Raw genomic sequence first — 60,239 nt, 5'->3', positions numbered from 1 at the left:
GGAGAACACAAAGTTCTATATCATGCTTTCACTGCTACAATTGAAGGCAAGTAATGGGTGGTCTAATATAAACTTCATAGAGTTATTACCGTTTTTGAAGAAATTGCTTCCAAAGAGAAATCTGCTGCCAGAAAACACATACCAGGCCAAGCAGGTTGTATGCCCATTAGGGTTAGAAGTGCAGGAAATACATGCATGTCCAAACGATTGCATGTTGTATTGCGGAGAGCATGTAGACTTGAAAGTGTGTCTCATTTGTGGTGCAGCACGGTACAAGCATGACGATGATGATAGAGATGGTGAAGGAAAGAAGAAAATGCCTCCCGTCAAGGTGATGTAGTATTTTACTATAGTCCCTCATTCGGAGCGTTTATTCGTGAACAAAAGGCATGACGAACTGATGCGGTGGCACGTCGAGGAGCATAAGAATGATGGAATGCTGAGACACCCTGCTGATTCTACGTAGTGGAGAAACATTGATAGAAAATAGAATGAGTCATTAGCAGAAGATGTGAGGAATATAAGATTTGGGTTGAGTACGGATGGGATGAATCCATTTAGCAACATGAGCATTAGTCATAGCACTTGGCTTGTGACTCTATGTATCTACGACATTTTCCTTAGATGTGTATGAAATGAAAGTACATTATGATGTCGGTGCTCATACCAGGGCTAAGGCAACCTGGCAACAATATTAATGTCTACCTGAAACCATTAATGGAAGATCTTGTAATACAGTGTAACGATGGTATATAGGTATAGGATGCATACAAAAGAGAGAACTTCACCCTACGCGCAATGCTGTTCGTAACAACCTATGATTGGCCAGCCCTTGGAAACCTATTGGGTTAGACTTCCAAAGGCTATTGTACATGTGTTTATTGCTTGGATGAAACAGAGAGATTATGGTTAAAAACAGCCGAAAAATAGTGTACGGAGGTCATCATAAATTTCTTCGCAAGTATCACCCGTACCGCAGTAACAGGAGAGGTTTTAATGGGAAAGTTGAGACTCGATCATTTCCTAAGCATCGCACAGGGAGACTAGTATATGAGATGGTAAAGGGGCTTAGGGTTATCCTTGGAAAGGGACACGGGAGTACACCGGTTTCGAAATCTAACCTTAGAGCTCCTATGTTAAAAAAAGAAATATATTTTTATGACTTAGCTTATTGGCTGGAATTGGTGGTTCGACATGCAATCAATGTCATGCACATTAAAAACTCGTGTGATAGCTTGATTGGTATGTTACTAGACATATCTGGCAAAATAAAGAATACACTCCAGACACGAAAGGATCTGAAACATTTGAAACTCAGATAGGATCTACATTTCGAAGATATGCAAGAAGGTGATAAATATCTTGGTCCCGCTAGCTATAGTCTGAGCAAGGTGGAGAAATTGCAATCTGAAAGTGCTTGCATGGAATAAAAGTTTCATTCGGTTACTCCGCCAACATAAAGAGAATAGTGAACATGAAAGATTTGAAACTAACTGGCATGAAGTATCATGATTGTCATTTGATGATGACACAGATGCTTGCAATTGCAATTAGAGGCATTCTGCCGCTGAAGGTTCGAAGCCCAATCATATAGCTGTGTTCATTCTTCTACACGATATCACAAAAGGCTATCGATCTGACCAAGCTAGATAAGTTGCAGGAAGACGTGGTCTAGACTCTATCATAGTTTGAGGCATGTTTTCCTCCATCGTTTTTTATACCATGGTGCACTCATTATTCACATTGTGAAGGAGATACGGATTCTTGGTCATGTTTCTGTGTCAGATGTACCCTTTCAAGAGGTTCATGGGAGTTTTGAAGAAATATATTCGTAACCGAAATCGGTCAAAAGGCTGAATGGCCGAAGGCTAGGGAAGCGAGGAGATTATTGATTTATACGTCGACTACATGAATTTCAAATCGATTGGTGTGACTGTATCTCGTCATTAAAGGAGGTTACAGGGGAAACGGATGATAGATGTAAAATCATTCCGCACTAATGACCCTATTTCATTCACGTAAGAATATTTCATAGTTTTGCAATAATCAGTTGTAGTAGATCCGTATGTTGAAGAACACCATATACGCACCAAAAACCCAGGGAAGTACGATGTTTGGATCGTGCGAGAGCACCGAGATCATTTTGACACCTGGTTACATAGACAGGTGATGGGTAAGCAGATAGAGTGTACAATTGAATGTATTGGCTCGAGGACCGTCAACTATAATGCTCACATTCCAAGGATATGACATAAATGGCTATACATTTTATAAAAGAGCTCAGGATAATAAGAGCACCAACCAAAATAGCGGTGTCCATCTAGATGTCTATGACTGCAATGGAAATAGGGAGACATACTATGGATTCATAGAGGAGATTTGGAGCTCGACAATGGAGTGTTAATGGTTCCTCTTTTATGGTGCCAATGGGTCAAAATCGCAGGGGGCATGAAGATCCGACAAGTATGGTATGACTACAATGGGCCAAAAACTCATTGGATATAGCGAAGAACTATTCTTACTTATGAATTATGTTATGCAAGTCTTCTATGTAAAGGATCCGGACCCGGCTAACAAGGAGGAATGTCACGTGATTCTTCAAGGAAAAAGAAGGATTGTCAAAGTAGAGAATGTCGCTGACGAGGAAGACTACAATCAATTCGACATGTCAACTCCTTTCTGAGAGGACGTCAACTTAGGTCCCATGGAAGATACCAACGATCCTCCCTATGTATGTCGTGATCATAATGAATGGTGAATAATTAAGACAAACTAGCTACATTGTATTAATAGTTATGTATTACTATGTATTAATTAAGGTGTATTTACTACTTATTTACATTAGCTATAGTTATGAGTATGTTTCTTTTCAATTTTTAATGATTTAAAATATTTATCTATGAAATTAAGATATATAGGAAGTTCCAATTATATTATTTTAATTAATTAGCAAGCTCCAACAATATTTATTTTTCATATTGATTGAATTAAAAAAGTTAACCATGAAATTTAGGTATATAGCAAACTTAATTTTGATATATAGCAAGTTCAAATTAAAATAAATATGTATTAAGCTTCGAGGTCAAAAGAATGTTAATAATTGTATATACTACGATCACAATCGAATACACTTGAGTAGCATGGCGGTTAATTTGTTTGTTTGATGCTTGTGCTTAGAACCAAAAAAAATTTGCCTCGCAGCGTGCTCGAGGGGGGGGGGGTGTTTCACTGCCGGCTGAATTCATGGTCTGACAGTGAATCCCCCCTTCATGGACGACACATATTTGAGCCGGCAGTGAAGGTGGTCTGCCAGCTCAAATGTGTGCTGACAGTGAGGGTGGCAGTTTCATTGCCGGCTAACGTTATGGATCGGCAGTGAATCCCCCTCCTTCATTATCAACATACAGGGTGTGCTAGCAGTGAAGGGGGCCCTATATGACCGATGCACCGCGTTCTCTCTCCGGACTTAGAAAAAATTTCCCCTTCCGTCGAATTGCCTCCCACACCATCCTTAAGCACAGCCACCTCTGCCTTGTCCTCACCCACGCCGCTGGAGGACCATGAGCCCAAACCCACGACCTCGAGCCTGTTGTCCCAGCCCTCCCAGACGTCATCGCCGTCCTCGTCCCCGACGCCATTCCCATCCTCCTCCCCGACGTCGGCCCCATCCTCATCTGCAACACAGTCACCATCCTACTCCCTAACATCTTTCCTATCCACCTCCCCGGCACTGGCCCCGTCCTCCTCCCCGATGCTGCCCCCGTGCTCCACCCAGACGTTGTCTCCATCCCTGTCCCTCTCCCCAAGGCCTTTGTCGAGGAGCAACACCCAATCACCACCGTCTCCTCCCCCTCCATCGTCATCACTCATGCCAACGACCCTGCTATCACATCCCCCTCCATCTCCTCCCCCTTGGTCTAGGTATGCCGCCATGTCCTCCGAATTTGAGCTCGGGAATATATGCTATGAAAATTGATAAGAATATAAGCTATGGGAGTACACATATGTTATGATAATTGATTTTATTTTATTTTATTTTCAAGTAAATTGAGAGTGCTTGATGATGAACTGATAGTTTGAGATGCTCGATGATGAACTAATAGTTTGAGATACGTTAAGATTGGGCATATTTTGTGATTGGTGTGTTGGTTCTCCAGTGGGCTACTAGTCTTTTTGATCCCTGGTATATGTCAGTTTGAGATTGGGCATACTTTTTTATTGTCAATGCTTGTTTTTGCATCCTTATATTCAGAACTTATGCACTCTAATTTGGTATGGTAGCATTGTCCATGATGATGCTTTCAGAACTCTGTCAGGTTCCAATTACTAGTTGAGAGGTTACAATTTTACCCAATCGATGATGTATCCAATAAAATAATTAGGGGGCAAGACTTCTTTTGTCGTGAGGCCAATTGTTATACGATTTTTGAGAGCACTATTACACATGTTTTGTTCTTGTTATCTTTTGCCCAGTCGATATTGTATCCAATAGAACAATTAGGGGACATGACTTCTTTTGTCCTGAAGCCAATTGATACAATTTCTGAGAGTACCATTACACATGTTTTGTTCCTGGTGTCTACTTCTTGAAATACACATGATGCCACGATCTATTTTGATGCTTTGCCATTGTTTTTTTCCAAGGTCATGTGTAATGAATTCTTATTTTGAGATGTTCGATGATGAACTGTTAGTTTGAGATGCTCGATGGTGAACTGTTAGTTTGAGATTCTTGATGATGAACTGTTAGTTTGAAACCGGACTCTAAGCTAGTAATGCAACAAAGATTGAATTATATGCTGTATTTGTCCGGCCTATATGTTGTCCAAGATTTTAATATCTGCCACCTTGGAGATGGTGTACATGTTATGAGCTAGTAACTAAGATTGCAAAGTAGTGCTTATATGTCTCCTCTATTGTTCTTCTCCCTCTCCCTCATGTTTGCCCTCTTCCTTGTTGTGCTATGCTGAGCTCTCTACCCACTCGGTTGCTTCTCTGACCACTCCCTATTTTTTATCTTCACTATTGTTCTGCTCCCTCTTCCTCTCGTCTGCCCTCCTCCCTGTTGTGCTCTTTCCCCACTTGACTGCTTCTCCCTCTCCTGTTGTTATGATCTGTGCTTCTCCCCTATGCCACCTCTCTGCTCCCCCTCTCTCATGTGTTACCTTAGCTAGGCTCTACCAGTATCTATGCGTTTTTTTCATAAGGCTCTACCAGTCTTTGAGGAAGTGGTATATTACAATCTTAGTTGAGAAATAATTCCATTGAAAGTGTGATCTTGGACAATATATAGGCATGTTAGGTGATAGAGCGCACTCTAACTGTTGAATTATGTGCCTTTGTCTGGTTAATGACAATTTGAGCATATCTTGTTATGGTGCAGGGCCTAGTTTAGCCCGGAAGCCAACTAGATTTTCGGTTCTGAGACTGTTTTCATACTTTTTTCCTTTTGCAAATGATGAAATTGGAGACCATACATATGAGTGCAAAGCTCGACTGGGATGGTTATTACACATGCATCTTGCACGTCTTTTCACTATCGCAGCCGAGCTTGCACTCATATATAATTATCTCCATAATCCGATGCTAATGTTGTTTTCATACATGTTTTACTTTTTGCAAGAAATTTGAATAGTTTTGTATTATTCAATTATGTCCTATGAGTGCTGAATTATTTTTTATGTACTATGAGTTGTAATTATGTAATCACAATGTTGTCCTCTTTTATCTATGGTGGCAAAGGGGTTGTATTATTTAATTATGTGCCTTTGTCTGGTTGATGATAATTTGAATAGTTTTGTATTATTCAATTATGTATTATGAGTCGTGTACAGACACAAATGAACCACGATAATGTACTTTTTTTTGTTAAATGTGGTCATATTGTATCTCTCTGCATTCTATCTATCGACTCCCTCCCAGTTAGTTACAATATTTTGATAGCCTCTTTCCCTCCCTCGTCAGCTTTCTCTTTATCTCCTTCCTTCCTCATCTCTCTATCCATATAATACTTAACCGCTTGCTGCCATTGTATGCAGAACTTTCAGGAAGGGATGGCATCACCAACCACTTGCTGCGATCTTATGGAAAACACTCAGGAAGGTGGCTCCTCCGATCCGGACAGGTGCAGGAAAGAGATGTGCCACCATCAAATATTGAAGAAGGTAGCCCGAGTACCTACCTCAACCTGGACCAGCACAGACGCCGATGAAGGCGATGTGGTTTTTTATAAGTAGATAAATGCATCTATTGTACATATGATCGTATAGGTTCTCAATATCTTTTTCGCTTATTTGTAGATGCCTAAGCAATCCTAGGAGCAGCATTATGTCTGAGGTCCCTCGAAGATGCCAACAGGACGATTTGTGATCATAGAGATCTCATCAGCAGGGGAGTCAACTGCACCAGAGAGAGCTCTGGGCCATACAAGTCAGTCTGTGGGATTACTGTTAAGGATCATGTGCCCATCAACTACAGATTGTGGACTGGTGAACGAGGTGATCCGCACATAGATCAAGAATGATATCTTGTGGCACAAGATATTAGAGAAGTGTGACTTCCCTGAAGAGACAGATATGGATGTAGTTAAGCGTAAGATGTTAATGATCATAGACCGAACAGAACATATATGCTGAAAGGTACAATGCCAAATTTTCGTAAATGGCCACAACTAGAAGATTATTGGCAAGCCTTTGAGGAGTACAAGTTGTTGGAAGAAGCACAGAGATTGAGTGAGGTGAAAAAAGCAAACTCGAAGAAGGACCTCTACCCCCACAAAGTCGGCACTCGTGGGTACATGAGGAAAGAACGACAGTGGCAACAATAGCTAGATGGACTACGAGAGAGAGGTGTCACGCCCGAGAAGGAGGGCTGGAGCAAACGTTCAACATGCTTCCTTCTTAGAAGGGGTGTTTCTTACTCGTTTGATTGAAGCTTATGATTTACGACCTCCAAAGACTAGAAAGTGACGTAAACTCTTGTAAAAAAAGCTAATGGAAACCCACGAGCAGTCTGCACAAGGCTCTTTCAAGCTAGACAGAGATAGGAACAAGCTCACCTTGGCACTGGGAAACAAGGAGTATGGTGGTTGCACACGAGACGTTAGGGTGATGGGTTGGAAATATGGATTCCTAGGCGATGTCGATAATTACAAGAGTCAAAAGCGATCTCAAGTAGAGCGAGATACAAAACAAGAGGCAAAACAAGCTAGGATAATATAAATGTTTGAACAAGCGCTACAAAAGGAGAGAGAATATACAGACAAAAAGATAGCATGAGCAATACAGCTTGCCCTTGAGCGTGAATCAAGAACCATTGTGAGTGAAAAGGAACGACCGACAACGTCTCCTAATGTTGCGCGCTCTAGCCCTAGTGGTCGTCAGAGTAGCTGTGCATCCACAGGAGTTCTAGAAGCTGATCCCATAACTTATTCCGTGGACCTCATCATAGCACGGACACTGTGTGAACTACACATTGGTGCTAGGAACATTATCATCAAGGTGGCTTCCTGCGTGGCTTATCCCCACGGCTCCCATGAATATTTGCATGGACGTCCAATACTGGAGGGCTATACCGTGGTTGAAGTAGATAAGGAAGTTCACTAGTACCATCATGTTGAGGTGGACTACCCTGCAAAGGAGGGGCAAATGCAATAGCAAAGAAGGAGCACACGTTCATCGTGTGGGATAAGGTCTACATAGTGTTTCCACCAGGGACAGGTCTCGAGAACATATACTCTCCATGACACCACGAGCTATCGTTGCCTCGTAGATCTCCTTCTCGTCAGCCATCTCCTAGAAGAAGTCTACCTCCTCAGCCATCACCTCGAAGAAGTCCACCGCTCAAGAAGCCAGCACCATCAAGAAGCCTACCATCAGCACGGAAAACATGATCAGGTTCCACAACATCTAAGCATACGACATCATCTAAGAAGTTGGTGTCATCTAAAGTGACAGAACCCAAGGATGTCTATTCACTCACTGCTGAGGAAAATAAAAGGATTGTGGATGCCAGTGTCACGGCTCATTTCCATCCTCCACCACGTTCACCGAAGTCTGTTATGCCTGAAGATACCGTGAAATTTTTCATGAATATAGCCAAAACTAAACAGATGGGGGCAGCTTTAAGTAAGCCACCGACTGACTACAAACGTACAAGTAAGAAGCAGGTTATGAGCAAATCAGAACCAATTGTTTAGAATGCTCTAAGCATTAGAGACTTCCTGGCTTCTTCTAGATTAACAGAAGAAAAACTAGCATGGCTTATTATGTGAGCAGATATATCAAAGTTGGATGTTATATTGTCATTTGAGTTGGGCAAACCATTGGTCAAACCACATATAGAAAGAAACTTTACAGCTCAAATACGTCGATTACATCATTGGTACCTAGAGCGATCCAGGCAGGGTATACAGGCGTTCCCCGTAAGGTACAGAGATGAATATTTCCTTAATAGGGACGACTACTTCTGTATGAAGTTCAAGTGCTTGTATGAAATGTACAAGGAATATACCCTCAACGTGGCCATAATCAGAGTGTGGACTCTGTATCTGACTTATCCATATAATTCTCGTTATATGATCTTGTACATTGAAATCGCATGGCTAACTTCTCTCTTTCGTAGAATAGATATTGAAGCGTGCAGACAAAGATTAGATAAGAAAGTAGGATTAATCGATCCTGAGCTTGTCAACTAAGAAATTATAAGGTCGAATACAAATTTCACGGACGACTTCTTATTGAACTGTCTACTTCACCACTAACACAAGACCTGCGTACTCTTACCCTACAGCTTTGAGTACGTGTTTACGTGTCAAGGTGTTCTCATTTTATGGGCAACTTAATTCTAGTACTAATTTTCTATAGTGATATATTCCTGTAGTTTTCATTGAATTCCTTGTCATCCACCCAAGCTTGAGCAAGATCATTGTCTTGAACTCACAAAAGAGATATAAGATGACTTATTAAAACTTCATCGGCATACTAAATAGGTAAAACTCGATCATTTAATTTTCATGTCAATTGCATCTAAATGTAATTGGTATTCATATTCACATACAGGGCGTATACAAGATACTAAAAAAAGTGTTATGTACCGTCCATACAGGAAGCAGTATGATGTAAAAATTAACTTTTCGGTACGTAGGGAATATTCATGACTTGCATTTCCTACTGAATAAAAAGGTTCAATTCATTCCACTAACGAATCCTTTCCTCTTGAAGTGCATGAGGTAGCCACCCAATAACAATCTTTGTAGGTTCTATGTTCTTACTTTCATTCACAGATTCAGCCCTGACAGAGAGGCTGTCATGTTCAATGATCTTGAGGTATGAAATTAAATATTGATGCCTTCTTTTCAATTTCTATAAGTATTCAAGGACTAATTCTTTCGATTCTTCAAACGCAGTGCTCCAAACAACGCACATGTGCGTTACAACCTGCAGAAATACATGACATTCAAGAACAGGTCGATGGGTTCTTCATGGAACATTTTATCAACCCAGCTAGCGAGTTTCATGAACTGATCGTGTTGTCGACACGTTTGAGATCTTAAAATAATTCCATAACTTCTAGTAGAGAGTATGTGACAAGGTGGAACGCTACCAGGGGGTTAGACAACTTATATATCACCAAATAAAACTATTTTAATAAAAGATATTAATTGCTATATATTAATAAAGGAGATGAATTACTATATATTATTGAATGTGTATTTATTATTGATTTACATTAAATATGTGTCTCATTGTATGCATGTCAGTGCACTTGGTCCGGAAGCAACGTCCTGTAAGCATGCCTAGGAGGAGGATGAGAGACTGACCCGTTAGTTGTGTGCTGCGGAGGAGCAAGAAACAGCATCCCGTAAGCGTGCCCATGAGGTTGAGGATGAGAGAGTGGCCTGTTAGTGCGTTGTGGAGGAGGCCTAAGGCTCAAATCCTAGTTACGTTTAGGCGTCAGACTTCGCTGTCTTTGACATGTTGACGAGACTGTAGCTTAGGCGATGTTGCGTTTGATCAAGTATGGGCGGGTCCTCCGCTCCACCATCATAGGTCCCTTGGCATCCCCGGACATACACATGTCATCAGCCGTTCGTGCAGAGACGCGGTCCTCATAGTGGGAGAGGTAGAGGGATACTAGACTGTCTCAACTCAACCAACTTTTTAGGGGTGACTTGTGAGAACTATTATGTATATATGTGTGTTTATCAATGCCTATGACTTGCAATATGTGTTCACTCAAATATGACATGAATTACTATGCGTTAATGAATGCGCCTTTATTATTGATTTGCATTAAATATATGTCTCATTTTATGTATGTATTGATGGGGAGAGAGATGGAGAGATCGGGAAGATAGAGAGAGGACATAGAGAGGGAGCAAAGGTAGGGAGGAGAGGCAAAACACTACGGGTTGAACATTTCAGCCGGCAGTGATGCTTTGAGAATCACTGCCAGTTAAAATCACCAGGCAGCAATGATGTGTTGTTCTGTAGTAGTACATCTTAGTACGTAAATATTTGCTAGCTAGCTATAAGAAGTAAGACAATGATTGCAGTGAGATTTGTAAACTATTTTATTGCTTACTACTCCATACGTTAAGTGGCCTTGCTATCACTTGTTATTTACTTGTTTTGACCTCTCTCTCATATGTGTTTGCACATGCTCGTGTTTCAACACTACTACATAAATAGGGTTCACTGTCGACTCCAAAACCATCTATATTGTCAGTTTTGGAGCTGGCAATGGGTAGGCCAATCTTTGTTGGTTCTCAAGCTGACAGTGTTTCCCCTTTCAGAAAAAATAATAAACTAAGTCGGTTCGAGCGTCGCTCCTGTCGTCGCTCGACGTGGTGCTCCCGCCACCGTTGCTCCCGGGCACCACCGCCACCGAGAGGAAGCTGTTGTCGTGCTCGTGCTCTAGCCCCCGCAGTCACCGCCCCCAGCCACCTCGCCCTATGACCGCCATCGCACCGAGCAGCTGCCCTCACCGCCCCCATCGAGGAGCCCCCATGGAGGACCTTGTCGAGCTTAAGCTGCCCTCACCACCACCGGCCACCTCGCACTGTGGTCGCCACCGCACTAAGGAGCCGCCCCCATCGACGAGCCACCCTCGCCACCGCCACGGGAAAGCACCACATCTTACATAGAAAAACGCAGCATCATTTGTGCTGCCACAACATACAGATCCACAACACACAACACGAAGGCCGCCGCACCACATCACACATATCCTCGTCGCCGACCACTGCACTCTGTCAAGCTCACCCACGGCCCAAGCTCCTTCCCCTTCCCGAGCTCTCTCCTTCTCCATCGCGCATGGCCAAGCGCTGCTGTCAACCCCGTCTCCACCTCATCTCCTCCCTCTTCACCTGGGGATGAGGGAGAGAAAGAAGGAGGAAGAAGGTGACGACCAGGCACTGGAGCGCCTCCATGCCATGAATCTCAATTGAGATCAAGTTTCAAAGAGAGACAGAAAGAGAGGAAGGGATACGATGGTGACATTGAGTGGGCCAAAGAGGATCGAGCCGAACACGTATTATCACTGCCCTGAGCGTGAGCGGACACGAGACCACGTGAGCCAAAACCAGATTCAATGAAAATTTCAGGTCAGTACTCCTTATCATTGCCTGTTCAAATCAAAAACTGACAGCGATACTATCATTGTCGGTTTTTAATATGAGCCGGTAGTGATAAATTATTTTCATTGCCGACTGGTTTCTAGAACCGTCTGTGATGCCCAATTTTTTTAATGAATCGACAGTGATAGTATTATCACAGCCGGTTTTTAGCGATCCAGTAGTGATGGGTTAGCATATAAGACATATTTTGTAGCAGCGATAATACTTGTATCATAATTTTTAAAAACAATAAGAGTCTAAGTACTTGCCGCAATCGTTTGGCCTGTTTTAAATTCCTTTTACACGGGCTATTACTAATGGTGATATTGCTAATCAAGTAGGTTCACTTTGACAGGACAATCTGTTAGCATATATGCTAGGATCATTTTCTTTTGCAGAGAACCAATGTTAACTTTTATTATTTATCTAGCCTAATACCTTCACGAATAAAGGGAGACAACAGCATCTTAGGTGCACAGATTTTTTTTTTCTCATGAAGAAGCGAGAATAGATCTCTTTTTGTTCATATCATGGCCGAATCATGTTCCAAGTCACAAGATCTACAACAACAACAAAAATGCCAACCAAGCAACGTAGCAACACACAAATCAGTATCCGGTGTGTCCAAGAAACATGACGTATGTTCTACGTACCTCCCACCTACCTGCAGGCCTCATGGGGCCGGCGGACGGTCCTACGGCTCATGAGCTAGCTCGCTACACGAAGCTACGCGCGCGCACATGCAAAGCCTGGAGTCTCCATTTTTTTAGGTCTTTCAAGCAACGGAACCATGCTGTCCCTTCACTGCTGTAGTGCTGTGCTGTTTACCACTGCTTCTTTACACTTTATTTTTTATACTACATTTTATTACAAAATCATATTTCTACTATCGATCAACCTAATTTTCAAATTTCTCTAACGTTTTAGACAAACATAGCTATATAGAAATATTGATCATACAAAGATATGAACCACGCTCTTCACCTGCTTGCCGCTGCAACTGCAAGCTACCTGGCCCAATCCAAGCTCTTGCGAGTTGCATCCTACCTTGTTGATCATGGGCTTCTTAGGTGTCTTTTGTCGTCACCATAAGTTACGGCTCCATCATCTGTGGTTTGTGATTGTGTCTTGCATCGTCGTGTACCTGACACCACTATCTCATGTTGCGCAACAATAAATTTATTGTCATGTTTTTTAACTTTCTTGACAAATTAAGTCAAACGTAGCCGACCCTGTGGTCACAACCACGAGGCAGTGACGGAGCTTGATCACGAAACAAGCAGGGCCAGCATTTGAAAAAAAACGAATTTCATGAGAAGATGTAGCTGTTTAATCATGTTCAAACACTGCATAGACCAAATGTCCAATACTTTATCTAATGACTTGCAAAACTAGGGGGCATGGCCAATGTTGGCATTCACTAAGCTCCATCCATTCCACGATGTACGTGACCAAAACCTGACTCCATTGTCCTCAGTGTCCGTTGTCACCATCGTAGGCCGCTACACGACAATCTACAGCCTGCGGGTTGTGGCACCATGATCTTTGTGCTATGAGGCAAATCTATTGTGTGATTTTTAAATTCACCAACGAATTCAGTCAAATACAGCTTCTTGCTCATCTACTGTCACAACCGCGAGATGTGTGACTAGCTTTCGTGTCCTGCCCTGTCAATCCACGATTTTGTTGATGTCTCTTAGTTGTTGTTGGAGATCGTGACTTCACCAAGTATGCGAGTTGCGCCTTGCCTCGTTGACCCATAGATTTGTAGATGTCACTTTGTCGTTATTGGTCATGGCTTCTACCATATACAGTCTACATGTTGTGTATTGCTTTGTTGTTTGCTTGATGCGACAACCTTGAACTACAATTTTTTATAGAGATCGTGTTACTAGCTTTTTTTTTTAATTTCTTTCCAAGACTCTGTAGGATTTGAACCTAGACATTGGGTTTTGGAGACCCACGTGACTATATTATAGAAATCATGTTACTAACCTTCTTTTCCTATTTTTAATCCCAATTTTAATTATTATGAATTATATTTATATGCACTTTTTATTTAGGCATTTTACTTTCCAATACATATGGAAACCAAACTACTATCTTTTTCTTTATTTTTAGTTTGAATTTTAGTTATTGATTAATTATATTTTATATAGACTCTTTATTTAGGTATTTTGATTCCCAATTTGTATGAAAATCAAACTAATAATTTTCCATGATTTTTTATTTTGAATTTATCTATTTAGTAATTTTATTTAATTTGTACTCTTTTGTTTAACTTAGACCATTAGATGATCATAATTAATGGTGCAGATTATTTTTTCCTAATTAATATGGTAATTTCAGATATTAGGAGTGAACATAATGGCTCTTTCTAACTCTACTTTACTAGAACAATACCTATATTCTTGCTCATCCTACTACTCCTGTTTTTTGTTTTTAAGCCGCTTCTACTGCTGCTCCTTTCTCTCCTAATGGTCGCTTCCATTCCTTTCACGAGGTTGAATGGACTAATGGGCTCGACAGGCCAATAATACCAGTAAGAGAGTACTAGCACTACCACTAAGACCATCCCAACTATTTCCTATCACGGTTCTCATTATCTTCTCGATGGGAAAAAAAATGTTGCGACAAGAATGAGTCGCTAGCTCCAAATGCTTCCCCTCGCGTGCCGACACCGAACGGGATAGGAGAGAGGTTCCCACCGAGGGTACTAGTACTACTGCTACGACCATCCCAATCGTTTCCCGTCGCGGTTCCCATTCCCATTCCCCCCAGTGGCCGACGCCGAACGGGATAGGAGAGAGGTTCTCACGCCCGTGGGAACCTCTCTCCTGTCACTTAGCGGATACGCATCATGGGGCATGAGGTGGTAGTTGCAGGTGCACGCTCGGGCGGAAGAGGCGGAAGCGAGGGGTAGCGACGGCAACATGTGTGAGGGTAGAGGAAGGTTGGCGGTGATGGCGAGGGGATCTCAGAGGCTAGAACTAGGCGCACGTGTGGAGGGAAGCGGCAATATTGCCAGAGGTGGTGCAGCGGCAACTGGAGGTACAAAACATTCTCCCCTAAATCATTTCAGATATGTGGATGTCGTGGTAGAATAGGCAATCCGGTGTATGGGCGTGGCAGCGGGGGGGAGGGGAGGGTTTCAGTGGGAGGTTTGGAGGTGGAGGCGCTAGAGCGCGAGCACGTTACCAAGCCTAGTTGGCTACACAGGCACTCATTCTCTGCAACAACATGCCCAAGCCGATGAAGGTCTGCTTCCAGTTCCATTGAGTGCGGAGGAAATGGAACCTTTTAATAGCCAAAATGTTAAAACAATTAATTTTGATATTGAATTTCATAGAGTAAAGAGAGGGATGAACAGAAATTTGGTATACCATTAGTTGTTGCCATGATATGGCGCAACACCTGAAGGAAGTTTATAGCTCAGAGTCAATTGACAATCGATACCATTTCCTGGAGAATATCGTTAGCAGGTTTCAACAAGCCTTGCTACATATACAGAGATACTTTTAGTAAGTTAAAAATGTTGCATTGGGTGCTTATATAGTTAATTATGTAAGAGTTTTTGGCATGTCTTGCTTTTCAGTGTTTGAATCTCTTGAATCATTATCTGCGTCTGTTAGATCCATACATAGGTGTCATTTCCCTTCATTCAGGTTGCAACCTATACGCAGGGGAAAAAGCATAAATGATCACTCTAAGTCAACATATTGAGCACTCTAAATTTTGCTGCTTTGGATTTTGTTTGATTATGTTCGATTATGTTTGATGCAGCCATTTTATCTTAGCATCTCGTTGCCCAAACTATATGTTAGTTGTCGTATGGCAGCTATCATCTTTTGGAGGAAACCATAGGTCATGGTTATCCACAGCAGCAATTCTCAAGAACAATGTTCGACTCATCCGAAACCTTAAAGAGTGAACAGTCGTTAGTATGCATCACAACTTATAAATGTGTTTGTAGGGAAGATGGTCTTACCTACGATGGAACAATGTATCACCATACACTGGGTTGTCGACGAAATAGTCCCAGAATAGCCTTGCGGTACCTTCCTGGTGCCCATGGTCTATGACCGCATGTCCTAGTATGGAGCCACGCTGACGAGTGCGACCTTGGGCAGCAAGTTCTTCCTCCTCGATGACGATCATCAACATCAATTCGTCCTCATCGTCGCTCGAGTCCGATGAGAACATGAACTGATCTCTGAACGTAGACGACTCATTGTGTAATTGTAATGTGAAATGTGGAGGCAATTGTGCCTCTCTACTTCGGTAGTAGCCCTCTTTTATAGCTACTGGGCATGTGCTATAAAAGACTCGTGACCATGAAGCCAACAGACATGTGGTTCCTGGCTTCCACGAGAAGAATCTTGCACACGAAGCTAGCAGTGAAATGGGTTCGGATATAAGACAGTTTACGTACAAAACTCATATACATATTACTGGATGCTGGCATGAAATAGGTGGCGTGCGTGCAACTCTACTCTTCGGATTTGGGAAAACAACAAAACAGAGAAGAAAGTGGGACAGAGATTGCTAACGGAAAAAAGTTGAGTTGTAGGCACAGCGATCGTTCTACTCTGTAAAAAAATTATATGTATATTGTATAAGTATTACGTATTGCAATTGTATTGTATCCGTTGTGGTAATTATGAGAAAATGATTGAATATTAAAAGTCTGTTAAGAAAAAAAATGAGAAAAAAAAATGCTGTTGGAGTACTGAAATCTAAGGAAAACAAATTAAAAAAAATCCCTTCTAGAAGGGATAAGAAACGGTTACGGATGGTCTAACCATCCATAGATAAAAAAAAAAAAGTACTACCGCTATCATTGCCACTAGGCAGTAAGCACTAGCAGGCAAGGTTTCCAGGGTAGGGCCGCTTGTTTACACCAAGAAATGGCCTAAAGCGCCCTGGTTCACATCGTACGACTGGCGGCCGTATCGTGTGCCCTTTATGATGAGCAGGAAGTGGGCTTCAATAGCTGCGCACCTGCACGGCACAGCGCTCGCCTGCCGGTGTGATGCGCCCCCCGGTACGGTTATTCTTGTTTTGCGTGTAATTACATGCGCCCGCGCGGTCAAATTGATTCTGCCGGTGGACCAGGCGGGCAGCTGACGGCTGTGAAAGCCCAGAGCCCAAGTGAAAAAGGCGGTCGATGCCACGGCCACTGGGCAAACCAGGTGTGCGTGCGCCTGAGCGGAAGGCAGCGACAGCGCCTGCAAGGCCGCAGCGCGGTGCCGCGCGCACGAGGGAGGGACGGGACGGCGCCGCAGCTGGGGAGTGCGGCCGCTGTGATGAAGGGGGAAATCGCTGCCGCGTATGGGGAGAATCCTGTCCGCCAGGCTCGTATCGGGGAGATGCGCCGTTTGTTGGTTGTCGCCTCCGGCCGGGTGAATCTGGACTGAATTTACCATGCAACAGCAGCACACTCATACTAGTTGACGTTTTGTAGAAGAACAAGAATACACTACTACTTTTCCTACCTAACCTAAGTATAGTAGCACTGGAACGTCGAATGGCCGGTAGCATAAAGTTGTTGTCACGCCCGCGTCAAGCTCGTTCTCACCTGAAAGACTCCCTTGTCTCCCACGTAGACGGTGCACGCAGTACGCCCTGATGCTCACATGCAATGATGCAAACCACTCAAACACTTGTACCAAACGGGGTGCCGGTCGTCGTCGTACGGCCGCAATTAATGAGCAACCTGCCGGCCATGGGATCGAGGTCGTTTCTGGGGTGCAAAAGTCACGCAGCAGCCATGTAATGATGCAATGCAAACGGCTGATGGAGCTACGGAAGACATCGTCTCTTTTTCTCCCTGCAGGTTTGATCTTTCTCCGATGTTGATTTGCATAGTGCCACGAGCGAGATCACATTGTCGTTCATTCAGTTAATGTCTTTGTAGAACTATGAGGATTTTTAAAATAATATTATTTTATTAAAATATTGCAAAAAATAATTTAAAATAGTAAAATTGTAGATATGTGCCAATAGACATTCCAATTACCAACTAGTCCCTTATCGGTAATCGGATGATCGATCGGCATTTGGTGTGCTGACAAGTGACTTGTCGACATACCAATTGCCGACACGTCCTGCGTCATGTAGACGATATTCAAATAAAAATCATAATTTTTCATATGATCTCGGATGGAGATTATCTTTATATGAAAATTATTCCTATCAACTATATCTACAACTTTACAGTTTAACACCTTTTTCATTTGAATCCGTTAAATGCCCAAAAAGTGTTTGGAAATTTTAGATCTGAAACTTCTAGCCACTTTTTAGGCATATAAACTGATTCAAATAAAAAATATTCTCAACTATAAGTTATAGATATTATCGATATGTATAATTTTTATATAAAAATCATCTTCATATGAGATCATATAAAAATATTATGATTTTTTCTTTAAATATCGTGTATAGAGTACATGACCTGTCGTTAATTGATATGCCGACAGGTCCGGGGGTTTACTTGTTAGCACACAAAATGTTGATAGGCTATATGGTTATCGACAAGGAACTAATCGGTAATTAGAGTATTGATTGTCACTTGTATTTGTAATTTTCTCATTTGAATTATATTTTTGTAATTTTATAATAAATTAATATTATTTTAAAAAATCGAACTATGAGTCTCCAATCAATAGGGTAGACACGTCAAAAGCGAGTGTATTAATTGTCACTTTGTCTGTATATTGAAGGCTAAAACGGCATTAAAAAGGAATAGCGGAGTATGTGACATGATAAGCTAGCACACACTTTGAAGGAGACAAGCTATAGCTAGCTAGCTCGTTGCATGCACGTTCGTGTAGCGTTACAGGCCGATGACGTACCGTAGGAAAAAGCATGACTTGCCACCATTAAAGCTCGGTTTTGATGGGAGCGACTACACGTGGAGACAAGGTGAATAAAGCACCAAGCATAATGACGTGGATCAAACGTGTTCAGAGAGATTAGATTCCTTATGATTGTGTGGGCGATCGGTGGGATGGGGCTCAAAGGATGGCCCGAATAAGAACATGCAAAAGGACAAAAGCGGGTTGAAACTTCCGGGGGCGACAAAAGAAGGGACGTTGATGGTTCGGCGTTTAGTCGAGTGGTAGGAAATCCACGTAAGTACTCACTTCAACATTTTCTCCTCCTTTGAACTATATTATCTCTGTTTTATTTTAATATTATTTCAGCTTTCAGCACATAGAACAAGATTATAATAATTTTTTCATATATAACATGTTTACTCCTCTTAATTTCTCTAGCATTCAATCAATAACATATAAGCCATCAATCAACCACACTTATTGAATTAGAACTCTACTTTTTAATAAATTTTAATATGAATACTTAGTAAAACACCACTTTAAAAATCTAAAATAATATCTATTTAAGAATAAATCAAATTTCTAAAACAACATCTATTTAAAAACGGATGTAATACTTCGCTTGCTCCATGCATCACTTACACGTGGCAATAAAAATTAGCTATATTGGCGGGAAATTGTAGCCAAGTTAGGTCCATGGGCCTGTTTGGTATCTGAAGTGAGCTAAACCAAAATTTGGCCATGGTCAAAATCAGGATACGACTAAATTTTAGTCTCAAATATGGCATTTGGATTGTAGCCATATAACAAATTTTGGTATGTCAGTTTATGAGCATGACATGTGAGAGATATAGCAATTTATAACTTGTTAATCTATAATTTTTAAAATCCATGCCACCTGGACGGCTGCCACATGTCCATCGGCCGGCCAAAATTTTCACGGGCGTGCAAAACGTTCTCTGCGTTCACGCCCACGACTACCGTTTACTGTGTGCGGGCTGGCCAAAAAAAAATTTGGCCTGACCAAAATTTGGCTTCCAACCAAATAACAGCCAAAATCGGTGAGCAAAATAAAAAATTGGCCTGCATTCAAACATGCCTCATATCTCTCACCGTCGATCTCCTCGGTCATGATGGAGATAGACAAAATCCGTAGGCAGAAAGGTGGGCGATATGCTAGAGCTACGTTGATAGTACACTACGCACTGGTGACCGATTCGATCGTTTTATTGATTAGGAACGGTAGTAAGGTATGTGTAGCCATCATCCTAGCTACTCGGCAAAAAAGCAGAAAAGGAAATACTACATACACAAAAGAAAATGTAGAGCCTACAGTCCAAAGAAAACTGTCCTCATTCCGAGCCCAAAGCAAGCCGTAGCGGGAACCCGAGTGGCCGGAATAAAGAACATTGCAATTCAGCTGCCTCCCTACAGAAGCTAGTGGTATACATCGTACTAGGCTCCACCGTGACCAAAAGTCTAAAGAAAGAAAAAGAAAAAGAAAAAACTCGCACATTCGTACCTTACCGAATCTCTATTATAGAAAATATGAGTTAATTTTTACATCATATTTTTTTCATACTTTCCTCTCATCTAATAAAAATTTATAAAATTTAAATAATTTATTTACTTTTGTCATCAATTATCGTCTTATAGTTTTCTCATCTTATTACTGGCTATTGATTTGGAACCAGTTTTACTAATAAAAATAAATAAATAATTATGAGAGAAATTAGCGAATAATTTTCTTATCTGTATGACCAAGAAAGACGACTAGAGGAGGGTAAATATGAGCCTCACCAAATTTTTATATAGTCTATCTCAATCTTTTCACCCAGCGCACCACAAATCAACACGCGAAAGCAACAAAACCAAGAGAAACAAAACACAATAAAAATCTCTGAAGAAAGCATGACTTTCATAAATGAATATGAACTCTATGTTTAATCGAAATCAATTCTAAGAGTTATAGCTACAAAAAATTTGCAGCTTGATTCACTTAGATTGAAATAAATAGGTATTAGGTGAATAGAATATCCAAGTTGATGATCTAGAGTAAAGTGATGGTTTAAGACTAACTTATAGATGATTCGTATCCCTCTAGCAACAAGAAGAACAACTCCAACGCAATGGAAAAATTCAGCTCTTCACAAAAACAAAAATCTTAACCGAAAACCAAAAGACTTGCGAACTTGCAAGGGAAGCCAATAGAGAAAAACAAAAAGAAGGTAAACTTAAGCACAAGGGGAAACATAAACTTCATTTCTTGTAAAGAAACATCCTATTTTTAGCATATTACAAAGTATTTTTACTTATAAAAAACTCTCACCTAATATATAGGCTATGCAATTATCTCTCCCTTCTAAAACTCTAGCACACGGTTTCAAATGGCTGGCTCAAAAGGGCTCAACCAGCTCTCCTCTCTATTAATAGCCTAAGTTCTTTAACTCCTAAGTTTTCTAGATTGTTCATAAAATACCTTTCTTTTTTAATACACTCATACCTACCACTAGAATATTTTTATCTATTATTTTTCCTCATCCATAGAACGGTCGTGGCACCTTCATGACTTAGTTTCGTCTCGACGTAAGCTTCGTGATGATACCACATACACTTTACACTTTCTCACAATTTTAAGACTAAACCATAAAACCGCCTACCACGTTTCTCAAAACGTAGCTCACCGTCACTCGTTTACACATTAAGCAAGTCACTCGATGTCGACGCATATACTTCGTCTTGCGATCTCGATCGTCGGTAAGTCTCTCCCGCTACCGATCCCTCGGGTCGCTTTGTCACTTGCACTGGTATCCCTTTCACTTGATTTTGTTAACACGCCGTCTTCATCCACCATCTTATATCTTACTTTCCCTCCACGTGTACAGCTAGGATCACCCTTAACTTCGCTAGACCTTTTTGATCGTCCGGCGCCAAGCACCCGCTTAGCCCTGATCATCCTGTCGTTACTGCCAAGTTGCATTCACCATCTGCACATCATAAAATAAGCACACATGTTTCTCCAAGTCCAGCTCCAATTAGTCAAACTCACAAATCTTTGTTGAAAAGCTCATCACACAGAAAATATGAACACCGGATGATCCGATGAGTGCTATTGTTCATAACTCAGAGATAAAATCACTAACTCCATTTTTGTCTCCAACTTTGATTAGTCACAATTAAAATAATGCATAAACAAGCTCATACAAATCAAACTCAACTCAATTTAGATATTATCAATGACCCAACACATATAAACCAAGATACATGTAACATCCTGAGTTTAAACATGTTAATTAATTGCAAAATTCACTCCAAATTAAAACTTTTGTGATTAATTAGGCTAACTAAGATAAGGAAATAAGTATATGAATGTATATATATCAATATGTATACAATCATATATATTAAGTATACTAAATTAAATAGGGTTCCAAAGTGCACTAGAATCAATTTCAAAATAGTCCCTGCATTAAATTGGTTCTTATACTTTGGTTTGAGATTTTATGGTTCTTGTGTGGAGATTTAAAATGGAATGTCTCTCAATTTCAAATCTACTCTTAGATTCTATTCAACTCAAACTCAATTTGAATTCAAATCCTTTGATTCAAATCATCTTCAAAAAGCTCGAGATCCAAGCCCAAATAATAATTCAAATATATTTATTTGAAACGATCCTAATACAAAGTTTAATTTAAAATTCAAATCTCTCATTTAAATTAAATCTTAAAACCAATTCTCTTTTATTTTTCTTTTTCTTTCGTGGGTCGGATTCTCCTCTCTCTTCTTCGCCCGCGCGGCCCAGCCGTCCATTTTCTCCCTCACGCGGCCCAGCTCGCCCTGCGCCAGCCTACCCCCACACGCGCTCCCGCGCCGCGCGTCTCTCTACTGTCCACGTGTCACGCATCCGGTCGCTTCCCCGCTGCGCTCCTCTCCTTCCTCCTCCAGCGTCCCGCAGCCCGAGGGCCTGGCGCCGCGCAACTTTTGCGCCCCACCTGCGCGTGGATGGTGCAGAGCGCCCACGCCGTAGAAAAAAATGGTGGGCGCCACTCCACCACCTCACTATCACGCTGCCCGCCAACATCCACCCGACGTCACGCGCGCACCGCCCCGCTGTGCTCCCTCTCCCGCTATAAACAGCGCAGCCTCGGTCTCTCTTCTCCCCCTTTCCCCTCATTCCACCGCCGCCATCGCCATTACACGCCACCACATCTCGCCACCGTCGATCCTCCGACCACGTGCTGCCGAGGAGCTTCAGGACCTTGTTTTCGTCCTTGGGCCGCCGTCATTCATCAAAAGCCCGACGGGAGCCCGCTCGCGCTAATAGCCGAATAGCGCCGCCACTGCCTCTTCGACAGATCACCAGCCGCCGCCCCGCCCGTCGTTGTTCTTGTGCTCGGTTAGCCTCCCAGTCCCCTCGCACGTCCGCCTAGCTAGCGTATAGCCTCCCGTGCTCTTTCTCTTAGCACGTAGCCGCACGGGTAGCCATGCTTTTGCTTCCGCCTTCGTGCTTAGCTCGTCGCCGGCGTGTTCATGATCTGTGTGCATGCTCTGGCCATCGTGCCGTGATGCATTAGGACCTCGGGCCCCTTTTCTTTGCTGGTTGGCACCTCCCAGTGTAGAGGAGGTGCTGCCCATTTTTTCGCGCTGCCGCACTCTCCTCTGGCTGTCGTCTGGTGGTGCTTCCATTGCCGGCCGCCGTCAACAAGCTCCCCTGAATCCGTCGTGCCATGTAGTATCCCGGCATCCGCTTGTCATCGTGAATCTTAGGCCGGAACGCATCGCCGGCGAGCACTCTGGAGCAACTCCGCCTTTATTTCTCATCGCCAGCTGTCCCCCCACCCCTTTGGGCGCCATGCGCATTCGCGCGCGGGCGTAACCGGGCCGCTGCACATGCGCTTGTGGCCTAGCCAAGCCGGCGTGGCTCGGCATGGCCAATTGGGCCATGACTCGGCCTAGTGACCGACTGGCCTACCAGGCCGGCCCGGCTGCCAAATGGCAGGAGTTCGTGGGCCAGCCCAACTCCCGTAGCCCGCTAAACCACCCAGCCCAAACATGAGCGGGCCGATATTGTGCAGTCCAAGCCCGGTCCGACCCATCCAAACCCAACGTGGCCCATCCAGGCCCAGACCTGGCCCAATCTAGGCCCATCTTGGCCCAATGGGTCACTGTTCATGTGGGCCTAGGGGTATTGTTCATGTGGGTCCCACTCTTGAATAGTGCCTTTTTGTATTTTTCAATTTAATTTAGATTAAATCTTTCAAGAGCCATAACTTCTCCAATTTGGTTTCGATTTTGGTGATTCTTTCGCTAAAATTCATCTAAAATTGAGATCTAATCATCCGTCACATTGTGATAGCCATTAGGACTCATTTGGTTTTCCATTTGGTGCTAATTAATTCTTCTCTAGTATAGCCATTATTAATCGTAGTCACAATTGCAGAACAACCAGAGTTCTGCGAGTGTTGCACAGGAAGCATCAGGGGCGAGGAGGATCCTGACTACAACCAAGACTCTAAAGAGAACTTCGGAGAAGGCAAATCCTATATCCTTGATCATATTAAACCTGTGTTTTCAACTAACCTACATGATCAACTAAAATTGGATCTATTATCATATGTGCTATGTATTGCATTTTATTTCAAACTACTTGTAGTAGTTAATCTTATCAACACTGACATGCCTTACATGTCATCATCCAGAATACATATCACCCTAAGAATACCTGTTGTTAAATATATTAACGATGGGAGACGTCTTGATATCTAGCATGCTTAGGATGGAATACGTCTCCTTGGAGACGTCGCTTTTAAAATATCTCTCCTCAGAGACAAGATTTACTGTTATCAATAATAACTCATATACCATGAATTCTTGATGGTTGTGAATTTCGTGATGATTATGAAATCCTTGATGTTGTGTGGGATATGGTGGGAGATGTGTAAAAATAGGTGAAAACTGTTTGGCGGGGGCAGGTGGAGTAGTACTCCGGATGAGGATGCTCCTGGGGGGGCTTGAGTCACCTCTATGGTGTTCATTGCTAGAAGATATCTGCCCTGGCCATTTAAAGACTGAGTCAATTGCCTCATCATGCTTAGCCACCCTCGTGCAACTATGCGTTCTGAATGGGCAGAACTTGACTTTTTTTCACTGGACTGGGCTGGGCATCATACTAGGAGGCTGGGGAGCAGTGAGAGGCCAAGTGTCTATCCGCCCCTCTGTTTGAATATTTTGAGAGACGGCATAGCCAATCTGGTATTCAGTTCAAGGACTCTGGGACTTGGGGTGTCCCGTAGAAAAACCCGGTAGGAAAGGTGATTGAAATGTCTCGGTATGATTCGCACCTCTGCCTGCAACGGATGGAGGTTGAGCATATTGCATGGGTACAAAGTACAACCTCTGCAGAAAGTAAATCTATTCGAATAGTCGTGTCCACGGTCATGGACATGCAAAGCATGACCCCATATGACTAGACTCAGGTTGTGTGTGTCTTGATGAGTAAGTGTGTAGACTAGATGCCAGTGTGATGAGGTTACCGGCTCAATCTGCTAGGATCTAGGTGGTACTAGAGGTACACCAGATATGACAAAAGGGACTGTGGACTGAGGTGTAGCCCCTCTCAGGACCAAAAACCCTCCAGATATAGCTTTTTACCTAGTTTTGAACTACTTAAAATGTTTTGAAGTCAATCATAATTGATACAATTGAATACATACATAAACTGTTTTACGCTTAAATCTAAACTGTAAAGCCTTATCATTGAATAAACCTTTTTATACATCTATCAACACTTGAAGTAGTATAGGGCTTGCTGAGTACCTTTCGTACTCACTCTTGCTGTCACTCAGATAAGGAAGCCGCTGTCGACCTCGCCGAAGGTTAAGCCGAGGATGAAGAATAGTCTTATAAGTCGTGTTGGCACCCTAAGCTGCCTGTGGCTTAGGCTTTTGCTTTTCGCTATGTTTTGTTGATCTCTCGGTCAGTTTTGTAATATACAATATGGTTTATAAATCTTTTGTATTCGAACCATAAAACTTATGTACGAAGTTTGACGATGATACTATTACTGTTATATTATACGTATCAGCTACTTGATCCAGGGATTGATACAGGAGGTACAGTAGATCCCGGCGTTTAGGGTCTTACAATACATATCCATTTAGTTTCTCATTATCTTTTTTAATCCTCTCTAAAATTAAACTACAATATCACTCTTAACGTATTTGTTCGGCAGCGCTTTTACGACTCATCCAAACCTTCATATCTTAAATTCATATTTTTTATTATCATTTTTAATATTTATATTTTCGTTATAAACACAGGCATGCACGGTCTAGCGCCGCGCAGCCGGCGCGCTGCCCCATCCCTCGTGATTTTGCACGGCGAGTGCTTATCAGCGTCCCGCGCCAGAAGCCCCAAGCAAGGGTTGGTTCCCTTGCCGCCTTGCGGTTTCGGCTTTGCACGGTCCCTGGCTGTCTGACTGTCCTCCCTTGGCTGCGAGCGCACGAGTAGCTCCAGATCCCGATCAAAAACGAAGGGAATCCTTGATGTGTAACTGTGTCGCACCGGAGGAAGCGATGTAACGGGTATCCAATCCTATCGCCTCGTGATCGATGGAGGTGTTCCCCCGGCACGCCCCATCTCCAGCAAAGGCAGCCACGAGTGTGCGCACAGTAGTAGTACTACAGCTTTGCTTCCCGCTTTAATCTGAGAGGGTCCGCAGTACGATTATGCCGGGGTCAACTTCGATGATGTGCAAACAGTGGGTGAAAGTAACCACGCACGCATAAATTGCTCGGCACTGGTACCGGGCATCGGGGAACAATCCCCACAATGCGTACCTGGAGGAAAGCCTCTGGACTCTGGTCCCGCCACTGCAGCAGACTAATTTTATTGAACATTCATTGTCGTGGTACGTGCCAAAGCTTTTTTACAGCTCTTGTTTTCTCTTTTAAATGTTGTTTTAATCTTCAATATATAGAATAAATTTATAATTTTTTTATATATGACATATTTACTCCTCTAACATTCAATCAATGATATATAAACCACTAATCTACCACACTCGTTGAATTAAAACTCTATTTTCTTTTCTAATAGCCTTTAATATAAACGCTCTAGTAAAACACCACCTTAAAAATCTAAAACGACGTCAATTTAAAAATAAAATCAATTTTTTAAAACGATATCTATTTGAGAACGGAGGTATTACCTAAGTAGGGCTGACTCAATTTCACATGCGCTGTTGTGAAGAAAAGTTACATGAGTCCAGATCCAGCATACATATACTGCTACGTACTTAGATATGCAGAGGCAGGAGAGAGGAGAGGGAAATGGTTTCAGCAGCCTAACCAGGGAAAACGATTGCGGCTGAGCTAGCTAGAAGGAAATTTTACTACGTGCTGGGCATCCGGCTGGCAGGCTGGCTCTCGCAGTCTCGGAGACGAAGTTGCGTGCACCCATTCATTCATTCAGCTAGCCCGGCGCCCACATGATTTCACGATGGGGCGCTCTCAGCCCATCCGTCTCCATCCACTACATGAAAGGAAGGGAGAAAGGGAGAGTCGTGGCCGGTCGGGTAAGTGGAACGAGTTTCTCACGATTTGCGCAGTGCACCTACCGGGACGTGAAGCCCGTGAATGCGCAGCGCACCTCACGATTTGCGCAGTCGATCGATCGAATCCTGTAACAGCCAAGGGCGTCAGCGTCACGCAGCGGCATGCATAATTGCGATCGAGATTCAGGTTCAGGGCGCCTTCAGCCTTCTAATTCGGCAGCTTATTAGACTAGCCCTAACAGCTTCTCTTCAGGAGTGATATTCTCGTTGTGAAGGTATTTTTATTCTCTTCAGCGTTCTAACGGTTTTCCTTCACGGTTCCTTTCACGATGGGATTTTCAGAGTCATTCCCTTTAGGATGGGATTATCTCCTTTCCTTTCGCGATTCTCCTCAAAAGGAAGCTGTTGGAGATTAGAGAAAATAAAGAGAATGAGAACGGGGAAGGGAATTAGGAACAGAATGAAATGAAAGAAATATGATTGGAGATAGTGTTAGATGGCTCTCAGCTGTCGGGCGATCTGGACTGCGCGTGTGCCGGCCTGGCCGCGCTGCACTGTAGCGCTAACGCAGCCAGCCGTGACGGGCGCGTAGCTAGCGCAGCGCTTCCCGGCCTACCGTCTCAAATTCTCGATGGTCCAAGCGATTGGCAGGAGCAGCGCGCGCCGCGGTGGGGCTCACCGGCCGGGCCAGGGATGAGCCGGCGACTGTCCGCACTCGCGTCGCTCTGATACGCGTTGGATCAATGGGAGAGGGAGAGTGGGGGACGGCCTTTTAATGCCTGTGGAGCACGGCGGGACGTGCGGTAGCTGGACGCCTGGAGTGCTGATCCGGACTCCGGAGCAGGGATGCTGCAGTGTGCCTGGCAATCAACACTGTACCGAGAGGAAGAGGACCACATGCCGAGTTAACTACAGTGCGTGCTCCGTGGGGATTTGAGGTTTATTCCCTAGCTTGGAAAGTGGTTTCTTGGATGATTCGAGAGGGGCTTAACGCAGCTTAGCTTCCGCACAAGTTACTGCGAAACTTGAAACACGAGGTGGCGAATAACTCTGCCCTCTGTCGCCGCATGACCGCCGGCAAGGTTGTTACCGGCACTGCGGGGATGTATATTGGACTATGGAGAGGTACAAGCAAAACAAGTTCTGAATTCCGAGTTTCTGATCGATACAGTCCACTTCTCGGTTACTAGAAAAACAGATGGCGCGCAGCATAAACACGAGCCTGAACAAATGGCCAGACAGCGTACACTCGTGGCAGCAATGCATTGCCACAAGGTCAAAACATGGATGATATACAAGACGTTCATTCAAAGTGCATTGCATTGCCTTTCCTTTCATAATATGACCCCTCTGGGCTCTGTCCGTGGAGACCAACTACCCCCGCACCATGGGGAAGCAACAGACGAAGCTTACAATAAAGAGCCATCACAGTGAGACGCAGAGCATATCCAGGCTTCAATCTGCAATCAATACAGGCCTCGCTGATCGACATGACTCACCAGTGTAGCAGTATGACAAAAAAAAAGGGCCTGAGAGATAGGTTGATGCTACTGCAATATTTACCAACCTGTCTCCACAAAGGAACAAATACGACCATCAATGTGCTACTACTGTCAGCAAATGGAGCTGATAAATAGTTCAGAAATTACAGACGGGCCCGGCCAAAAATCACACTTACAAACCACAAAGACATTGCAGCGTATGCCTTGTCGACTATACCCCCAAATCCATGGCAAGCATTTCAACCGACAAAAGTTTTGACCAAGCTAGCTACTACTCGTGAGAATTTAGCCTTGTAATTTGAGTACTCTTCCAGTTTCTTTTGGCATATAGTGCAATTAAAGTCAAATGCAGTAGTTCATAATCTGCTATGAACACATCTGCTATGAACACACTACATACTGCATTTGACTTTAATTGCACTATCTGCAAAAAAATATATGAAAGAGTACTCGAATTACAAGTCTAAAAGATCAGCTAAAGCCTGCACATATGTCAGTTGCAAAACAAGAGCCACCAACAATGTGTATTTACAATGTATGTATGTTCCGTACTGATCAAACTCTTCCTCTTGGATCTGTCAAATAATACAATGGAATGTATGTTTCAACATGAGAGTGCCTGCACTTCACATAGCCCAACAAACTAGGATCTGTCAAATAATACAATGGAATGTTCGTGGGTGAAACCGTCTCTAAAATGGCTGCCCATGCCTGATCCAACAAGGGTATCGGGTCCATTTTTGGGATAGGACAGGCTTTCCTGTCATTTCTACATTGAGAAAGAAAGTAGGATGGGCTTAGGTCAAGACGGTCCAGCTCAGGCTAACGACCCGCTACCCAAGCCCGGCCTGAGACAGCAATAGGGCCAGTCAGGCCTGACTAACTTTTGTCCAGGTGTAGTTGTGAATTTGCTATCTTTCAGTTTTATAGGACCGGTTTCATAATACAGAGAAATTCCATCACAAAGTTCATGTGAACGAAAAAAAAACTCTCCTGATGGGTAGTGCGCCGAAAAGTTTTCGATTTTGGTTCAGTTCATCTAGTGCTGTTACCCCGTGCCAAATAGTCAAATGAAATCAATATATGGAGTACGAAATAGCACACTCCCCATTGACCACATCTGCCACTGGATCCAAAAATAAAGGGAGTTGCTATTTTTAGCTGAAATTGAAACATTTTTCAGTCGACCAAAAAAGACGCTTGGGTCTGCATCAAACGGTTGTGATGCTTTCTTCAACCTCCTCACTGTCTGTACATCTTGTTTGCACGTGCGCATCTTATATGCTCGCCCCGCCGGCCTTCACGCTAACCCGGTGGTGCGAGGCAGTCCATTTGGCCTTCGACACCATCCACTGGCTGTCATCCTCCATGCGAGACCGATGGCGTTCCTAATGCCTTGTCGCCCCGCCCCTGCATCCATCGTCGTTGCCAAGCTGGCATCCTCCCAAGGCCATCCCTCTAAGCTGACCTGTACAGAAAGGCAATGCCAGAAGCTAATCCCCTCAGCTAAACCTCAGCGGTGACAGTTCAATTCGGCGTCGATTGAAACCGGTTGTGATTTCAATCGACTGAAACGTAGGATATGTGCAAAAGAAAACATGTGCTTGGGTCAACCGCAGTCGATGGCACCTGCTCTGGGAGTCTCCACTAACTCCGCCACCATCCCAATCTACAACTATCCTCTTCTACTGTGCTGCAGTGGCACATCCAGGCCGACCACCCGACCCCTCACTCCCGCTTACACCCACTACACGCGAGTCGTCAAAGCACCAGACGACGCGACCACGCTATGCATTTTGTCGAACATCATGACCCCATTCGCAGCCATCACTACCATAGAAATAGTGAAAGCAAATGGAGTGTTGAAGGTTCATCTAGCCCCCAAGTGTGTTTTTAGTAATTAATAACAACACCTGTAGACTAATAATCGTGTTGAGAATTGCTAGTAGGTTATTTTATAGGTGATACATTGAGGATTGCGTATGGATTTATTGAGGAATTATATTTGATCAAGAGAAATACATCAAGATGAATGAGCTCTAGATGACGTATGGGTAAGTGATGATAATACATATAGACTAACAATTATGTTGAGAATTGTTAGTAGGTTATTATATAGGAGATGCATAAGTGATGTATTCGCTGAGGAATGCTATGAGATCAAATATAAGCATCGAGGTCATTGAGTTCTAAGTTATTCTCATATGATGACGAAGAAGCCAGAGAGGAAGAGACATCGGAGTTCGAGGATGGTCTTAAGAATATTGACAATAAATGTGAAGACCAAAGTTGTTTGTGAAGATCAAGTAATTAAAGGTATAAAATTGTCAGTTGAGTTTTATGGACTAACCCATGTGCTATGTTCTTGAGAGTAAGCTAGGGTTGAGTTCCATATGAAGTAAATATTGAATTGAGATATTCAATGTGTCGAGTTGAAAAAACAAGATCAAGACAAGTTTAGTAGACAACTTATGTGCTTGATGCTTGCGGTTCATACCTTGTTGGTGAGCCGGATGAAGATGATATGAAAACAAAATTCTTCCGTGCTTGATGCATGGGAAGTAATCAATTGAACTTCATCAAGCTTCCAAAAGATCAAGAGAGGATCGAGTTGGGAAGCGAGGATGAACATCGTCATCAAGCTCAAGTAAAGAGTTGATGACAAGCCTAGAAGAAACATCGAAACTCGGATGATGTGTTCATCAAGTCCAATGGGATGGCTAGCTCAAGGAAAAGGTATAAAATGTATAGTATTTTCTTTTACCGGTCAATGGTGATTTGAGAAGAGAAGTCTATTAAAAGAGGTCTATACTTGAGTTTTTACCATGTGTTGATAAGCTCAATCTTGCATGTGCGTACTCTTTTTGGTAGGATGCTATAGTTTGCAAATGGGTTTTGTAAATAGCTCAAGTCTATATTTTTACTCCCTGTGGTATGTCACTAATTTTGCAAAGGTGATTTGCAAGTTGTCATAGTGAATGTTTTATCCCTTGGTCGCATGGAACCTTTTGGTTGCAAATTTGTTTTGCAAAAGGTTAATGTTCATGCAGTTTTCATTGTGATGGATCTTTAGACTGTTTTAGGTTTGATTCAATATGTTTAAGATCAAGCAAACAGTTGGGATGTGTATCCCTCTAAATAAACTTTTCGTAGAGTCTAAGATCACCTAAATCAGATATCAAGTTAGAAAGTTATCACTATTTCTCTGAGTGTCAGATATGCTAGTCAGGGAGTGGTGGTCTGACCACCAAGATGGCCGATCCGACCACTAGAGCATGCAGAGAACTTTCATCTCTCTAGAACGGGTAGCGGTTTGACCGTCAGGGTGGTCGCTATGACCGTCAGGTGTTGCCGGTTTGATCGTCGGGGAACAGAGAGTTTTGGTACTATGTTCTAGGCTGATGGTCCGATTGCCAAGATGGCCGATTTGACCGCCAGAGGCCTGAAAAGGCTGCACTAGTTTTAGAGCCGTTGGATGAGTGGCGATCTGATCATCAGTTGTACTATAGTCTGACCGCCAGCTGCACAGAGAGGTCAGACTTTGGGCAACGCCTACATTTCAGGTTGTGGCCTATATATCCTTTGTCCAGCGACTTAGAGTAACTCTCTTGCCCACATTGAGCATCCTTGAGAAAAGTGAAGTCCTTCCCACACTTTTGTGCATGTGTTGCACATAGAAAGGGTTGTGAGGCAAGAATCAAGTGCATTTGCATTAGAGGAGCTTTAGGCACTTGGTGAGAGTCGGGTCCATCTTGGCTTGTTACTCTTGGTGTTTACCAACACCTAGATGGCGTGGTGGCATTGTGATCTGGTGATATTCTCAAAGAAGCTTATGAGAAGATCCAGTGTGATTGTGAGAGGCTTTGTGCACGCATTGCCGAGAGATGAAATGCAACTCTAGTGGAATCAAGATAGTGAGTGGTTCATTGGATTAATCCGGCTTAGAATCAAGTTGCTCATGGTGAGCCTCTTCTCATGGTGAGAATTGCATACTTGATAAAGTAGCGGTAAAGGCTTGAACCCACCTCAACGTGAATTAGGGGAGACCGGCAAGTCTCTGAGACCACGATAAAAAATTTGGTGTCTCCTTTGTGGTTTATCTACTTAAGCTTATTTGCTTTGAGCAATTTACATTCATAGAATTCTAATTGCTTACATGTCACCCTAGGTTGCAAACCTTGACATAGACATATAATTGATCACTTTTATTGAGACATAGATTTTGGAGGTTTTATATGTGTTGTAACCGATTGTTTTTAATTTTACATCTTTTTTATATCTTTCTAGAAATTTTAGAACCGCTTATTCACCCTCCTCTAGTCGGCCTCCTTGATCTTACAGGTGTCACAGATGATTTTTTAGGACCCATCACTAATAAAATAGCCATATACGGTTGCTAAGAAAAATGTGTCTGTAACATGACTATCTTCTAGGTGTGCCAAGAGCCACAAATAACTTTTATAAATCTATCTATGTCTTTGTGATAGACATAGACGGGTTTTAGGAATATCCTTCTGTAACATTGTCAGAGATGTTTCTCCTAAAATCTATCTGTGTTTCTCTGGTAGATACAGACAAATGAAAATGATAAACTGTTTGTACTTAAAAACCGTCTTCATGAAGGTGAACATATAGATGGTTCATTCTAATAACTGTCTATATCGCTCAATTATTAGTCTTAAGACAAGGCCCTTTGGTGTGAGTTTTTAAGATAGAGGCGCACGTGAGTCTTTAGATAGCAGGATGAGCTTCCTCTACAGGTGATTTCTTTGGAGTTGCCTCTGCAGCAGGAGCTTCCTCTATTCAAATATCTAGATGTTAGTATTTACCTTTTTAGCTTCAAATTGGTAGCTAGATTCACATAACCATTGCGTCCAAATATTTGAGCTTCTGTTCAACTCTGCAGCGCGAGCTTCCTCTACGGGGTGATTTGTTTGGAGCTTCTTCTGCAGCGTGAGTTTCCTCTGTTGGAATTCCTAGAGGTTAGTATTTACCTTCTTTAGCTCCAAACTGGTAGATTCATAGAACCATAGTTTAAAAATATTTGAGCTTATTTTCAAGATTTCGTATATATACATTTGTTGTCTTTTTCTAGGTCAGGACCATTGCCTCTAAAATTTGCACTTAAAACAATTCTCTAGATTGACTATTCAATAATTGTTATATTTTGGAAATCGCAGATGGCCGATCGAAGTTGGATGCACCTAGAGAGTCATACTTGTGATGAGCTCCATAGTAGCATATCTGGATTCATGCGTGCTGCCGAGGCGGATATGTTGATCAAGAAAGATAAATTTGTGTCTTGTCCATGCATTGATTGCATAAATGAGAGAATTTCTAAAGGCACAAAATATATATGCACACATGATTACACGCGGATTCACACATAAAATACATATTGGACCAAACATGGAAAAGAAGGTGTGAATCACCTTGATGGCTATATTCATGAAGGAGTTCCTGAGTGTGATGTGTATGAAGTTATTCCTCACAGAGACGTCGAAGAGATTGTTGATGATTTTGTGGATCGAGGTGATGATATTCTTTAAAATTTGGAGCAGATGGTCTGTAATGTCGAGGGGAATGATGAATACAATGATAGAGTTTGCTAAATTTCAAGAATTTGTGTGGCAATCGAAGGAACTTTTATATTCATGCTGTGAGGAGCAATACACATTATTGTATGTGGTACTCCTCCTTTTGAAATTGAAGGCAACCAATGGGTGGTCTGATAAAAGGTTCACTACATTGTTACATCTGTTAGGAACATTGCTTCCCAACAGGGATCTGTTGTCCACATCCACGTATAAAGCAAAGAAGATAATTTATCCTTTGGGATTAGAAGTGGAAAGAATTCATGTTTGCAAGCAAGACAATATTATTTATCATGGAGAGTACGCAAATTTGCATGAGTGCCCTGTATGTGGAACCCTTCGATACAAGCATCATAATGATGGGGGGATGCCCGTATGAACAAAAGGACCTCATGCAAATGTGATGTGGTATCTTCCTATAATTCCTTAGTTAAAGTGTTTGTTTGCAAACAAAAAAGGAGGCTAAATTGCTTCGTTGGAACAAAGAGGGCCATAAGAATGATTCAAACCTGTATCACCCTGCTGATTGTGTGCAGTGGTGAAACATCGATTTGAAATTCAGAGAGTCTGTGGTAGAACTGAGGAACATTAGGTTTGCTTTGAGCACGGATAAAATGAATCCATTTGGTAACATGAGCAGCAGATATAGCACCTGGCCAGTAGTTCTATACATATACAATCTTCCTCCTTGGCTTTGTCAAAAGAGAAAGTATCTAATGGTGTTAATTTTAATCCAAGGTCCTAGACAACTTGGCAACAACATCAATGTATACCTCAGACCGTTAGTGGATGACCATAAAATAATATGGTCAGAAGGTGTCAAGGTATGGGATGAGTATAAGCGAGAGTACTTCGGTCTACATGCCATGTTGTTTTGCACAATCAATTATTTGCCATCCCTTGGTAATTCATTATGTCAAACTTTAAAAGGAATTAAAGTCTGCCCCCAATGCTTAGATGCTATCGAGAGTATATAGACCAACAACTCAAGAAAAATAGTGTATATGCACCATCGATGTTTACTACCCAAGTCTCATCCATATAGTAATATGATGAAAGAATTTAATGGCACGAGAGAGAATGTGTTAGCTCCAAAGCATCTTAGCAGGCAGGAGGTCCATGATCAGGTGAAGAACATCGATGGTGTTCTTAGAAAGAGAAAGCACTCTAGTAGTGATGAAAAGGTCATATGAAAAAAGAAATCAATATTTTGGGAGCTACCTTAGTGGGCGCACTAAGAAGTTTGGCACTGTCTCGATGCCATGCACATCAAAAAGAATGTCTACGAGAGTCTTATTGGTACCTTGTACAATATCCCTAAGAAAACAAAGGATAGTCTGAAGGCACGAAATAACCTGGTCGATTTGATCATAATCCAGAGCTTCATCCCCAAAGAGATGATAAAGGCAGAGTGCACGTCCCCCCAACCGTGGGATATTGGCACATTGCAAAGGAGGAAAAACAAGAATTGTTCGAGTTCCTGCATGGTGTGAAAGTTCCTTCCGGATACTACGCCAACATAAAAAAACTTGTTTCTATAAAAGATTTGAAGTTTATTGGCATGAAGTCTCATGATTACCACATTATGCTGGCATAGATGCTTCCTATTGCAATTAAGAATACTTTGCTACTCACTGTCAAAGAGTCTATTTTGAGCATGTGTTTTTTCTTTAATACAATTGTTTGAAAGGTCATCGATCTCACAACACTAGATGCCCTAGAAAGAAACATAGTGAAGACTTTATGTCAGCTTGAGATGTATTTCTTGCCTTCGTTCTTTGATATTATGGTCCATATCATTCTCTACCTTATAAAGGAGGTAAAGTATCTCAGTCCAGTATTTCTACATCAGATGTATCCATAAGAGAGATACATATGCATTCTGAAAGGAAAAGATCTCAACCAGAGGGCTGCATAATCAAAGGCTATACATGTATCTGAAAGGAAAAGATCTCAACCAGAGGGCTGCATAATCGAAGGATATACATCTGATGAGGTTGTTGAGTAGTCTATCGACTTCATTAATTCATCGGGTGCTATCAATGTGCCTATATCTCAGTACGAGGGCTAGCTGGCAGTTAAAGGGATCATCAGAAAAAGGCAATAATTCCTATCTAGAAGTCTTTTGCACAGGCTCACTCATTTTGCAACAAATTGGTGAAGTGTCAAAATATATTGGGGAGCACAAGGCATTGATCATTTGAGAAAATCCGAAAATGACTAATGTATGGATAATCATCAAGCATAATAAAAGGTTTAACACTTAGTTCTAAGATCGAATCCAAGCGAGTTCATGCACAAGTCAGGCACTTAAGAAATTGGCAAAAGGGCCAATCTTTACAATTATGATGTGACAAAATATGACATTAATGGTTACACATTTTACATGGCCACCCAGATGAAAAATGTACAAATCAAAATAGTGGTGTGCGCATAAATGCTTATGAAAATAATATGCACAAGAACGCTTACTATGTCTAAATAGAGGAAATATGGGAGCTCAAATATATAGGCATCAGGATACCCCTATTTCGATGTTGTTGGATTCATGGCCCAAAGGGCATGAAGGTGGACAAGTACGGGATCACTACCGTTGACCTGCGACGTGTCGGATATAAGGAATAACCATTCGTTCTTGCTAAGCATGTGACACAAGTGTTTTATGTGCATGATACATTACAAAAGAACTGACATGTAATTCTCAACGGGAAAAGGCAGATCATCAGAGTTAAAAATGTCATTGACGAGGAAGAGTACAATCAATTTGATGAAGCTCCCCCTTTTTCTGATATTACACCATTTTTGTAAATTGCACACCATATTGATGAATTGACGTAAATATGTGTTAATTCTAAAATGTTTGTGTTCAAATTAATTTCTATCATGTATGTGTTGAAATTCCTGTATTGAAATGTTTATGTTCAAATTTATATCATATATGTGTTGAAATCTATATCCTCTCTAAAAATATATGGCAATTCTGAAGATAAAGATGACCGTCAGAAGACATAGACGAACATCAAGCAAAATCCGTCTGTGATCATACGACACAAACAGTCATAAAGAAAAAACAGTTTGTGAATATTGGCTCTCTGTGGCAATCTATGTCCACGGTCATAGACGGATATTAAGGAAAACTATCTGTGATTTGTCGTAAGACACAGACGAACATTAAGAAAACCGTCTGCGATTTTTCGTAAGACATAGACGTATATTGAGGAAAAACGTATGTGTTGTGTCTTTTAACCTTGCCACTTATTTGATTATTCATTCAGTCAAACAGATATCTCGCACACTCCATATTCTCTTCGTCCTCCCCACTGTGGAGGTGTTTTGGCCTTCCTCCTCCTCCTCTCCACTGCAGTGGCACTCTACCCTCCTCCTCCTCCTCCTCCTCGTCCTTTCTACTACAGTGGCGCTCAGGTCCTCCTCCTTTAATGCATCGGTGATCCATCCCTCCTCCTCCCTTGTGATGGATCTCTGGTCCTCCTTCGACACTGATCAGGTGTTGCAATGCTCTCATGTGGTATTTCTTTGTTCCATGTTCGATCCCTAGGGTTTCCATGTCTGTTCTAGGTGTTTGTTTCAGAGTTGTCCATTGTCTCTGGTTTGCTCGGTCATTGAGGTAGTTTGGGTCCTCCTAGTAGAAATTTGGATAATGGTAGTTACATACCGACAGATAATACTAAACTAGTATGATGATTATAAGGTGACCCTAATACAAAACTAGTTTTTCCAATGCATAAGTACACTAATAGACAGCTATCTGAATTTTTGCTAAATATGCCAACAACTGTACTATGTGTTCGATGATGTTCCTTCTTGATGTCACATAGCCTTTTTGCTTCAATAAATCAAGAACTGTACATAGCTATCTGAATTTTTGCTTCCATACATCAAGAACGGCCAAACATCAGGTTGGGGAGATTTTTCTTTTATATCACCTCTAGTGAAGCATTTTATGTTTTGATTGCTATGTACTATCCACTTTTCTATGGTTTATAAATAATTTCTTATTTAACTAATAGTGAAATGCTTGTGATATTTGCGATGGTTCCCTTTTTTACTACCTATTTTGATAGTGTTTCTAAATTGTGCTATGTATAATTACTATTTTTAGTGTTTTCTATATGCTTTCCAGGGATTTGGTTATTTGCATGTTTGTTAAATCTTGAATTTTTTGTAGTCCACATTATATAGTATTTTGCTAATGCAATTCAACTAGATGGCATCAAGTGCACAATCTTCGTCATCATCCTCCAACAAACAACCCTGCTTAGATGAAGGATCTCAAGGAGATACAACCTCCTCAGGGGTCGAGCTTAGCATGCTAGGACAAACACCAAGTGGCCAACAGACAAAATTGCCATCACCAAGATTAACTTTATAGGGCTACCTATGGCCCCTATTACAATGAAGAACTGTTTTCAATGGGTTTGTAGCCTCATTGGTAGGGAGAGGGTGCCATTGGTCCTTGCGAACTAGAAGCTCCTAGGTTAGTCAAAAGCGGAGGCAGTGTTTGCGTGCCTTGAATATTATTTGGAGATACCACAGAATATGAGGGAGCTTGTGATGAGCAAAGCTTTGGGATTGATCAACAAGGATTAGAGAGCATTCAAGAGCTAACTTGTTAGGGAGTGCATTGCTCACAATCGGGAGTTGTTTGAGGACTACAAGTTCATAACACAAGAGGATTGGGTTGTCTTAATGGAATTGAAGAGTTCAGAGGAGCTCAAAGAAGAAAGTAGCAAACACAAGAACATTCAGGCTCACAACAAGCACAAGCACATGTTAGGGACATGTGGCTACGAGGGCAAAATCCTTCAATGGCAGAAGGAGGACGAGAAATGCTTCATTTGTGTGTAGCTATATTACAAATAGAGTGTTACCCATTTGTAACAAGCATGATAACACAGACACTTTTGCATAAAGAAAACAAAAACCATCTGCGATAGGGTTTAACAACCACTTGTGATAACCCATTCTGAGATAGTGCATGCTCCTCATGAAGCCCCAACCCTCTGCCGTTGTCCCTTCCATGTTGCTCATGAGGCCCGATCCGAATACTAACTACATTGTCCCGCTCGGCTCGCCACGTCCTACAGCCATGGTAGCTTTCGCATCTCTACCACATATGTGATCGCGACACTGATCCGTGTGGACAGCGGTGAATCCAAAGGGGGGTGAGGGGGCTCAAGCCCTCCTACCCACTGGGAGCACTTGGGAGCCCCTCAAGCCCCCTTCAATTTTTTGATATGGAAGAGGAAGAAGAAGAGAAGAAGAGAGGAGGAGAAGGAGGAATAAGAAGAGAAAAGGAGGAGGAGGAGGAAGAGGAAGAACCCCTCTAATTCAAAGCTCTAGATCCACCACTGCATGTGGACATGCTATCAGAGGCACTCACATTCATCTAGCAGTTCAAGGGCAAGACTGTGGTGGTGAAGTACGGTGACATGGCGATGAAGTCGCCGGAGATGTAGGAGTCAGTGATATGCAACTTGGTTCACCTATCCTACATCGGCCTTTGAGCCGTGCTCGAGCATGCCAGCGACCCAGAGATCAACTCCTTGCTGGCGCATGTCAATGTTGAGCCATAGTTCTGTAATGGCCTCCACATCACTGAGGAGGTCATGGAGATGGTGCTCTTCATCAAGGTCAACAAGTAGCTTGTCTCCCTCGTTAGGCTCATGAAGGCCACCATTGTCGGCCTCTATGATAAGGACACATGTCTCCTCACCGTGCGGCCCTCCCTAGATGCATCTATCCTTGGCTTCATCAGTGATGTGCACAACGTTGACCCCACCGTCCACCCCCATCATCACCTTTAGCTCCATCCCAATAATCACCACCGTGGCTACTGATGAGATCGAATAGGCATACAACATCAACGCGGACACAACGGCCGATGAGATCACATCGGCGATGGGTGACGAGAAGCTACTGCTGCTCACGGATGTGTCTAGCATACTCACGAACAGTGATGACCCTAGGAACCTGGTGAAGCAGGTCAATGTCATCGTTGTGCGGTGGATGGTGGCCAAGGGAAGGTGGGCGGAAGGATGATACCCAAGGTGGAGTGTTGTGTCCGTGCGATTGCGCAGGACGTGCACACCACGAGCATCATCGATGGTCGCATCCTGCAATCGTAGCTTCTCGAGATCCTCATGGACAAGAGCACTGGCACTATGAACACTGACTAAATCTTGAAGCTTACCGTGAGCCTTGTTATTCTTTGTGAGTGTGTTGTGAAATTGGTTGGAATGGTTTTTCACTGGCGCCCATTTGATTCTGAATTAAATCAAGGAAGAATTCCTTCAATGCCATTTTAGTTTGCTCGACTCCCTTATTTGCCATTGCAAAATGAAAGATAAGAGTGTATTCTATGAAAGATCCTAACTTTACATAGTTTGTGTATTGGATTAAATCAATTCGGTGCAATTTTATTCAGACAAAGAGTTTTCTCGATACAAATTTATGTGTTTTACTTATGTCATATTTTCACATTGTCAAAAATTTGTTCCTAACAATATATCCGTAAATTGAACAAGGGGCACCTTCGAGACCAGGGATCAAGCACAAAACAAGACATGTGATGTACACAGATTCAGGTCTCCGGTTGGAGTAACACCCTACGTCATATGTTGATGACGTTGTATATTGGTATCTCAAGTACATGCAATGTGACTAAACCTATTACAATCGAGTAAATTGGATCTAGACTAATCTAGGTTTGGAATTGCCAAGTCTCTTAATTTCTAGGGTCTTGGTGTCGCTTGCCTCGAGATGCGTTGGATTAGATTTTCTCCTCTCTGAGGGATTTGAGTCCCCGCCTTATATGGGGACGAGATGCTATCTTGGTTCCAGTCGTAGTCGATAGGGAGTCCTTCAACTTATCAGCTAAGACAAAGCAGATAAATTCGACCTAGATACTAGTCATACTCGAGTCGGTAACCGTGATAGGCCTTCCTAGTATATGCCTTCTAGATGTTTAAGTGTATCAGGATCCACATATTCAGTTTCACAATATCCAGAGTAGTTGAATACAGGTACAGTGTACCCTGCCCAAATACGGTATACTCTTTATACATATATACCCTATAGTTATATAGTTGACACACGTTGCCCGCGATTAGGACCTCTCACTCTCTGTCTCTTTCGACGAACAAAACACAATAACAAATCCAATCAAGAAGACAAGAACATGAGATATATAGTGTAGCTCCCTTCTTTATTACTCCTCTTTTTTATGTTAAAGGGGTGGAGGAAGCCCTCCTTCTTGGAGGTCCTAATCTCCTTATGATATAGAAATTATCTCATTAAAAAACTCATATGAGAAAAATTTATGTAAAGACTCATAAAGGGAAAAGGAGTAAAATTCTTCTTTCAATCTTCTAAACCGATTATTCATTGTTCAGGATGAACTATTTACCTTCCAGACTCATAGTCATTGGGATTATGCTATCAGGGATGTTCTCCCCCTAACCTTTGCACTTCTCTGAGTCATCTCATACCAATACCATGTACTAGATTTTCAAAAGTTGGTGGTGATAAATACTTCATGAACAAATCTTCTAGATTATCACAAAACCTGATATGAGTCACCATGATTTCTTTATTCATCTGCAATTCATGGCTAAAAAATAGCTTTGGTGAAATATGTTTCGTGATATTTGACTTTACATATCCCATTTGAATTTGTGCAACACAAGCCTTATTATCTTCATAGCTAATAGTTGGAGAATTCACGGTATTTACTCCACAAGTATTCTGTACGTGCTGAGTAATACGTCCTAGCCAAGTGCATTCCTTATCTATCTCATATAGTGAAATAATCTACGAGTGGTTTGTCGAGGTAGTTATGAGTGTTTGCTTCACTGATTTCTAGAAAATTGATGCACCCCCATAGAGAAATACATAATCAATTTGTGATAATGCTTTATGTGGATCAGATATATAGCCTACATCGGCATATCCCACTAGATTTAGACTTTGTTTCTTCTAAAAAAACAACTCGATTTCTTCAATCCCTCTGAGATATCTAAGAATATGCTTGATGCCATTCCATTGTTGTTTGGTTGAGCTCAACTTTCTAATAGGTTGACAACAATGGCAATATCAGACTTGATACCATTCACGAGGAACATCAATGCTCCAATGGCACTCAAGTAAGGATGTTCAGGTCCTAATATATCCTCCTCTCCTCATTTTAGTCTAAAGATGTTTTTATCCACATCCAGTGATCTCCCTTCCATGGGAGTTCTTAATAGGTATCCATATTTATGGTTAAACTTTTCTAATACTTTCATGATATATGCTAACTGGTGCGCTAATATCCCTTCATGGGTATGCTCTGCTCAATATCCTTTGTTGTTCCAAAGATATTCAGATCATCGATAGAGACAGATATTATGCAGAACCCCTTATCTGACTTTCTAATGAACACGCAGGGACAATCTTCATTCTTTATGAATACCATCTACAAGAGAGAATCACTAAGTCGATTGTAACATTACCATATTTTTTCATATTGTTTCAAGCCATAGAATGATCTTTGTAATTTGACACTATAGATGTTGTGTTCTTCTTTAGGGACTTTAAATCCTTCATGAACTTTCATATGGATTTCAGTATATTCATATAAGTATGTGGTCACAATATCCATTAATTTAATCTGCAAGTTCATATTTACTGCTAATACTATTAACTACTAGAAAGTGATTCCATCCATAATACGAGAAAAAGTTTCATTGTAATCAATGTTAGGACTCTATGAATCTTTGTGCTATTAGTCTCGCTTTGTATCGTATCATCTTATAGTTCTTGTCTCTCTTCTTGACAAAACCCATCTGTGACCTATAGGGTATATCCCTTTAGGGGTAAGGCCTATAGGACCAAGTACATCTCTTTTCTTAAGCGAGTTTGATTATGCATGTCATGATTGTTTCCTTCCATTTAGACTAGCCAGAACGGTTCTAACATTCTACTAAAGATCCCGACTCTGGATCTAGATCTAATTTAGTAATCTTCTTGGTAAAGTAGATATCAAGATAGTCTTTCTATCATAGATTACTCATGTTGTTTGTTGAGATCTCCTCTATTCTTTCAATTTCATTATATTCTAGATCATTATCATTCCTGGTGTGTTTAGATAAGAAATTTTTATTTCCCATCGTGAGTATTATGTGCACATTCTCACTGGGCTCAAGTCCTTGGAGGAGTTTAACTTCATGTGTTTCCACATCAGGTGGCCCCATAACAGGGGATGTGTCTTCTTCACTTTCTTCACAATTATTTGGTCGTTACTTTGGTTTCCTAAGGTGTCCCTCTGTAACCTTAGCTACTTTGGCCTTTGGTTCTTTTGGAACCTTTGCATCCTGATGTCTCCCCATCTTCTTGGAAGTGATAGACTTTAGTTGGAATTCCATTAATTCATTCTTTTCAAAAGCTATTTCAATTTGTTCTGTTGTATCTACTGCAGGTATATGGGATTTCATAATTATCTTTGGATTGGTGAAGGCTTAGGGAAGTTGATTAGCAATTCTAGCTCTAGCATACTTCAAATGGTCCGAGGTGGGGTTTTATAGAGCCAACTTTAAAAACTAATGTTGAAGGAATCTACCTAGAAATCAACCACTGTATGATACAGTGAACCCAGCTATATGATACAGCGACCATCTTTCCATTGGTAAAAAGTTCAACCATTGAAGCTTTCTTTGTATTCGTTGTATGGTACGGTAACATATGGATGCTACGGTAATCCACCGTATACTACGGTGACTTGTCAAATCATATGATATGATGACTTTATCTTCATGGGGCATCAATCGCATCACCTACAGGGTAACTAATCTAAAAATATTATATCAAACTACTTAAACCTAAACTCTTCTTCATAATACAGTCAAATAAAACAAATCTATCTACACAAGTAATGCTTTCAACATCATAATCACTTATCTAAGTAATAGTTCCTTATATCTTAATGAAGCTTTTCTTTGATCTTGATGTTCCTTCATTTGAAGTATTTGGAACCGTAAGTTCATCATGTAACATATATTAGACTAAACCCTTTATACTAACAAACGTAACATATATTAGACTAAACCCTTGTATACTAACAAACAATGTTAGTCTTATTGACAATATTAACATTAATCACTAAAATCATATTGATCCGATGCTAAGATCATTGATCTTTCACATGGCTCAACCTCCATGACCAACACTGATCCTATGCTAAGGTCATTGATCTTTCACACCGCTCAGCTTCTGTGGCTGAGGCGGCCTCCCTTAGGTGGGGCTGGCTCTACAACTTCAACCAGTAATGCTACCCAAAGAATGCAGAACTGCGACATGCAACCTGCTGATGCGGGAGCAGGAAGCAAGCACAGGATTGAGCACAGCAATGAATCACCCAAAACAACCATTCCCTTGCATGATCTGCCAGGGTCAAACTATACAGCCCAGGAATAATGTACAATTTCGTGCAGACGTAAATTATGAAGCTTGGTATGTTCTACAAAACATATACAACCGGCTTGCAGAATGCCCGAATCTTGCATCACCACACTTTGAAATCCCACTGTTCAGAACTGTAGCCAAAAGCACCAGGAAATGAAAAGGATAAGCACGTTGAAAGCAAGGATAAATGTTGACACTTGATACTACTACGATATATCATAATTCCCCACAATGACGCAGTAGCAAATGCAAATTCTGGGCCTGTCAATCTAAGGCTGGTATCAATCTTGATCTAACAAACTGACTAGAGTTGCTCCCGTGTATAACTAAGAGACAACGAAACATTAACATGTAAAGTCGACGGATTGTTGTGCTCACTTGATACGAGCAATGGCCACCACAATGAAAACGAACACTGTGAGCATGAAGGACGCCTTCACTGTGTCACTGTAGATATCAGGCTTCTCTTCATCGCAGTGAGGGTGGATCAGCATGTTGACAATCTTCATTACATTCTCAAGGAATTCCACTATTTTTCCCTGAGCACTGTCCAAGATCCACTTGAGCACTTCTGCAGGACCACCAGTGTTCCCCTTTCTATTGTTTTCTTTCCCTGAAAGATGAGGTTAGTCACAGTAAGACAAGACATATAGACCCAGAAAGACAAGCAATAGTCTAACTAAAATAGTAAGTATTTCTTGCAAATGTTACACGGCAAAGGTCAAACAGTCATCGCAGTGCTGCGGTGTGGTTAACAAATAGAACGTTGCATATTTATATGTGTGTGTGAAAGTTTAGTGTAACTTGCCATCATGTAAGGATCTCCTGAAATCTTGAACTGCTTCGTTATTCATCACAGCATCCCATACAGCCTTATCACATGACAATGACATAACCATTTTCTGCATGAAGGACAAGGTTAACACAGTGATGGAGAGACAAGAAGTTCATAAACTTCTAGGTGACAACTCTGATCATATAACTAACAGTTTTGGGATACACACACGCAAAAAATTGTTAAGTTCAAACCTGAACGGTGGGATCCTTTTGCAATAGACGGAAAGCATCCAAAACATTCCTATGTTCCCTTGAAAGAAGAGCAGTCGAGTTGAGAACATAGGCAGCAGGTTCAATCCAGTCATCTGATCCTGATGAATTGCCAGATGAATGTCCTGAGGTGGACAGTAGTGCAGTTTGTCTATCGGTTATATTTGAATCCACACCAAAAGGATTCTCAAATACCCTGAACGAAATGGTAACTCAATTAGATGGAGCAATGAATAGCAACTACATATAAAAGTCACCTTTTTGGAATGAGTTACTGAGTAAAGGTATACAGTAGCTTCATTTAAGAAAAATGGTTCTTTCCACAATATACAAAATGAGCAAACATTCAAACATTGCCACAATGCTGTGAATGGGAGAAAACAAAATATGTAAGTACGAAACAAAACAAAAAGGTAATTTTTCATCTTTTTTGTTAAAATCTAAATGTAATATTTGTTAGCACAAGAAAGATAGTTGTGGGGCTCACTTAAGATGGCAGGAATGAACCGAAGTATGCAAGAAATACAACCAAAAGGATTGGAAGAGGTTGCAAGCAAACAAACACTGAAAAGTTACCTTAATTGCAATTTTAATTCCGCATATTGTTTCTACTAACCATGATTGAAAGTTGACGTGCTTAGGTGGATCCAAACGTTCTATACAGTCCATACAACACAGGCTACTAACGATTCAAGAAACACAGCATCATTAAAGACCTCCTTCATGATTGTTCATGAATTCTGCATGACAAGTCTTGGTATCGCAAGTTGCTCTGCACAACTCCCCTGGACTCCATCCAATCATGGCAGGGAAACCAGCCTAAAACAGCACCCTACAAATACAATCATGACCAAAGCAACTAGAGCACAGATTAAACCAATCTAACGACAAACGGGCGCTAACCACAACTAAGAGAACACTTACCAACCAAGGATCTGAAGCATGAAAGCTCGTAGCCTAAGTCCCCATCTAATCCAAACACATAAAAACTAAACATCCCACATCAATCTATACACAAAGACAGTTCCAGTCTAATCCAACCCATAGAAGCAAGGTTAACTTAGGTCCTGATAATCGCGAACATCACCAACACAAGGAGCGTCAGAACGCACAGTTAGATCCAATCTAAGCGAGTGAACGAAAAAAAAATCTTCTTAAATGAGGTGAGCGAGCAAGCAAATCTTACTGTTGGATGCTGGTGACAGCGCCGGTGACCTCGTCTATGGTGGGCGGGGACCAGAACACCACCCTATACTCCTCTTCTTCCTCGACCTCACCAGGACCCGAGGCCGCCCCCTCGCCCCCGGCGACGACCTCCTCCCAGCCTTCCTCCTCCCCGTCGCGGCGGAGCGCGCGGGACTCCCAGTACGCGGCAGCGGCGACCGCGGAGGGCGGGGGCGGCGAGCTGGCGCGCAGGGGCCGGCCGCCGGACATGGTGCGCGGACGCGGGGACGCGTTGGAGCTGGAGGCGCCAGCGCCGCCGAGCACCGCCGAGGAGCGCACGGCGCGGCTGGTGAGGCGGAGGAGGTGCCTGCCCGGCGGATGGCCCATCGCGGAGAGCCTGTCGTGGAGCTGGAGGTCACCTCGCCTGCGCCGCTACCCAATCCCCTCTTTCTAGTCTCTGAATGCTTCCGCGCGATGCGATAAATAACAAAGCTTGAGCAGGAAGGAAGTTTGGGGCTTTGAAGTTTGCTCTCTCATATCAGAGAGAGGTTGAGTATTGCTAGGGGTCACCCAAACTACTTTGTGCGGTTTCTTGTGGAATTGAGCATGCTTATTGGTTGCTTTATCTTCCTACACTTGTGTAGGTTTTTCGTAATAATATTTGTTAATGGGCAACAGTTGAGGTGTAATAGTCTTTTTATTGGCAGAGCTGGTAGCGCTTGGACATTCAATAGATCGGACACTTCAGTAGTTCATTGCAATATCAAAAAATAAAGTCTACAACATTAGAATGATTGTTTGCAATATCAAAAGACATACATTAAAATAGCACATTGCATACATCCGATCCAAAAGAAACCCACCGCAACATTACAGCTTATTTTATGCAACATTTTCATGTAAAATCCATGTGGTGTAAAATTGAGTGTAATATAAAAAATAACTATAGCAAAAAAAATTCATAACGTCTAAAACATTAAATATGAATATCTAAAATATTAAAGAGGTAAAAATATAGAAATTAATTCAAATGTATAATTTTATCGGATCCGAATTAGTACACAAAAGATTTCAAAATACAACATATAAAAATAAAATAACTATTTCAATAAATTTACATAACATCTAAACCATTAAACTTAAACCTTTAAAATATTGGAGTTACGAGAGCACATAAATTAATTCAAATCGATAATATTTTTAAGCCAGTCCAGTTAAAATGTCCGATGCTTCTTGATGGCGGGCCATAGCATTACCGCTACTTATACGGGCCATAGCATTACCGTTACTTATGTATATGCAGCATATGACATGATGCCTAGTCCGTGTCAGATGTTCAACGGACATAGATAACGTTCATCAGGGAGAGAAAAAAAAAAGCTTAGCGCACCGAGTCAACGGAGTGACAAGGTCCCATGTTTTTCGTTTCCTCTCGGACGTTCTGCGGAAGCATTTCCCTTTTACTGGCTCTATTTTTTTTTTCCCTGTTACAACATTGTGCTTGTTTTCTCGCGAAAAGCTATCACACTTGTCGAAATAATGAGAAAACGTGAGCCATGCCTTCATTAAGAGGGAGGATCTATTTGCCACTCAATTAAAAGTTGCCTTTATTCCAATCATTGGATCTCTATCTGAGGGTAGCCATTTGTTTATTATTCCACACGTGACATCATTGTTGTTCTTCTCACATTCTCCTTTCTCTTGCACTCTCATGTACTGCTCTCCTTCTTTTGTCTCCGTGGGCATCTTCTACCCTTTGTTTCGTGTTACTCTTCCATCGCCATACTAACCCAGTAATACTAAAGTTTTGCTTTCCTCTTCTACTGTTGATATCGTCCTCCTGTAACCGGTGGCTGCAATGTGCCACCACAATCTTGCAAAGCACCACCATGCCTCTGCCCCTCCCGATCGACCATGAGCACTAGGAAATTTGTTAATCAAAAATTCTCTTTTAGCCTTAACTATGTAAGTATTGTTTATGCCACCTCTTTCTGGTCTTAAATCTATTTGTGATTTGTGATGTGGACAAAGTTAATCGTAACACAAAATGCATAAATTTTATGCAGATTGCACGTAAAGATGCTTCCCCTGATGTAGGTGATTTGTATATATGGAATGAAGATTTCCCTCTTTTCTCAGTTAAAAAAAAAATTGTACTGTTTTACAGCATATTATCACATGCCTCTGATCGAAAGTAATATACAGAAAACAAATTATCCATGACTATGTAGCTTCTTGTGTGCGAAAACAATTTTGCACCCACCCAACCCTTTGTTTCTCCGGTTGCCGTTCTGGGGTGGAATCGATCCACGTCGCCATTTGCCAAGAGCCAAATACGGCTCCCACCCAAAGAGCAACCATCGCTGACGTGGCACCCACAAAAACTTGCGGTCCCACACGCAGTTGCTTTCAGAGTCCACACACGCTACTCTGCCCGGTAATTCGAATTTAGCAACACAGTGTCAAACCTAGAATAATCTTCTCAGTCCGTTTTGAGAACGTGCATATATGAAGGCAAGTTAGATAATTAGTTGGTGCCTTCACGTCATCATGCACCGTACGTCGAAACCGTAACGCGACATGGAACAGCAGAGCGTGCTGCGATGCGTCGAAACCGCGACGCCGTGATGCAGCACGAAGCGTGCGCCGGGTTTCAGGAGACAGCGACAGGCACCGCTCCCCTTTTGATTTATTAGCTTAGTTCAGTTTTTGTAAATTAAAACCGAACTATAAACAGAAAATCAGTTATGATGTGTTGATTCCCCCATGAGATTTTATAAAGCTGCATGTATAATTTGTCAGGTAGAAATCGTATGAGCGGAGTCATATCTATTATCTTAATATTTGAAAAAAAAGTCACCATGTTAACTAGTAAGCACAAAATTACAACATTAATTAAAAAAAGAAAAAAATTAGATCTCTCATTGTTATAAACATCTAAGGGTCTAGATTTAACAAAAATATCCAAATCAAATACAATTAATAATTAGGTAGTTTTATAATTAAAAGATATGGAACATTAGCGGTTCGATTTCTATATATATTGGAAAGCAATTAAAGAAAAGTCCAAATAAAATAAAATAAATAATAAAATGACTAATTTGTAATTAAATGTTATCGTGACACGTTATTAGCGTAGGTCACTTTACTAGTTTGTTGAAAAGAAGAGTATTTGGTTTATTGTATCTATCTAAACATGCTAAACTGAGTTTTTATTTAGTTAATTAAATCTTAGGTCATATAAGCGGATGTAAGAGTTAAGATTATAATTATTTTATTTATATAAAGACGTTTTTATCTGCATGAGCGGATGTTGGAGGTTGCATCCGCCGAACTAAAATAGGATCATATATTTACACCCATTAATCTAGACTGTAGCGATAGATACAAGTAATCAAACATATTTTTTTTTTAAATTATATACATCTATCAAGTCATGCTAGGACAAATTTGATCAACTAAATACACTCTTAGCATCATTTAAAAACCAAATAGAAAACTTGGTTATTTCAGTTCGGTTTCAGTTTGTTTGATCGGTTCTCATATTATTGGCCCACCCGTACATAAACTAGTCAAGGCATTGGATCCTGTCTGGAAAATAGTCCACATACGAGGAGCACCTGGGCTTTTGCACCCGCGCCGTACCGCGAAGCAGATATGGGCTCCAGGAATTCGATTCAGCGCAGCGGCACACGAGGCGATCACTTGATTCCCCGCCACATGCGCGCACAAAAGCGAACATGCGTACCTCCGTTTAGATAGACTACGGTTTTAGAGTTTACGGATATCAGCAGAAGCGATTGTGTTTGTTAAATTTTAGTTATTAATTTTTAAAATATTTTTTTAGTTTTTTATACATCAAAAGTCAAAAAAACTCTTCTCAATATGTTTCTCAGCTTCTTATTTATTTTAGTTAAAAGCCACCGAAACTGGGAACAAAAATCTGTTACTTAGATAGCTTCTGACTTTTTCAAAAAGAAACCAGAAAAAACCTATCCAAACGGGATCTTACTAGACATGCTGAACATCTATCTCTTAATCAACCCCTAAACATTTATTCAAATCTATTCCTTTATTTAAAGCATTATCTTAATTCCTAAATCAATTCCCAATCTTCAAACCATCTTGGGCTCAATCCCGCTTCCTATTCCTTCCTCGCATTTGGCCTGGTCGAGCAGCAATCTAACTCATTCTCTCTTTCTCCTCTTCTTGGTGGCCCAAACCAGACCAAACCGGCATGCTAGGCCAACCCCTTTATGTCCTCATCAGCCTATCTGGCCTAGCACCACAACCCACCAACGTACGCCCCACATCAAGCCTAGTTTGCCATGAAGGCCCAGCCTAGCTCACCCTCGCCCTGGCCAACCACACGCCACACCTCTTCGGCCTATGGCCCATCCATGTTCACGCCACTATGGCCTGCTTTGGGCCAACATCATCGCCTAGTTGGCTTGAGACCGTGCCCACACCAACATGGAACACGTCCACCCTAGGCGCTTTCCCTTCCTCCTCTCACTAACGCATGGGACCCGCTCGTTGTGCCCCTATCTTCCACCTTCAATCGTATCGAAATGAGAGGGCACACTCATCAACTCCTCATGCTTTGTGTCGCACGAGCCCATGACCTACCTCAGTTCCCTCCCCTCACACACGTGCCTACGTGCTACCTATTCCCCGCGCATCGCATCCTACCGCTTGCCGTCCTCGGGGCTTGATGATTTGAACTGAGCCATGCGGATAGTCCCCACCATGCTCACGAGATCGCATCTAGGGAAACCCTAGATTTTCCCTTCTACATATAAAAAGGGATTCCCCTCATCCTCCCCTCTCCATTTGGTCCCTCTTCACCAAGTGCCCTAGAAAAAACCTGAGCTCTCCTCCTCCCTTGCCACTCCGAAGCATACGTTGCCATGTGAGGCTTTGCCGGCGAGCTCCTAGCTTTGGTCTTTGTGTCACAATGCGCTTCATATCCACCTTGATGCTCACCATGGAATCCCTCTCGCTTGGTAGGCACCAAAGGCCCGAGATCTAGGGAAACTAAGTCGTCGATCATGTCTTTCGCCTCTTGTTTCCATGCCTATTGGTGAGCTTCCTTAACCATCTCTAGTTAGCCATTGACCATGTCAACAGTTGATTGTTGACTGTGGGTCCTGGGCTCATGTGTTGGTCATGGATATTTTCTATTTTCCAAAAATCATTTTCTTTAATTAGAAATCTCTTATCCAAAAATCTAGAGAATATTCCGGAGGAATATTATGTCCCCTTTTCAGTTTCTTGATTTAATTCGCCTATTGATTTTTAGATGACCATAATCTGTTTTAACTCCAATTTTAATTATTCTTCCGCCTAAGTTCATCTAAAATCATGACCTATCTCTCTATCGTAGTTGGTACTTCTTTGGAGTTTATTTGGTTTTTAGTTGGTTTTGTTGTTGTTTGTCCCTTAGTTGTTCTTTTGTTTTATGGAACAGCCCAAATTTTTAAACAAAAAATTAAAAAAATCAAAGAAAATGAAAGAATTTGCAAAACTAAATAAAATTTCCTTAGTGTGTATGTGTGCCTTTATGCATATACACATATATGAGAGTATGTGTGATGTATGTACAAATACATATATACATTAAGGGCTATTTTCCTATAAAAGAATTATCGAGGGTTAGTCCCTGATAATGATTTCGGGTATGCTGGATAGCGGGTGTGTGAACGGTGTTTTAAGAATCGATGTGTGAGCGTACAAGGGACTCAGTGACATATGGAGTTATATAGGTTCAGGCCTCCTGGAGGATAATAGCCCTATGTCCTATGTGTTGTGTTATGGAAGATCTTAATTGGTTCCAGAGGTAGTTCTACCTGGCTGCCAGACTTGATCTCTCTCTTCTTTACAAATGGAGTCCTCATCCCTTTATATAGTATGGAGGAGGAGAATTTATGTGTGGGTCCAAATAGAAGACCCTACTCATCCTAATATCTAACCCAAGCCATTATTACGGAGGACTGTCTTCCGACCATTTGCTTGATCAGCCTGCTGACAACGTCCCATCCGTCGTACGGCGCTGCGTCAACCTGCAAAACTCACACTCCGTAGCATTTTATGCTACAAGACGGGACAAGGCCCCTTTGCGTTGTCCATGACTTCGTCCACTAGAGTTGGCACCTGTGGAAGGAAAGCACTTGAGTGGATGTCAATAAATGCGATTGGACAGGTTGTGTCAGATCCGGCCATGCAACCAGTGAGACCGGTCACGGGTTTATGTGATGGTGCTAGGAGACTGGTCGCGTATGCCTTTACTGGTCATGGGAACCATACCTTGGTTGCGCGATCGACAAGTTTTAGGAAATATACGCCTCTGGCCGTTATATCCCTCGCGAAGCCCGTTTGCCAGGGTACCCCTTTACTCAATACATCGACAAGAATGCATGTGTGTTTGTATTAGTGATTTATTTGTTTGTTTCATTGTTGGTTGATCGACTATTTAAGTGTGCCAATATAAGGTTTACCGAGAAGAGTATATGATGTACATGTATATGTACACGTGTGTACTAGTATTTGTCTGAGAGAATAGAAATAGAGAAGATAGAAAAATGGAAGAAGACTATGTGGGCCAAAACCCTCCAACCTAGCTGATCCAAGCCCGAGTTGGCCCTGTTTTCCCCTCTCCCCGCTTGGGCTGGAGCCAGCCCAGCGCTATCTCTCTGGGCCACTCTCGCATGAGCGCCTCGGCCCGTGCTGCCGCACCCCATGTTGTTGCCACCGAGCCGCTGACATGCGAGGCTCGCATGTCATGCCCTTCTCCCACCTCAAGCCAGAGTCCAACTCCGACAAGAGATCGAGCCCATGCGCCGCCATGCACAAATCCACGCCTAATCCAGACGGGAAACCATCTAGAAGCTTCCCGAGTCAAGTCCATGCCATCTCCGTGACATGCTGCCACCTTATCCTGAACTGAATCGTGTTTAAAACGAGGAGTTTGAGTTCGGGATTGAGCCACTACCGCCCTTTCCAAACCCAAGTAGAGATAGACATAGGGGAGCCCTTGCTTATATATATCGTGTTTAAATATGTGAGTTTCTCTCTCAAGCTCTAACTCTTGAGCTCTACCACTCATCGTCACCGCCGGCGAGTCAGAGATCAAGTTTGGTGAGATTTCGGCCATGCGCCGCTGCACCGAGCCCAACATATCGGTGATTTTTTGCTCTCAGGAAGACCTCTCCGACGAGATCCACAAGCTGCCACTACCCTTAGCTGCCGCTGGCCCTTCACAGCTATCACCGATGATGACGTGCACCATATCCGAGTCCACAGTGAGCCCCTGGTGCTGTTCTACCGCTCACCGTCAACCGTGGTCCACCAGAGCACCTGTTCCAATGAGGTTCTGAGAGCTTTAATCATCCCTCTCGCCACCAGCCCGTCTAGCCACCTCCCGGAGCCAACCGACACCCTAGGTGAGTTTGCCTCTCTTCTGCGACGCTTGTCTGCCACTCACCGTCGCCACTGGTGAGTCATAACTCAAGTCCGGTGAGATTCCGGCCATGCGCCACCGCACCTGTTGCCCAACAAATTGGTGAGTTTCCGCTCTCGGGAAAACCTCTCTGACGAGATCCACAATCTGTCACTACCCTTAGCTGCCGCTAGCCCTCCACAGCTGTCACCGACGACGATGTGCACCATAGCCGAGTCCACGGTGAGCCCCTGGTGCTGTTCTGCTACTCACCGTCGACCGTGGTCTGCCGGAGCACCTGTTCCAATGAGGTTCTGGGAGCTTTCATCACCCATCTCGCCGCCAGCCCGTCCAGCCACCTCCCGGAGCCAATCGACACTCTAGGTGAGTTCACCTCTCCCCTGCGATGGTTGTCTGCCACTCACTGTTACCGTGAAGAATTTTGAAGAATTTTAGTTTGAATTCTATACAGTATTTTTAGGTGAATACAGTTAAAATGGGTTGATTATGAATTATAGAGCGTGCACAAAAATCGACATATTTTTTTGACTTTTTTAATTCACGGGTACTGTTCATACTGTTCATGAACAGTGCAGCGGAGGGTAGTATCGGAAGCCGATGGCATATAAGGAACTGAAACATTTATTCGATGGTATAAAAGTAAACAGAATTTATTCGATGGCGGATTGTAGAATCAGTAGTTATTCGATGGCAAATCGTAGATTTTCTCTAGATTAAAAGATTTCATACCCCTTCGCCAGCCAATAGCAAAGTGCCACATGGCTTGCATAATCCCAGTTAGCTCCTCTGCCATGTTATCACGCCACCTCAGCCTGCCACGTCAGCCATTTCACTGATGTGTCTTGCCATGTCAACTTTGAGTGTCACGTGTCAAGCCCAGTCGGCATTATTTTTCTTTTTAATTGTTTTAATTGTGTGATGACATCATAATTAATGTATATGGCATAATAATTAGGTTTCCAGTGTTAAGATAATTTTAATAATAATAATAAATTAGGAAATTAATTTCCAATAATGTTTTATAGGTTTAATTAATTTTGTTTAATAGTTTTATAATTCTATATATAATGTTTCCTTAGTTGAATAATTCCAACAAATATATTTTCTACAATAAAAATAATTCCATAAATAGGATAAAATCTAAAATAGTTTAGTAATGTTTAATAATGTTTTTGTGGTGTTGTTTAATTATAATTAATGTTTTTATATAGCTTAATAATTAAAGTAAATGCTAATAAATTCTAGGAAAATCCTAGAAGATCATAGATGACTTTGTAAAATACTAGAAAATTCCTAAAAACATAATTTTATCTATAGTTAATCTTTTTAGTCCTATTTTGATATTTAGAAAATCATAACTTGTTAACCGTAGCTCTGTTTTGACCCGTTCTTGCGTCGGATTGTCCGAAAAAACATGATCGTGTATGTGATGATGTTTGTTGTGTGATATTTAATTCTTTTTGGATCTTGATGTTTATTAGTGTCTGTCTTTTCATTTGTTTTTGCGAGTAGATGCCAACATTCTAGAGGAGCTACAAGGATTTCAAGGTCAAGACTTTGAAGACCTAACTAAGACGAGTGAAAACAAGTTGTGTTCTTGATCATATTTATCCCTATGTTTAAAATGTTTTATTTTATAAATATGCATGCTAATAATTTGTTAGAAATCCCAAGAGTTAGGTTTTGCTCTAGTTTTCTCTTATCATCATTGTCGCCTTAGTATGGTTTTAGGTTATGGAAGGGTAGATGATGCTTAGCCTTGCTTTGGGATGGTAATCATGATAATTGTTCCACGAACTTGATAATTGTCCTATGTAACAATGATAAAATATGATGAAATAATTTTATAGCAACATGGTATAAGGATTTGAGCAGGTGATATGATGAGATGTATGATTGGGAAAGCGGTAGTTTTGCTCAAATCTAAGGATCAGTTCGCGGGGTGATCTTTCTGTGCTTACAGTACAACCACAAGCTTGGTATGGGACGGACCTAGCCAAGTAATTTATTTACTCTCAACATAGTGTAGACCAGGTAGAAGAGCGGTGAATGGATGGTATCTTGGGATCCAAAAGGCGCAAGAGGGGGCTTCCATTGTTGAGGTGGAACCATGCGACAGTGAAACCTTAGCGGGTAGACATGTGCTGAGAGGGCCATTATAAAAGCTTTGTATTGGTTTCTTGGTTGCACACCTTGAAAGTGTGTAAGCGTCTAGCTAATGCGGGTATAAAGGAGATCATGACTTGTGGGTAAAGTACAACCTCTACAAAGTTAAAACTGAATATTCAGTCGTGCATATGGTTACGAGCGACATAGAAAAACTACCATGATTATAACTTGGTGGTTTAGTTAGTGTGGTCAACTATAGCAGTGGGAACAATAGTTGAGATGTGGGTCAGTCACGATGGTGGGAATCGTAGTTGAGGTAGTTTATCTATAGTTCAACTTTGGCGGTGGGAGCTATGGCTGAGGTGTTTGTTGTTCAACCTTAGTGGTTAAAATCTTGGTTGAGGTGGTCAGTTGGTTAGCTCAAGATGGATGGAATATTGAGGTGGTTTAATATTCACTTAATTATTATCGTTTATCAAATGTTTTTACTTAAATGTTGTTTTCTACAAAAGAGCTAAATGAGCATTATCCTTGTTAAAGCCTTCAATGCATATTATTCCTTCATAACTTGTTCAGTACGACATGTGCTCACACTTGCTATAACCAAACACTCAGTTGGAAAAGAATTGGAAGACTTCGTGGAGGAGGAATTCTAGGGAGGTGTTCTTCGTCGAATTTTCCTGTGAAGTTATCAGTGAAGATGAAGACTACGTTTAGGATCCGCTGCAGTTTTATTTGGTTCTTTGACCCTTGAGGGTCTTTTGTGAGACGATTTATTGATTAATGTATGGATATTATAATGTATATCATCAATGAAATCACTATGTATTGAGATTACTTTCTGCGCTCAGCACATAGAATAGATTGGTTTGTTCCTTAAACCAGTCTCGACACCTTATTGTTAGCTCACATTCAGTATAAGAACAAGGCATTGTTCAAGGAAGGACCTGAAGACTCAAACTAAAAGGAGGATCAAGAAGAAGACCATGGAGGAGTGAAAATGATGGGTTATTTAAATGACGCCAGCCAGGGTAGGTCGGTGCACTGGGTGGTGGAAACCCCTTTGGGAGGCCTACTCATGGGTGCCGGTCGACACATGAATCTTGAAGCAGTTGGATTGGGTGGATTGGGCTTCATTAACTTGGCGCAAAGGCGGTAGGTGAGACCAACTCCCCCGGGCGACTTGGTCACTTAAGGCGGTTCCTGCCCTCAGATTCCCTTGGGAGGTGCTGGAAGTCATGCCTTGCGATTTACATGTGGGGTCAGTTAGCCCCACATGTCACTCCAGGCGACCTCATGCACAAGGGCCACCTCTCAGTTGAGTTAAGCCGAGAGGGCATCGGGCAGCCTCAGTCTTCCCGCCAACTGGTGTGGAACATGGGTGAAATGGTCTTGGGCCGAACCTCCTTCGATAGGCCCTGACAAGGTCGTTAGACGGCCTATGGATGGCGTCGGGTGGCCTATGGGCCAAACAACTATTCGACAGTGGATTTCTCCAGTCAAATGGATAAAATCACATGCCAAACACATCCAACCATTTAGCCACAGATTTCTCCGGCCGAAGTACTAAAAACTGTAGCCAAACTTTTGTGAATGTTTTGTTGTGTATTTCTCCGGCAGAACAATGACCGAACATGATGAGGTTCATTCAACATCGCAAACTTTCCTTGAGAGGCACATTTTCGCCCATTTCTTCTATGATGCCTATTTATTCACATTCTTGGTTGTTTCTGCAAAATAAATGGATGCCTCAGAACTAGTGGAAAATGAGTGTTAGTGCGATGAAAATGCATAAAACAAGGTATTTACCCCATTTATTTACCAATATCTAGTTGAACATGATGCTTAACGTGTGTCAACACTACCACCTCCAGTTCCTCCAATCCAATGTGATCTTCATTCCCCCGCCTCCAAGCCTTCGCCTTTAGGATCAACATGAGTTTCCTTAGGGATCCCATTAGTGGAGTTCAACATGTCCGCATTGTGAGGTTAGGTGATTTCGGAGTGGGATAGCTTCTCCGTCTATTAAGCCTCTTTCAGTGGGGCCTTAACAGCCAAGGCTTCGTCTTCTTCTGCCATCTTTGAGCCAAGGGGTATCCTTCGTTGCTTCATGTTTGATCCCCACGAACGTCGCCAATTGTTGTGGATATGGATCCAAACAAGTAGTGTGGGGCTCCCTAAGCCTGAATTCGAAGGGAGAGGCTTCAAAGGCTAGAGAGGACCAAACATGACACAAAGGGAGTATATATTAGGTTTCTAGTACTTGAGAAATGAATGCCCTATTACAACATGGTGTGAGGGTTTTATAGTCCATACCCAACTACCCTTGGATATTGAGCGCAATACCCTCGTATGGAGGCATATTTTGGGGTACAACAATCATTTGCCGATATAACCCAAAAGCCTAATTACAGGATTGCCATTACGTGGGATCTTGAGTTTGGGCCTCACGGGCGTGAGCTTTGATGAGTAGGGCCCAGACTACCGGGCGATCCCATTCAATATTTTGGATAGGGGCCTTCAAACTGGCGTTTAGGTGGAATCAACCTCTAGGCGATCTCGAGGAGAGATGAGCCTTCGTGCTCATCGTTTCCTCATGCAACCCTCGTTCGAAGCCTCACAATAGTCGCTTCAAGTTGAACTCTTTTGATGCTAAGCTCATCTTCGCACCGCTCGATGGTTTTCTTTGCATTGGCCGATAGGGTTGCTAAAACTCGTAGCCTTGGACCTAGGGAGTGTGCCATTCCCCAACACCCATATTGAACTCACCTAGAGGTAGGGATGAAAAGATAAATGAGAATTCTTGTTTTACCAAGTTTTACGTTGAGAGCTTCTCCAACAATATATCCTAGTAGCTATAAAAATTATCCATGTTATCCATAGACAAACACAAGACAATTCCTCTGTAAACTAGTTATAGTATTTTCTCCTAATTTAATATAGATTCATATGTATTAGGGTATTTAAAGTCTACATAAGTCTTAGAATACACTATAGATTGACCTACACATCAGTAGCTAACTTATTAATCACGCGGCAGTTGGACCAAATTAATCAATGAAGGCATCATATATACTAGGTGGATTGACGCGCCTATGTTGCGTCCATTTTTTTCACAGAGTATGACAAAAGAAGACTAAAAAAATTAGGTTCACCAATTTTAGGTATCTCAATATTTATTTATAAAATTATCAATATTTAACACATTCATTTAATTATAAGGGAAAATAGTGGTACTATCATGTATACACATAATTTTAACATGTAGACAATAATAATAAGAACATAACTAAAATTGTTTCATATTTTTTTGAGTTTTAGATATTTTCTCATTTATTTTAGATTATTTCAGTCGATTTATCAATATAACTATTATTACTTTCGCTATTTTTTCTGGAATTTTACAAAAAAAACATTACGTGTACATACACACATATATATACATATATGCATACATATTTGTATGTATACATATACGCATATGCATACATATTTGTATATATGTATATACACATACGTGGGACCCATATAAACAGTGCCTATGAAAACTTGCTTCTAATTGCTCTAAATCTTGTCCCTTTAATATATGTAATAGATTTCATTTCTATATCTTATTTTCTAAAGAAAAATAGGAGGGTCCTTCGTGCCAGCCATAGCTTTTACAGTATACCAGTAATAGTAGTTGATGGATCAGCCATAGCTTTTACAATATACCAGTAGTAGTAGTTGTAGGGCTAGCACGTGCGTGTGTTAGGTGTGTGTGGAATGGGTGCGTGTGTGTGGAGGGTGAGTGCGCGCGTTTATGTTCAGATACTACAGCTGTATTCAGTGGTGAAGAGTAAAAAAAAAATGTCCTAATCCAGAAATGGACGCACTTAATTACATCAAAAACGACG

At 41.9% G+C, this 60,239-nt stretch overlaps 1 protein-coding gene and 1 pseudogene across 1 annotated transcript; one reads left to right on the top strand and one right to left on the bottom strand.

The window, feature by feature from the left end:
• Positions 1–18,462: 18,462 nt before the first annotated feature.
• On the top strand, positions 18,463–40,303 carry LOC133918020 (acetylglutamate kinase, chloroplastic-like; annotated as a pseudogene).
• Positions 40,304–44,509: 4,206 nt separating this feature from the next.
• LOC133919448 (uncharacterized) lies at positions 44,510–47,323 on the bottom strand. The gene is made up of 5 exons (XM_062363835.1): positions 46,798–47,323; positions 45,594–45,807; positions 45,373–45,466; positions 44,943–45,177; positions 44,510–44,695 (listed from the first exon to the last, which is right to left on the bottom strand). The coding sequence occupies exons 1-5, from the start codon at positions 47,160–47,162 to the stop codon at positions 44,665–44,667; spliced, it is 939 nt and encodes a 312-aa protein (XP_062219819.1). The 5' UTR covers positions 47,163–47,323; the 3' UTR covers positions 44,510–44,664.
• Between the last annotated feature and the right edge of the window lie 12,916 nt (positions 47,324–60,239).

This window comes from Phragmites australis, chromosome 5 (assembly GCF_958298935.1).
Source record: "Phragmites australis chromosome 5, lpPhrAust1.1, whole genome shotgun sequence".
NCBI lineage: Eukaryota > Viridiplantae > Streptophyta > Magnoliopsida > Poales > Poaceae > Phragmites > Phragmites australis.
Note: the sequence above shows the minus strand (reverse complement) of the source record. Positions and strands in the feature narration are given on the sequence as shown.

Bases quoted from the DNA above. Each gene is read 5' to 3' on its own strand.
- LOC133919448 (XM_062363835.1), bottom strand. From the start codon at position 47,162: ATGGGCCATCCGCCGGGCAGGCACCTCCTCCGCCTCACCAGCCGCGCC. The intron at 45,467-45,593 runs GTTTGAACTTAA...TCCTTCATGCAG, and splicing joins AAAAGGATCCCACCGTTCAG to AAAATGGTTATGTCATTGTC. The intron at 45,178-45,372 runs GCAAGTTACACT...CTCATCTTTCAG, and splicing joins CAGGAGATCCTTACATGATG to GGAAAGAAAACAATAGAAAG.